General features: G+C 42.8%; 1 protein-coding gene across 1 annotated transcript; it reads right to left on the bottom strand.

Moving 5' to 3' along the window:
* Positions 1–22,636: 22,636 nt before the first annotated feature.
* On the bottom strand, positions 22,637–43,554 carry LOC144891219 (vomeronasal type-2 receptor 1-like). Its single transcript, XM_078773602.1, has 4 exons — positions 43,309–43,554; positions 32,906–33,583; positions 26,348–26,575; positions 22,637–22,732 (listed from the first exon to the last, which is right to left on the bottom strand). Exons 1-4 carry the CDS (start codon positions 43,552–43,554, stop codon positions 22,637–22,639), a joined length of 1,248 nt encoding a protein of 415 aa, XP_078629728.1.
* Positions 43,555–72,089: the final 28,535 nt, after the last annotated feature.

The following is a 72,089-nucleotide window of genomic DNA, read 5'->3' as shown; positions in this document are numbered from 1 at the left end:
ACCTGACAGAATGTAGGAGATGCGCAGTGTGTCTGTGAGTGCCAATACGTCCTTTCCAACTGCTTTGGCCAACTCATTCACCAAGTCATGGATGGGGAGGAACAGATCATCCTTTTCCACCCATAACTCAACAACGTTTGTCAACCGAGGGAAATGATACATTGACAGGACGATGATATCTGCATCTGTAGCCTGAATGACAACTACGCTGTTGTCACAGCTAGCAATGTGAGCAAAGATTCTGGTGTCCGCCTCCTCGTGGTTAGGGCAGTACAGCTCATCAACATTGGTATGTTCCGTCTGCGTCACACGAGTTACCTGGGCGTTGACCCCAAGGACCAGGCAGAAGCCATCAGGCCAGGATGACTCCTGGGACCAACGTGAAGCAAGATACGACAGCAGATTGGTCTTGTTACAAGGGTTTGACAGGAATGTGTTCCAATCAGGGATTGTCATGATGTCCGCTGGAACAAACTCTGGCAAGTTGGTATTTGACTCCCGTCTCTGGCGTTCATCCCCTTTTAGACTCTTTAACCCAAAATCATATTGATCGCCCACGAAATGCACTTCAGTGCAATGTGTTTCATGTTCAAGAGTTTGTTCCTGTACCTTTCCTGAAGTTGCTCAAATGTACTCGAACCAAGTGTGTTGAACCGCTGGATGAATGCCATTGCATCAACTACATTAACTGCATCAGATGCAGAAGGAGGCAACTCTTTTAACGGTTCCCATGACTCGGCAACCTCTGCCTGTAGAGTGGATAGATAGTTGGATTTGCAACCTTTGCGCATGGAAAATCCATTCTTCTCTGGCTCAAACAACGAGGGAGGGTACTCAAGCCATTCGTAACTAAATGCCTCAGTCCGTGCCTCATCACTCAGGTCCTGTGCGAAACAAAGTGCCCTTGTCACTGCACTCTCCTCTCTGATGACTTATTTCACAGTGTCCATCTTTTTCTTACTTTTCTTCAGATGCGTGGCGAATGTTTCTATCTTCGGTTGGACAATCTTGTCTGCATTCGTCGTCGTGGCAGCATCCATTGCCTCCAAGCCTAGACGTTTGGCATCTACCAGGGTAGTTGCTGCAAGAATCTGACCTGTGGATATGTTCATTAGTTTATCTGTCGCAAGTGAAGGATCGAATGGGTTTTGCATCTTCTCTTCCACGGTCCGTTTGATCTGCAACACGGCTTCCATGTCTTCTTTCCTCAGCTTCTCGTGGTGGTCAGATTGCGTCGAGGCCATGTGTGCCATCTGTTTTACACTTTCAGAGACAGAGGTCATGAATGGTAGAGCCTTGATGTACTTTTCTCGTGCTGATTCAGACTGTGTTATACCCTTAAAGAGGCTTGTTTTGCCTTCCCTATTGTCGGTCTGTTCAAGGGCAAGGTCTGTCCACACACCATTAAAGTCTCCTGCAGTCTGGTGAACTGTGAATTTGCCAGCTGCAAACTCCTCGTGCACTTCTGGTGCTGTTTCTGGAAGCTTTTGCATCTCACTGAGATAGATCGGAAGGCAGGACATGTACTTACTATGGCCGGAAGCAATGGTATAGGGTAGCATATTCTGTACCTCTTGTAAGTGCTGTTGCCACAGCCCAGCTCTCTCAGCATGGATGTAACGCCTTAGGATAAGCACCATGTCTATGTACATGCTCCAAAGATGGGCTGTCACTCCTAATCCCTTCTCAAAATCTCCCCAGAGCATCTCCAGTGACTCTAGGCATTTCATGACTTCCTTCATGAGTGCAGCAAATTCGTCCTTCTCTTTCCTGTCAAAGGCATTTGTAAGACTTTCAAGCAGAGACGAAAGCAAAGAAAGTGTCTCCTCAGTCTTCTCGAACAACAGCCATTTCTCAAATGGCTCCCACTTCAGCATGAACAATGCCTCACTCAACCATGAATGATAACGGACCATCTTATAATAATATTTTCCTGCCATGACTTTATTGGCTGTACCTCGACCACAGATATCACTAGAAACCAGAATGTCCTCTATGCCACTCTCCATTATGAAAAATCCAATAGATCCCAAGAAGTTCTGGGCAATATGGGATCCTCCAAGTCGAACAATAACATCTTTGTACTTTTCCGATTCCTTCCTAAACAACCCCTTTACTCTGTCATATATCGCCTGGTCACAAGTCACCACCGTCTTAGCCTGACCCATCTTAAGACTCAAGGAGACAAAGTAGTCCAATGAGGTCTGCACTACATCTGCGTTGGTTGGGTTTTGTGGAAGCAATGGTCCATAACCAATCATTGTTTTCTCTGTATGTTGCCCAGAACTGTATTCAAAGAAGCTGCTCCATGTCAGGCTACCAGTGTCCTTGTCGTTTTCACCCGTCATCAACTGTGTTGGATACATCCTCAGTAGGAACCAAACGATGCTCTTGTCAGCTAGAAAGCAGGCTTCCCCCTTGTCATCATGAGGAAGTTCAATATCACGTAATGACCTAGCCTGTCTTCTGTCCTTCAGTGTCAGTTTACTACTTACTGGAACGAATTTGTCTGGTTCACTGATAGTCAGTTTCCTGGTTTTCTTAAGGGGCACTGCCCCCACTACCTCCCCACTTCCTTCTCCCTCAAATGTGTACTGATAAATTATATTTGTTGTAGCATCAAAACTACCACCATCTTGTGTCTCTGAATGGAAGTTTAAGTTATCCAATGCGTAGTGGGTAAAGTGTCCTGGTGTGATGTTTGTTGGAATGAACAACCCTTCCCTTTCTTCTCGTTCAGAAACATCATTGGCGGCTGTTGTGATGTGTCGCTGAGCAGTGGGATAACTGATGCAGTGTCCAAATTTGTTAATCATTGTCACAAGGTTTTTACTACGTGTTTGCTTCAGAATATGTAGGGCAACACCGATGTGTTTGGGAAGTGGCTGCCTGCTAAGACATCCTACAATGTCCTGTGCCAAATTCAGTACCTTCTCTTCATCATCTTTGGTAAGCTCGACTTTGCCATCTTCACCGACACACTCATCTCCCTCTGTTAGTAACCATGCCAAGTGATTGTACAAGTCGACCGGGACTTGACTAGAGGCACCTTCATATGATATTTCAATTTCATCACTGACTGGGATTGCACACCCTACCTTTCCGAATTTTTTCACTTCAGCCCTCAAGTGTTTTGCCACGTGGTATGAACTGTTTGACACGTTTGTGAGCAGTACCTCCTCTTCCTCGTCATCTGGAAGAAGCTCACACTCATCTAATTCAGTCTGCAGAGAGACTACTTCATCATAGAGCTCTTTGACGGTCAAAGGCGATGCACATATTAACGTATCTCTACCCTTCAATGTGATGACCTGAATGTCAGACTCAAAGTGCTTCAACAATCGCTTTTTCAACCTATCAGTTCTGTAGGGTTTCTTACTGACTACATCCTGTTGTGAGAGAAGTTCCGTAAATCTATTGGTCAGCTGGCCAAGGTGGTAGACATGCTTGTTAATAATAAGTCCAGGTGAAATTTCTGAAACAAGCATTTGGAAGCCTTTGTCATATTCAGTGACACCTTTACTGTCACATGTCTGTTCCGAAGCTTTACATCGTCTGTTCATGAAATTGTTCATACACCTCAAGTGATAGCGGAAATCGTTAGCTATGAGGTCAAGACAATAATCACCATGGCCCTCAATTTTCAAAAGGACCGCCTCATCCCTCAACACCTTTGCCTTATCATGGATTGACTTCTGCCTGTCAACTGTGCTGACTAAAGTTAATGTCCTATCGCCTTTGGAATCGCGTTCCCTTTCACACAGGAAACACACTGCCTTAAAGTCCGTTAAACTCCTCCTGCCCTCCCGTTCACCTGATGTTTCTCCTTGCTCGGCTTTAAACCATTTGGCGGATACTAGATTGTCCAAAGTCCGTTTGAGGGTGTAACTACTGCGGCATTTTTCGTGACACATTGGTCCTTTTGAAAGAAATTGGTCCTGATTCTGCAGATCGTCCCACACTCTGCTGTAAACGTCATCCTTCCTTATTTCCACCGCGTTCTTGAATGTTGTGAACCCTCTCTTCGTCAGGTTATACAGAGGTCCCTGATCATCTGTTGTACTTTGGCAGACGATACATTTCGAATAGTCACTTACACTAGAAGAGAGTTTGCGTTTGTTTCCTTTACCAGCTATCACAGCCACAGGTTCCATCTTTATACGCCAGGGGTCAGCACCTGTAAGAAATAAAAAGACACTCTAAGACTTCGTACAATCCACAAATGGAACAAAATTAATAATGTTGTATTCGCATCAGGCGAATCTTCAGGCGAACCTGGTGCCAGGCCAGAATGAAACATATTCCCCACGCCACACAAAACCAATCAACACCATCACGTGTAGTAAATCAGGGTCGACTGTGAAATATATTAGATTCGTAAATATCATGATTTCACAACGTTATAACATTTCAAGATTCAATGAGGAAACTAGTCAAATTTACCTATACTTTTCTCTCGAATGCTAGTACACCGATAATTGCTTGAATGACAGGAAAACATGTGGAAAATAATCAATGAGGAAACTAGTCAAATTTACTAAGACTTTTCTCTCGAATGCTAGTGAACCGATAATTGCTTGAATGACAGGAAAATATGTACAAAATATTCCTAACTATATAATGTTCTTATCTAACTATTCCAAGTTCATATTTCGCTCTTACTTTACAGTTTTTGGATGGGAATCAGCATTCCATTCAGCTCCTGACAGAAAAAGGAATATGGCAACCGGTTTCACTTTCGATATGTCATTCAGTGCTTCCACACGGGAATTTCGATATGTCGTTGGTTGAGTGGTAAATAATAATTGACAAGAAGGAAGCTTGCTCCAGCTAGGGAGGCTGAAGATCGATGGTAATCATAAAGATCAGCAAGAGTGAAGCAAGTTGCTGAAACAAATGTAGCATAATAATCACTAGCACCACACAAAAGATGAAAAGCATCAACCACCACAGTAAACCATCACTATTACAATCAATATAGGCCAGAAACAGTAGAGGGATGCAAAGAACATATTGTGACATAGACATATGTGAATTATTTGATAAAGGAGCTAAATTTTCAGCTTAACCCACTTTCCGTGACCTTTTGACCTCTGCTGACCTCATGGATGGTCCAATCACGTTGAATCATGTTTCATATAAAAGTCAACTTTATAACAAAAAGAATGAGTGGTAATTTGTTGCACTCACCCCTGTATTATGGGATATATGGTCAATTGAATTTCCCCTACCCCTAAATTTCTTGCTTTTTTACAGTTGACACCCCAAGTTAAAAAACGTCCTTACAGAATTCGCGCAATCCAAACTACCTTGCTAAAGTCACTTTTCTGGTGGCTAACACCCCCACAGACATGATCTAGGGGTCAAACATTTTATAGCAGGGGTGTCACTTCAAAATCACTTTTTTACACATTTCCAGGCCTCGGCTCCCAGACTAAAAGGACATTTTAGTAGACTGACATGCTGAACACATCTTTGAAGTTTCCCCTCGATAGGATCAAAAATGAGGGAGCAGCTAGATTTTAAAAGTATATGTTTAAAAACGTCATAACTCCGAAACCATGTGACGCATGACGCCATGCTCATTGACTTTTTTGTTCGTCATGGGTATGCGATTCTGCCTGCAAAGTTTGGCCTCGATCTGTTCAGCCGTTGCAGAGAAAAAGGGGTTTTCGTGTTTTCACGAAAAACAATATGGCGCCAGAACCACGTGACCTGTGACGTCATAATTACCATTACAATATTCTACAGACCGAGTCCCTCCTATGTTGAAAATTTGATCCCAATCGGTCCTATTATTGCAGAGAAAATCTTTTTTAAAGGAAATTAAAACTTAAAATGGCACTGAGTTAAGGATCATCAGAATTAGCAGAATTCCCAAAGTTCAAAGTGTTCAAATTCCCAAAGGACGGAGGGGACGGCGTGCAAACCTATAGTCCCCTCCGGTGCACTGGAGGGGACTATAGGTTTGCACGCCGTTCCTCCATCCGTCAGTCCGTCAGTCCGTCAGTCCGTCAGTCCGTCAGTCCGTCAGTCCGTCACGCAAAGAACAGTTTTCCGGACTTTTTTTCTAAACGCTTAATGCTAATGATTTCAAACTTGGCACATCGTTTCCTCATGATAGGTTACAGATCAAGTTCGAACTTCACGACGTTTCGATCATTTTTGACAAAGTTATGGCACTTTGAACTTTGGGAATTCTGATAATTCTGATGATCCTTAACTCAGTGCCATTTTAAGTTTTAATTTCCTTTAAAAAAGATTTTCTCTGCAATAATAGGACCGATTGGGATCAAATTTTCACCATAGGAGGAACTCGGTCTGTAGAATATTTTAATGGTAATTATGACGTCACAGGTCACGTTGTTCTGGCGCCATATTGTTTTTTGTGAAAACACGAAAACCCCATTTTCTCTGCAACGGCTGAACAGATCGAGGCCAAACTTTGCAGGCAGAATCGCATACCCTTGACAAACACAAAAGTCAGCGTGCATGACGTCATGCATCACATGGTTTCAGAGTTATGACGTTTTTAAGCATGAACCTTTAAAACCGAGCCCCTCCCTCATTTTTGATCCAATCGAGGGGAAACTTCACAGATCTGTTCAGCATGTCAGTCTACTAAAATGTCCTTTTGGAATTTGCGATAGCTCACGTGGTTTGGCAGATATCGTTAATTAAACGAAAATATTTAAAAAATGGATATCTCTTGAAACGCTATATTGAACGACGTGAAACTTCATACTTTCGTAGATGTCATGAAGAGTAACAAGTGTGCAAAATTTCAAGATGATTGGATGTACGGTCTGGAAGCTAGAAGTTGTTATTGCGTGAAGAAGAAGAGGCGTCAAGTGTGTGGATTTAATTATTTATCACATGTACAGACTGAAAGCATCGTTGGACACGACCTGTCGCGGTCATTTTAACCTCAAATAAAATTCTAATTTAAGATTTGTCAATAGCTGAGGTATATTAACAAACGAATAAAACAGATTTGGTCAAATTCTGACTTTTTTAAACTCGATCGCATTTGACAGAGTTGTGACAAGCTGAGGAAGAAGAAACCTCGCATTGGCTTCTCCAATGTGCCATAAAAAATGGATATCTCTTGAATCGCTAGTACCTCAGACCGTGAGTTGGTAATAATTTATATAATTCACACAGTGCAATACGTGCAGGCCGCTCCACGGAGCGACTTTGCAGGCTTATCAACGAGGCGAGGCGTGACATACGTGTCTCAGCATACCTCAGATCAAGTTTGAAAACCAGCATCAACCGTGCATAAATTTGCATATTCGATCATTTTTGACAAAGTTATGGCACTTTGAACTTTGGTAGGGGACATGTATTGCAGCGCAATACTCAGAATGCTTGTTAAGTTCAATTAAGTCAGCCGACCAGATGTAATCAACCGCTTTGGAATAAACCTTCCTTCATTTAAACTTTGTGTTTATTGGCTTATGCAATTAATTAGCTAAAAGCCAATTAGATAAATGCTCTTCAGTCTTGTTGACATCATTAGAGCTTAAAAGTTTTTTGGATGACCAATGTGTAAAAACATTTTATACATACACATGTTTAACATGTTACAAGATTTCCTAAATTATAATTGTCATGTATGTAGCATCATATAGATGAATTCAACATTGGAAAGACTCAATTCCAATACCATGTCCCAAAGCACAATCAAGGTTCGTACAGCGAAAGAATGCAAAAAATCAAGGACTTTTCCAGGACTTTTCCAGGACAAAAATACTATTTTCCAGGACAATTTTTTACCTTTTTCACAAAAACAAAGAGTGCATTTTCCACAATATAATAAACTTTATTATGAAATGACAAGTTGTTGATATTATCTTGTAATGTGTACCTGTTGTTGTCCGATGCAGATTAGTTGTCACTTTTAGGCACAAGTTTATTTACAGTTATGTACATGTACAAGCATATGTCCCAGGGTATTCACATGTACATGCTTTTCAACTGCCTGGCCTTCTCGACCAGTTGCTCTTCAACGAATTTTAAGTCAACTTCCTTGCGTTTGGCTGACTCACGTAAGCTGTTAGCTTTGCTAATGTGTGTAAAATCGTGCTCCTTCTCTGCCCTCAATGAAAAGTCATCTGCAGATTTCTGCAGGGAATCTATGTCTGTTTTAAGTCTCTTTTGCTGAATTTTAATTTCTGCCACTTCCTCTTCCATTTTACGTTTCCTGGCGATGGCTGGCTGTAGTTCCTTTGAGCGCTTCTGCTCGTCGAGATGGTCTTGGTATCTCCTTCGAGCTGCAGTAGCAGACAACAGAAGTTTTTTTGTCTCATTCAATATTCTGAACACCTCCAACAGCATGTAAATGGTCACATATGACTCTCCTTGCGATGACAGATTCTTCTTTCAGGTTTTCAACCTCCACCTCTTTGTTGATTGAGAAACCACGTTCTACCGTGACCTGGCCATGGGACAGGAGCAGAAACAGGCTAACAGCATCCCACAGTTTTCTGAACTCCACCTTCCTCGAAATGTCTTCATGCCAAAGAGTGTCCAATCGAGTTTCTTTGCGATCAAAATGTTTATGTCTTAGGGATGCATCATCCAAGTATCTTGAATACTGGCGAAGGGCATCATCACCAGTTTCAGGGGTTATCCAGTGGGCGTCCGCCAATAATCCCAAGGCTCTCCTCATGAACTTGACTGCTAAATCCTTCTGTTTAAAATGCCTTGGGTCGAGACAGGAACGCTTCTCGCAAGCGAGTACTTGATCGGGCATTTTTCGATAAGTTTTCCGATAAGTTCAATCAACAGGGTTCTACACTCAATCCGGAATTCTAGAACAGCTCGGTCAGATACCTTCTTCGTCCGACAACTTTCTTTTAAAGCCTTGCTTGCAGCCAATCCGATGTCCAGCTTCGAAATATCAATGAAGTTTTTCTGATCCCGAACATCGAATGAAGCTAACTTGGCCGCTGTTAAAGCGTCCGTCGCCTTATGGTCGACAAATCTTTCAAGCAACCCTTGGATTAGATTCAGTAGATCATGGGTGATGTAGGGCAGCAGTGGTTGATCACTTTGATACATGGTCAGGAATGGTGTGATTTATTGGGCGACCGCGAGAAAGAACTTGAGTCTGGCCAGTGTCAATGGTTCGTGGACAGCTTTCTGGACAGTTGAGAAGGACTGGTTGTCTGGTTTGGTGATGGCTTTCTTTTCTACTTTATCCACGTATTTACAGATGCTTTCCCATATTTAAATTGCCGTTGAAGCACATGGGGTGTTGTCCAGCCACCTGGTCTTACAGAATTTCAAAGGGACCTTTGCTCCATCTGTAACTTCTGTGTAATCTTCCCGTCTGGCAGGCGAGTCTCGGAATAGGGTGTAAAGCGCCCGTAAAAGGTTGGCTATGCCCATCTCAGACTTCTGCACTCCAGTTTGGAAACCTGGTCTTACAGCCACCTGGTCTTACAGACTTTCAAATGGACCTTTGCTCCATCTGTAACTTCTGTGTAATCTTCCCGTCTGGCAGGCGAGTCTCGGAATAGGGTGTAAAGAGCCCGTAAAAGGTTGGCTATGCCCATCTCAGACTTCTGCACTCCAGTTTAGAAAGCTCCATGACAGATGTGTAGGCCACAGGAGCCCACATCTAACAGTGACTTCCCGTACTTCGTTTCTAGATCCACTTGTAAGCTCCGGTGGAATTTCCAGTTTACACTGGGGCCATCCATGCTGACTTGAATCAGATTTCGGGGGTTAAGGTCCTTCAAGATCGACTGAAATTCTGTCAACATGTCTTCTGCTGTGGAGTGCTCAACAAATTTGGAATCAAGGTATCTAGAATTTACTTCGTCATTTTCCCACACCCGTACGTAGAAATCCATTTGTTTCTTTTCATTTTTTTTGTTCAGAGATTCATCGAAAATGAGGACATACTTGCTATCAATCTTCTGCTTCAAGAGAGTATGGAAATGCGGAGCCAGTCCAAACACATTCAAATAGGCCGCCTTTTTTCTGCACACTTGAACTGCTGCAATGCTACTGTCGGGAAACATTTTACAGAAAAGTTATCCAACACCCTCATATGATTTGTAGGAATGGTGAGATTCTATCACATTTAATGCCCACAATATCTCAGCTTTCAAAACCTCTTCTTTTGTGGCAAAGTCAAGAATGGTCGATGGTCTGGGAGTAGTCGTTGCTGGAACAGTTAGTTGCTCGACTCTAGATGACTCTGCAACACAACAAATAAAAATACTTTTCAATATGCAGGGGGGTTGGGGTGGGGGAATGAAAAAAATATATTAAAAACAAATCATTTTTTTATATATTAATAAAACACAAGCATTATGTGTGCAATACATGTCCCCTATATTCTAAGCCCAAACCGCCATAATTTTGTTCAAAATGGTTGAAACATCATGAAACAAGAACTTGATCTGTAACTTTTCACAAGGAAGTCGTGTACCAAGTTTGAAATCATTAGCATAAAGCGTTAAGAAAAAGTCCAGAAAACTGGATTCAAATTTTGGGTTAGACTTTCTAAGTCCAAAACGCCACAATTTTGTTCAAAATGGTCGAAACACCATGGAACTCGAATCAACGGTCGAATCAACCTAATCTCTAACTTATCACAAGGAAGTCGTGTACTAAGTTTGAAATCATTAGCATAAAGCGTTAGCAAAAAAAGTCTGCAAAACTGTTGTTGGCGTGACGGACGGAGTGCAAACCTATACTGCTATACTGCTATAGTCCCCTCCGGTGTTTCACGCCGGGAGGGGACTAATAAACGAGAACTGCATCTAAATATGTAGTACAACTGCTATCCTATTATGAAACGCTAATGCTAATGAAAAACGCTAATGAAAAATTTTTGAATTGATAGTTTATTGAAAATCAGCCGATTCTTTGTAATTAGATTTATTGAAAACAGTTACATATAATATTTACTCAACAGAAAGCTATGGAAATCGTTGTCAGATTTCCATTAAGTGTTTACACAATAGTAAAATACAAATATAAAAAATAATTGCCGTACGATGAACGTACGTCCGTACTATTCATTTATTACAATGTCTCTGTTGCCCTTTACTCAATCGCCAATGGCAATTTGCTGTAGTTTGCCATTTTATTAATATAATAATAAATACAGTTGGTTTTTTTTGACAACTTTATGAGTAAGACAACATGTTTTCCCTTTAAACCTGCAGCAAAATGCAGATAAACAAAATCGAGTAGCTCTATTTACGTCCACCTGGTGGGTTTTGTAAAGGGAATCTGGAAACTTGAATTGAATTGAATTGAACCAATGAAATGCCGCGAATTCGCTAGCTGATCCCATCACAGAGTCAACCGAATAATAATAGAGTGCTATAAAACGGCCTTGGAGTACAAATGGGAGAAAAATCAGTGATAAATACCTGTCCTTTGAGCGGTAGTTGGCCTTCCAAAATACTCTGTAATGTGCAAGTTCGACCGTTGATTCGATTCTTTTTCTTGCAGCAAGCGTTTGTGCTTTGCGCCTTTCAAGTGGCTCTTCATCGCACTTTCACCCATGTTTCCGATATCAAAGCTTTTCTCACACAGACTGCACCAAGCTCTATGAATCGACTCTTTCTCCAACCAATCCCGATAATTGGGTTGTTTGAGCCACGCCAGATTAAAATGACAAAGCCTTGACATTTTTTTCGATGTTCAAATACGCTGTGCGCAGTGCGCAATTGCGCATATGAAATTAACTCCCGGGTAGATCGGACATTCCGTGAATATGTATAATTAGTTTCCGACGTCATAGCGAAGTATGCAGCCACTCACAAAGATCTGGATATGACCTCTAAGTTTTGATTGGTCCAATGCTTTACTACGATTTTACTACAAATGATTTTATGAATGGACTGACCTATTTACATTTGATAAATTGCACACGGCGAAAGGCCGACACGTCGGAGCGGCTGACAGCCATAATACTTTTTCGGGACTAGAATAATCAATTTTTTCCAGGACTTTCAAGGACATTTGCAGTTTTTCCAGGACTTTCAAGTACTGGGAAAAACATAATTTAATTTTTCCAGGACTTTCAAGGACATTCCAGGACTGTGCGAACCTCGACAATATATTACCTGGTACAAATGAATCATATTATGTAACAGTGTACAGATTAATTCATAATTTAGAAGAGAATTGAAATGTTAAAACACAATATGTATGTGTATATATATATATATATATATATATATATATATATATATATATATATATATATATAAAGATATATCTAACGAGATCACTTTGTTCATAAAAAACAAAAAAAACAAGCACCAATCAATCCACCACTGGCATGGATCGTAAGGCAGGAGATAGTTTGACATTGCTTCTACAAGCCCAACAGTGCAATATTTTCTATCCTGATAAAATAATTTCAGTCAGAATGCAGGTCATGATTCACCAACTCTCTCTCTCCTGATCAGAAAACACTGTAGATTAATTATGTTGCTTATAATTTCTCCCATAGTCCTCCTTTCATTGTCCTCTAGCCCACCAAAATCATGCACAATTTCTGGAATCCTCCACATGGTTTTCTCCATAAATGCCCACTGAATGCTTCTATCCACTGCTTGATCCCCCTAATCTCTTGTCTGTATTACCAATTGCCTGTGTCAGCTGTCCCACACTCTCCCCCAAGCCTTTGAAACAGGTGCTTTTCTCAACTCTACCCCTGCTGTGTTCTTCATTCTCTAGCCACCACTCCCTCCTGTCATTTTTATTCTTATCACTTATCGATTCCTGTGTGATCTCCTTTCTCCCATTCCCACTTCCATCCACTGTTAGTCTGTGAACCTCCTGACATCTGCTATTTTGCTCCTCTTTGAAACTACAATTCTGCAAATCTAGAAAGAAAAAAAAGAGTGGTTAATTATAAGAAAGCAATTTAAATGCTTACCTTGGCTGTGGTTGACAGATTTAAATATTTTATAAAGTATACACATCATCACAACTGTAAGGCATATACAGGCCAAAGATTCTCGAGCAGTGCAAGTGAGTTTAGTTGGCCTTCCAACAAATGTCACTGAGCTGCAAAAGCACCCCATCAGTGAAAGCAACAGGAGAACATCAACTGCATTGTTTTCCAAATCAATTGTGTGAAGAACATGGTTTGCAAGAATGATCGATGTTACTATCCCTGCAAATATGCATCCTATTGATGCAAAAGCAATTAAACAGATTGCTAAGAGCTGTGCAAATTTGATGTATTCTTCTGCCATGATAATACAAGAATCTCGCTGATCAGTTGACCAAAGATATTTTGGACACTTGCTGCATTGCTGTGAATCTGTATTCAAATGCAGTAATTATGTTTCTGTTTTGTACATTGCTTAAACATTTTTATAAAACTCATGACATTTTAATCCTGTTTCCTTGACTTTTTTATTTTAGTAATCATCTCAGATTGTTAGTGCTGTTCAATTGAGACTACAGTGCCCTCCATAAGTTTTGGAACAGTGAGTGAAGTCAATTTTGTTGTTATTGCTATATACTCAAGAAATTTGGAATTGAGATGAAAATATGAAAATGAGGCAAGAGTACAGAAGGTCAGCGTTTATTTATTGGTATTACTTATGCACATATGTTTTACCTTTTTCAGAACAATAGCACTTTTTATGTTCAGTCCCCCCATTTTAAGCAAGCATAAGTACTGGAACATACGACTGTCAGGTGTTTTTTATTGCTCAGGTGTTTCTTGTTGCATTGCTTGTTCACACATCAAAGAGCTGTGAATGTCTAGTCTTGGTTTTAGCCTTTGCTTTTGCCTTGGGGTCTGGCTTTGGAGTCAATTGGCATAAAACAACATTTAGACCATAGAACTGGCTATGAAAGAAAAGCAAGCAATTTGGAAGCTGAAATAACAAAATAATTCGATTATAACCAGAGGACAACAATTGGGCATAGCAAATACAACAATTTGGAATATCTTGAAAAAGAAAGGAACCACTAGTGTATAGACAACAACCAGGTTGGCGAAGGAAAACAACTGCAGTTGATGACCGAAAAATCATCAAAGATGTGACGAAAAACCATACAACAACTGTCAGTGACATCGCCAATAACCTCCAGAATGCAGGGGAGAAAGTATCACAATTTACCGTTCGCAGAAAACTGATGGCAGAATTACAAAGGCTACACTGCAACAAGAAAACCTCTAAACAGTAACAAAAATATAAAGGCCAGATTAGAAGCTGCCAATAAGTGCAACAGGTGAGTGCACCAGTGTGTTCTGGAACACAGCTTTATGGCCAGAGGAGACCAAGATCAGAAGATTCTACTAAAAGTGATGTCACAGTGATTTTGCTTTTTTTTTTCTGCCGTCAGTCTGGAGAATTTTTTTGGTTTGTTTTTGCCAAGGTGATGGAAAGGTAAAAGTGTGGAGAAAGGAAGAAACTGCATATGACCCAGAGCATACTACCTCATTGTTACATATTTATGTGAATGTATGTGAATTACCATTCAGGTCTTTGCTTATCCGTGTGTAGTATATTAAGTTGTTGTGTAGTTGTTGTGGTTGGAGGGTCAGGAGCCCTTCTGAGGGAGTGGCCGGAAACGGAAGTGACCGGAAACGGAAGAAGAAAAGACACGAGGAAAAAAGGACGATTATGATTCTTCCTCGCCCCGCTCCGAAAAAAGGTGGGATCGACCTTGCGCTGCGTGAAACAGCGGCGTTCCGAAGCCTGTCTGGCGAGAGGAATTACCGGAACGTGTACCGGCCCGGTGGAGACGTCAAGTTGACGTGGGGCCGTGCATCGAACCCGCGTCTGGCCTCGTTCGCGGCACCGTCCAAACAGACGCGTGCGGGTCGCACGTTGGGGCCTAACGCGCCTTGCAAGCGGCGTGGGGTTTGGCTGGCTCTACCGTATCCGCTTCGCGTGGCCACGAGGGGCTGCAGCCTCGGTGCCTGGTACGATACCTGCCCGGTGGAAAAATGTCCACCCGGGGTTCGTTCTACCGCCCGAGTGCGGTGACGGCGACCATCATCTTGGTCAGGAGGGGCCCAGAGACATTGTGCGGGACCGAGACCAAAAGGGTGTCGTGAGTACTCACCGGGACACACGTATATAAGATGGCCATCTTACTCAGAGGAAAGTGCTTGTGAATTGGGAATTGTTGATGGTTGTATATGGTTGATTGCTCGGGGAAAATCTCCGTGGTTGTGTCATTGCAATTGTATGGTCATTCCCATTGAAATATATCCTTGAACGTCAGTTGTCTCCTGGGGTGAAATTCATATGGATTGCGTGGCAAAAGCGCATATTTAATACAGCTTTCTGGCGAAGTTCCTCTCACGGTCCGGGGGTCACCGAGACCAGGTATTCACCGAGGGGACCACGTAACAGAATTGGGGGCTCGTCCAAATTACGATTTGCGGTTTCGCAATTGGGTCTACGTCCGGGATTTAAAATTGTATAAAATAATAAAATAATAATTTTTTATTAATTAAAAATTATTAATTAATTATTAATTGGTAATTTTTTTTTTTGAGAAATTGGGGTAAAGTCTTGGGTGAAGGTTAACAGGTGTTAACGATAGGCACCATGGCGTTTGTGGCACAGAACTTTGGGGTAACCCCGAGTGAGGCACAGTTCCGAGCGTTGCTAAAGTCGGACCTCTTGAAATTGGCCAAACATTTTAACTTGGAGGTCCGAACTAATTTGAGGAAGGCAGAATTGCAGGCCACGGTGATACAATCTATGGTGGGATTAGGAACATGGGACGAGTTAGCCTGGGAGTGGCTACACGAAGAACCAGAAGACGTTGAGCTCCGGAAACTGGAGTTGCAATTACGGAGCCAGGAACGGATTAAAGAAGAAGAAAGGAAAGCAGAAGAGAGGAGGGAAGAGAAACAAGCGGAGGAAAGGAGAGTGGAACGAGAACTCCAGGAAAGGTTAAAAGAAGAAGAAAGGAAAGCAGAAGCGAGGAGAGAAGAGAAACAAGCAGAGGAAAGGAGAGTGGAACGAGAACTCCAGGAAAGGTTAAAAGAAGAAGAAAGGAAAGCAGAAGCGAGGAGAGAAGAGAAACAAGCAGAGGAAAGGAGAGTGGAACGAGAACTCCAGGAAAGGATAGAAGACAAAAAAGCAGAGGAAAGGAGAGTGGAACGAGAACTCCAGGAAAGGTTGGAAGAGAAAACAGCACAAGAAAGAACCGAGGAAAGGAGAGTGGAAAGAGAACTCCAGGAAAGAAGAGAAAAGGAACAAGCAGAGGAAAGGAGAGCTGCAAGGGACCTCGAAGCAGAGGAGAGAAAAGCGGAAAGGGAATTAAAGGAACGTGACATGGAGCTTCAGCAAGAAATCAAATTCAAGGAGCTGGAGTTAATGAGAGAACGGGGAGAGGCACCACCCTTGCTGACGGGGTCGACACCTAACCAGAAAACCTGGGATGTGGGCAGACATGTGAGGCTGGTTCCACCGTTCAGTGAAAAAGAAGTCGCGAAATTTTTTCCACACTTTGAGAAAGTGGCTCGACAATTAAACTGGCCGGAGGAGGCATGGACCATACTCGTGCAAAGTGTGCTGGTGGGGAAAGCTCAGGAAATTTATTCGGCGCTACCAATGGACCAATGTGCAGATTATGAGGTACTGAAGAAGCACATCCTCAAAGCCTATGAGTTGGTTCCGGAAGCTTACAGGCAAAAATTCAGGAATGCCAGGAAGAGGGAGAGTGAGACCCATGTGGAGTTTGCCAGAGTGAAAGAAAACATGTTTGATCGGTGGTGTGAGTCAAAAGGAGTCGGGAAAGACTTCGAAACATTGCGGGACTTGATCCTGGTGGAGGAATTCCAGCAGTGTGTCCACGAGGACATCAAAGTGTACCTGCAGGAAAAGAAAGTACCGAAGTTGTGGGACGCAGCCACCATGGCAGATGATTATGCCTTAACCCACCGAATAGGGGTCCACAAACCTAACTCCTCGCCTAGACTTCAGCAGGGGAGTTATGGAACACCCGGTGCGGAGAACGACCTTACATGGCGGCGGCCTCGAGATGATTATGGGGACAACTATGATACCCCACCGGTTCGAAATCAGAGGGATGCGGGCCCAAGACAAACTTATAGTTCGGGGGGCCCGAGGCAGACCCCGAGTTTTTCCTCCGGGCCTACTTGCGCGTTTTGCAAGAAACCTGGACACTTGATGTCCAGTTGTTACCTCATGAAAAGGGACAACCCAGAGCGGAGTCCGACTATTACAACTCCGAATGCGATGGCTAGCGTAAGAAATCGCCATCAAAAGGGTTACCAACCATTTATTTCAGAGGGGTTTGTGTCACTGGATGGAGCCTCGACTAACCGGAGACCGGTTAGGATATTGAGGGACACAGGGGCCCATCAATCTTTAATGCTTGAAGGCATTTTGCCATGGTCCGAGGAGATGGCAACGGGGGATAGTGTTCGTTTACAGGGGATCGGGGGCGGTGTTAGTGCTCCCCTTCAGGTCATCCAGTTGGAGTCCGATTTGGTGTCAGGACCGGTCACCGTCGGTTTACAAGCCACGCTTCCTGTAGAGGGTGTATCTGTGGTTATCGGGAATGATTTGGCCGGGGGTCAAGTTTATGGTAACCTGAGGGTTGGTAAAGAGCCCAGCAGGGAAAATAACATCACACCAGCTCGGGATGGCGACCAAAGTGCCAAGTTATTTGTAGGGGGACTGAACTTCAAAACAGAGGAAGAAGTTCTGACCTCTGTCTTCAACAGATATGGGCCGCTGGTGGAAGTGCGGTTGGTAAGAGACTGGGAAACGCAACAGTCAAGAGGGTTCGGCTTTGTCACGTTTGCCAGCACAAAAGACGCCAGAGAGGCAGAGAAGAATTGGAATGGCAAGGATTTGGAGGGTCGGACCATAACAGTAGGGAAGGCATTTCGTAGGCGTCGAGAGGTCTACAGGAGAGGACAATTGGGCGGTAGTTTTGGTGGTGGCCACAATCAATATTATTAGGGAGGCTCCCTGAGTTACGGCCGCTCCCGAAGGAAGGATTGGCAAAGTAGTGGCCGAGAAGGAGACCGCTATTCATGGGACTACAGGGACCAGTGGTCCCACCCTAATTATTAGGGAAGTTCTGAGAAGTTGAAGCACTGAAGGCGGCGGAGCCGCCGAGCCAAGATTCCTACACGAATTAACCGTGAACGCCGTTCCTAAAGGCGTCCATGTAGTGAACTTTCATGCACGGACTAACCGTGAACTCCACGTTCCTCAAGGCACCCATGTAGAGAACTTTCCTGCACGGACTAACCGTGAACTCCGCGTTCCTAAAGGCATCCATGTAGTGAATACTCGGCTTGGCCTCCCGGAAAAAGTGCTATCGAGTTGCTTAACTTTGGATCTTTGATCAACCCCTTAACCTTCATTCCCAAGAAACTGACGGTCAAAGTCAGAGGGTCATGAGATGGAGTTTGATTTGGCAGGGACCATGTCGTTGTTGGTACTTAGTCCAGAGGGAGTAATCTGGAGGGGTTGTGGTGAAATTTTGGTTGCTTTATTTTTAAGTGATAACTGTGCCCGGGGGGAACGGATAATGTGGGGGGGGGGGGGTTGAGTTATCTGGTTTGTTTCTCCAAATTGGCCGGCAAAGAAAGTTTTCGCTGGGTTCAAACTTTCTTTCTTGAAGGGGGGGAGTGTTACATATTTATGTGAATGTATGTGAATTACCATTCAGGTCTTTGCTTATCCGTGTGTAGTATATTAAGTTGTTGTGTAGTTGTTGTGGTTGGAGGGTCAGGAGCCCTTCTGAGGGAGTGGCCGGAAACGGAAGTGACCGGAAACGGAAGAAGAAAAGACACGAGGAAAAAAGGACGATTATGATTCTTCCTCGCCCCGCTCCGAAAAAAGGTGGGATCGACCTTGCGCTGCGTGAAACAGCGGCGTTCCGAAGCCTGTCTGGCGAGAGGAATTACCGGAACGTGTACCGGCCCGGTGGAGACGTCAAGTTGACGTGGGGCCGTGCATCGAACCCGCGTCTGGCCTCGTTCGCGGCACCGTCCAAACAGACGTGTGCGGGTCGCACGTTGGGGCCTAACGCACCTTGCAAGCGGCGTGGGGTTTGGCTGGCTCTACCGTATCCGCTTCCCGTGGCCACGAGGGGCTGCAGCCTCGGTGCCTGGTACGATACCTGCCCGGTGGAAAAACGTCCACCCGGGGTTCGTTCTACCGCCCGAGTGCGGTGACGGCGACCATCATCTTGGTCAGGAGGGGCCCAGAGACATTGTGCGGGACCGAGACCAAAAGGGTGTCGTGAGTACTCACCGGGACACACGTATATAAGATGGCCATCTTACTCAGAGGAAAGTGCTTGTGAATTGGGAATTGTTGATGGTTGTATATGGTTGATTGCTCGGGGAAAATCTCCGTGGTTGTGTCATTGCAATTGTATGGTCATTCCCATTGAAATATATCCTTGAACGTCAGTTGTCTCCTGGGGTGAAATTCATATGGATTGCGTGGCAAAAGCGCATATTTAATACAGCTTTCTGGCGAAGTTCCTCTCACGGTCCAGGGGTCACCGAGACCAGGTATTCACCGAGGGGACCACGTAACATCATCTATGAAGCAAAATGAAGGGAAAGCGTCATGACTTGGGCTTGCATGGTTGTCTCTGTAACTGGCTCAATCGTCTTTATTGATGATGTAACTAATGTTGGCAGCATGGAATGAATTTGAATGTGTACAGAAACATTTTGTTTGCCTATGCACAAGAAAATTCATCCAAACTAATTGTGCGGTGCTTCACCATGCGGCAAGCCAAAGACCCAAAACACACTGCCAATACAACCAAGGTGTTCATCAGGGGAAAAAAGTGGAGGTTTTAGACTGGCCAAATCAATCTCCTGATTTAAATTCAATGGAGCATACATTTCACTTGCTGAAGTGGAGACTAAAGTCAGAAACCTCCCAAAACAAACAACAACTGGAAATGGCTGTAGTAAAGGCTCCGTAAAGCATCTCAAAGGAAGATACCAAAAGTTTGGTGATGTCGATGGGTCACAGGTTCGATGCAGATATTGCATACATGAGATATGCAACCAAATACGAATTATTATTCTACTTTAATTTTTTTTGAGCTAATCTGTTCCAATACTGATGCTTCCCTAAAATGGGGGACTGAACATAAAAAGTGCTATTGTTCTACAATGGTAAAAACATATGCAGTATGCATAGACATACCAATAAATAAAAGCTGACATTCTGTACTCTTACCTCATATTCACATTTTGATCACATATCCAAATTTCTTGAATATACAAGGTGTTCCAAAAAGACCCAGACAACTTTGGTTGTTAATACATTTAGAACCACAAATGATACAACGATACCCTTTGGTTTATATGATACAGTAACTCGTTTTGTGCACACCATCAATGCACTTCAATGTAAGCACCGTTCGTCATGCACAGGACATCAAAACGGTTCCCAGACCACAGAAAGAATGTCCTGGAAGTTGTAATTCCCCCAGAATGCCAGTTGTTTTAAATCTGCTTCATGATAAAAAAAATTGGTTAATAAACCTGCTTCCCCACGTTTTTGTTTGGAGATTAATTTACTCTTTTTAGTGCCACACACCAAACATATCCCCTTTTGTTCAAGTTGTTTGGAGGAGGAGGAGGCATTGCCAAATTCAAGACAAATATCTTGTCAAATTCAAGAAACCCTATTATTTTTACTTTTCACAAATGAGATATTTTTGGTATCAGTTTTATTTTTACACTTAAGAAAAAAATTGCTGTCTGTTTTATTTATGAGAAAAATTCCAACAGAATGCAAAAAAAACTTTTTAGCTTCAAACAAATTCTGCAGTATCTTAATTTTTAAAACATAAAGTATACTTAGAAATGCCTTTACTCTCTCCTCCATTCATTTTTGATTATTTTTTTTTGTAAAGCTTTAGCCAAAGTCAATAACACCAACATCATCAACTACATAATCTACAACTATCGAAGACGCCTCTTTGCAGTAGTTGTACCCTCCAATGCAAGTCGGGAGCCAAATCCTCCACATTCTTCCCTGCTGTCCAGATTCGTCAGGGCAGAGCGGTCCCGGTCAGAGAGTCGATCGGTCCCCATGGACCGGCCGTTTCCCTCTTGTCTCTGTCTCTTCTCTCTCTTTCGATCTCCCTCTCTCTACCTCTATCATCGCACTGACTTTGTGAAGGCAAGGTTACATCATCCTGGATGTGGGGGACATCTGGGTCGCTCCTAGGAGATTGATCAGCTGTCTCCGTGCTGTAGGCTTGTTCAAGAGAACTGTCCGGGGCTATACAACAACAACAACTGCATAATATTTTTCTTCTTCACTTTCTCCGTTATATCTCTTCATTGAAGGTATTATTCTTGCCATTAATATTTTCAGTAGACTTGTTAATTCTATATTTTCCTCTTCAGTGCATTGAGCATGACTTATTTTCTGTGACACCTCCAATCTTTTTCAAATCTCACTGGTTTCTGTATTTTTTTTCTCCCTCTCCTTCTCTCCAACCACTCAATCATCTCTCTCCTCTCTTTTGTCCCTCTCATCCTTCTCCCTTTTCTCCCGCTCCTCTCTTTACTCCTCCTTCTCTCTTTTCTTCCTCATCTTCACCATCCCTTACAGCCCTTGAACCATCTCCTCAGCGCATAGAATATGAAACATATTGTTACGTGTGTGGGGTAGGTAATGAAATATCTTAGTCGAGGTAGATTTGTATAAAGCAGTGTGCTCGAATGTCGCGAAGAAGAAACCTCATGTATTTAAGTCAGGGCCGGATGTCCGTGTAAGCGTTATGTGTCTCCTTGCGAGGGGTAAAACTATGCTATTTAGTTTAGGGCATAGGGGTAAATTCACAGTGTGTGATCACCTCTGTGATTTTCCCTTTGTTCTTATGACATTAATTCGGCCAACCATGTGATCAGCACCTAATGAAAACAACGCAATCGCCGACGGTACCCCGACACTACGACACCACCCAGCCAAAACCTCTCAATGGGCACCAAGAGTAGCCGTGAGGCCACGCCCCAAAGGACGATTGGTTAGGACGATTTGATGGTGCTGTGATTAGATCGAGTGTGACGTGAGAGATAACGTTCGAGACAGTCGGAGCAAAAAGGGAAAGCACCGCCATTTTATCTTTCTCTGTCCTGGAGTTCGTGACAAGCTGTCGCAGTTTGTGCTTTCTCTATTGGTCCGGGCTCTGGGTACGAGCAGCCGCATTTGGCATTATCTCTCTCTGTTCCTCGCACGGTAAAAGGCGGTCACATTCACATTCACTCTCTCTGTTCCAGGCGTTGGTGAAGACAGACGCATTTATATATATATATATACAGCTGGCTCTTAAAGGCCTGCGCACGCAGCGCATTGGGGCCCTTTGTAAATAGGCATGTGCACCGCATGTCGGGGGCCGACACCTGCCACGTGGGCCCCCGACCCCCAGTCCGGGCCTGTTTCGGTTATAGTCCGTCCTTTGTCATTGAATACCGCTCGCTCGTGAACCATCGTCGTCTCTTGACTTGTCCAAAATTATTTTTCTCATAAAGGGAAACCAATAAGATTTGTTGTTAATTTCGAAAAGAATTCTATATTTCAACACTTTTAGAAGTACATTTTAACGTGATATTTTAATCAAATCTGCATTTTTGGGTTTATCAATATCAGTATATGGGCAGTTTTTCAGTAAAAACATTTCCCGTGTCTATGTTCCAATTCATATGGAATGGAATATCCAGCACCATTTTCTTGTAAGAATCCTTGAACACAAAAAATCATAAATGACAGGAAGAAGCTTGAAGTCTTATTCCTGTCATTTATGTTTGAAAAATATTCATATTTCAGAAATATATGAGAGATTAATATGATGACAGGTAATACCTCACCGTCTTCCATTTGTTAAATTTGTTTGTATTCCCTGGCTTTGTATATTTATCTCATTTACTTCCTTCTTTGTCATATAAACTATAGCAACGTTATCATACTCGTATAATTCTCTATTCTTTAAATTGTGTATTTGTTGTTTTTTAATTGTGCTTCCACACATCTCCTTATCCTTAACACGCAGGTAATATTCTTCTTTGCAAGAATGAATTAAATTGTGTAGTCTGGTTATTATTCTTAGGTGATGACATAATCACATGCATGACACATGAATATGAGTATGGAACCATATATGGTATGTGAACACAGATATGAAAAACAGGTTTGAAGCATATATTAATGAAGTCATGTATGAGATGTTTCCAGAAAGCAGCTAGTTTTTGGAGGGTACAACCACTAAAAAAAAATTTGGAACCGTATGTTGATCACTCCAGTTTATGTGTTTGTGTGTGTGTTTGTCTGTCCGCTCACTTATACTTGCCTACTGGTCACAATTTTAATCTGATCTTCACAAACCTTCACCAAATGGTAGAGGTTGGTGGTCCGACAGAATCCTATTTATTTTTGAGGTCAAAATGTCAACATAGGCCAAAGGTCAACCACTTCTTACAAACTCCTAAAATCCTCAATTTTCATCCCATTGACTTGAAATTTGAATTACATTTTCATATTAGCAAATTGAATTCAACCAACAACTATTTTTGAGGTCAACATAGGTCAAAAGATCAACATAGGCCAAAGGTCAAGCACTTCTTGCAAATTCCTAAAATCCTCAATTTTCATCCCATTGACTTGAAATTTGAATTAGATATTCATATCAGTGAACTTAATTCAACCACCAACGATTTTTGAGATCAACATAGGCCAAAGGGTCAACATAGGCCTAAGGTCAACCACTTTTTACAATTTTTTTAAATCCTCAATTTTCATCCGATTGACTTGAAATTGCAATATGATTTTCATATTGGCTGACTGAATTCAACCATCAACTACATTTGAGATCAACATAGGCCAAAAGGTTAACATAGGCCAAAGGTCAATAACCCTTTCAAGTTTCTAAAATCCTAAATTTTCATCCGATTTACTTGAAATTTGAATAGGATTTCCATATCAGCTTACTGACATCAACCACCAACTATTTTGAGCTCAACATAGGCCGAAAGGTCAACATAGTCCAACAGTCAACAAACTTTTCACATTTCTAAAATCCTAAATTTTCATCCGATTGACATGAAATTTGAATACGATATTCATATCAGCTTAATGAATTCAACCACCAATTATATTTGAGGTCAACATAGGACAAAAGGTCAATGCAGGCCAAATTTCTAACATTGTCAGTTTTCATTCGATTATCTTAAAATTTGAAGACGATTTGCATATCAGGTCACTGAATTCAACCACCAATTATTTTTGAGGTCAAAATGATGCTCTACTGAGTGTTATTCTACTTTGTTCTCTTTTGCCAAGTGTCACTCTATGAGTGATTTTTCATCATTATTATTATTATTATTTAATTGTTATATTTATTTTTACTTTCATCTTCAGAGATGGTTTATCATTTCCTTGTCCTGGTATCAATGGCATATTACATAGAAATAATTTACAAAGTGCATTAATGATCCTTACCAGTTGCATTCGAATACTCTCCCAATTTACACGTGATGCAATCGTAGCAACAAAATGGTTCACCTTTTCTCAAAATCTTTCTTGTGCCACGTTTACAAGGGTCACTGCAAATAGATTGAGGAATCTGACAACAAAATAGACAAATAACATTTGAAAAACAATCATACATTGTTAACATGCAAAAATATTCAAGATGGCCGTGTCTGCAGGAGTAGTCTGATAGGAGGGGGAAAATGTTGAGGGGAGACCTTCCAATATCCTCCCATTGACTTTAATGTTAATTCGGGGAAAACGATTTGACCCTGTCAATAAAAAGGTGTGAATATATTCTCAATAACATAAACCTCCTCATGCACTAGCTTCTCCTGTCCATTAAATTGGTTATAGGACTGATCTCTTCCATGAGCCTCAAGTATGCATCTACGATTTAACCCCCCCCCCCCCCTCCCCAACCTTCTCGCCAGCACATCCCAAACACCACCCCTATCCAACTCCCCCCCGTCCATTCCTGCCCCTTCCACCCCTTACGACCACTAACCCCCACCATATATAATAGATACACTCATGAAAGGTAAGATGATTTTGCAATTGGAGAGAGTAAATGAGAATACATTAAATTGCGGTGAAGTGATGGTGAGGGTAAATGGAGTTGTAATATGGAGCAATTGTAAATGTGCAGGAATGTGTGATTTCATATGTGCAGTGAATGAATGAATGAATGATCGTTTTAAGGCCATTTTCCCCGCGAGAGCGGGGGTTAGCCTTGCGGGCCCCATGACAATCATGGTTCCCTGTTTGAGGCAATGTTTTTATGGCCGGATGCCCTTCCTGTGCAGTGATGTGTGCATATTTGAAATGTGCATTGGATGAATATTGGCAATTGCAGAAGCTTTTGATTTTGTTTCTGTTTTTTTTTTAACCAAAAAGTTATTTTTAAATGCTTCATCAATTTAAATGCTTTTTCATCATCAATTATATTGTGTTTTAGTTTTGATATGTCTTTTATAATAGCGTTTTTTGACATACTTTGAGCAAGTATAACAATATTCTGATTCTGAATGGAATGGGTACTTCTGCCTTTTGTTTGTTTATGCAATTGAAGTTGTTTCTTGTAATTATGTTTCAACAAGTCCTCTGAGCAGACATCACAATGTTGTTTTTCTCACTCTACTTGTTTGGATTTGAGGAAATATATTAAGTGTGTCTTTGTGTGATTGCGTTTGTTGTAATATTTGTTGTCGTTTTTTGAAACATTGCAATGATTTATATGGAGAACGAGAACGATTGCATAAAATAAATTTGAATAAAAAGAGGAGTGTTTTTAGATGAGTTTTTCTCACCGTATTTCTAATAGAGTAAGATTGTTTAAAATAATTTTTTTAAGAGATGCGTTTTTCTCACTATTTAAAGGGAGAAAGATTGCATAAAAGGTTTTTGTTTTTTTACAAAAAACTTTTATTGGAAAATTTTTTTCCTGTTTTATATTAACTTTTTAGAAAAGAAAATTTGGAAAAGAAAATTTTAGAAACAAAACATTTTTTGAAAGTATTTTTGGAGATGATTGTTTTCTTTTTACTATTTATCGATATCTTTATCTTTAAAATATAATAACAATAAGTGGTTCTCCAGCACTGCTGCATTTTAGAGGTAGGTTGAAGAACTACAGTACATATATAATATACTTTTACCAAAAGTCAGATTTACTGAAATATTGGGGCATCTCACAGCTTCCATTGACACAAGTAGCACTTATATAGTAGTAGATAAATGGTAGTACTTAATAATACTTCAGTGGTACTTAGTTAGACTTTATGATGAGATGCCTTGGAATCAACATATTCCTACTACTTGCCATGTGTTACCTTATTCCCGCCATGATTCCAAACAACCAAGTTTGTGTTGATGTGAAGTTGTTTGTCCTTTGCTGCTGTGGAATCGAACCCTCCTATGAGCTGGAATCGTAATCCACCTGTGCTGTCGGGTTGCCAGTTGAGAACTTCATAAATAGCAGGAGGGTCTCCATTCTCATCAAAACTCACCAAATTACCAAGATTGTTCATAAAACGAACTTTCCGAAGATAAAACAGCAACTGCCGGTGAGGAACACAGAGTGAAGCATTGTAATATAAACAAAAAAAGAACATTAAAAAGTAAAAAATCAGAGGAATTAAATCTCATATCATGTTTTAGGTTGGGATTTCTTTGCCCACCATCTCTCTCAAAACAAAGTGAGGCAGAAGTAACCTAGCTGTTCCGAATGCAATACAGCACTTGGATTTAAATGTTTATGTGTCGCCGCTGACAAAAAGAAACTGCTGGAAACATTTTGTTTTCAGGTTGTCCATCCGGCTGTCCATTCGTCCATCCGTTCATGCATCGGTGATTGGTTTACGTTAACGCGATAACTGAAGAATGGCTGAACGGAACAAAGTCAAACTTGGTACAAGTATGTATAATGATGCAATAATGAACTGATTAGATTATGAGGTCAAGAGATCAAAGTCACAGGTCAAAGGGCCCATGAGGTGAAAATTATCTTACTTGTGAACCAGTGATGGAGTTTTGACCAAACTTGGTATAAGTATACAGTGGTGAGAAAAAGTTTGTGAACCCATTCAAATTTTTTGTATTTGTGCATACATTTGTCCGAAAATGTGATCAGATCTTTATCTAAGTCCAAATAACACATAAAGAGGGCCTGATTAAATAAATAGCACGCAAGAACCAAAATCTACTTTTTCATTTAATTATTGAGCAAAATGATCCAACATTCAAATTCTTTGTCAGTAAAAGTATGTGAACCTTTACATTCATAACTGGTCTTTGTGCAGCAATAGCTTCAACCAAATGTTTCCTGTAACTCTTCATCAGTCCTGAACATCAGCTTGGAGGAATTTTGGCCCAATCATCCTTACAGAACTGCTTCAACTCGGATACTTGTGGCCTTTCTTGCATGAACTGCTTGCTTCAGGTTCTGCAAAAACATTTCAATTCGGTTCAGGTTTGGACTTTGACTGGCCATTCCAAAATGCAAAATCTCTTCTGCTTCAGCCATTCTGTTCTGTGTTTAGGATTGTTGGCTTGCTGCATGACCCACTTTCTGTTAAGCTTCAGCTCAGGAGCAGATGCCCTGACATTCTCTTGTATAATTTGCTGATACAATCCAGAATTCATGGATCCGTCAATGATGGCAAGCTATCTGGGTCCTGAGGCAGCAAAGCAGCCCCAAACCATGATACTCCCACCACAATGCTTCACTGTTAGGATGGGGTTCTTATGTTGGACTAGTGTTTGGTTTTTGCCAAACATAATATTTCTCATTTAAGCCAAAAAGTCCACTTTTGACTCATCTGCCACATAACATTCTTCTAATAGCCTTTGGGATCATCCATGAGGTCATTGGCACACTTGAGACGGCGGTAATTTTCTTCTTGGAGAGCAGTGGTTTCCTCCTTGCTACCCTACCCTCCCTTTCTACACCATTGCTGTTCATTGTTTTCCTGATGGTGGACTCATGAACACTGACGTTAGCCAACACAAGGGAGGTCTGGAGATCCTTAGACATTACCCTGGGATTATTTGCTACCTTCTGGAATATTGTACGCCTTGCTCTTGGAGTGATTTTCATTGGATGACCACTCCAGGAAAGAGTAACAATGGTGTTGAATTTTTTTTCAATTTGTACAGTATCTGTCTGACAGTGGATTGGTGGAGCCCAACATCTTTATAAATGGTTTTGTAACCCTTTCCAGACCGATGAGCATCGACAACTCTTTTTCTGAGGTTCTCAGAAATCTCTTGATCAGGGCATGACACGCTTCCATAAACCTGTGTGGTAAAGACCAGACTCTGATGGTGACCAAAAAATTATGTTCTTAATGTAGGGCAGGGCGACCCAAACTCACTCCTGATTGTCATCCCGTTGATTGGAACACCTGACTGTAATTACCCTCTTAAATGAGCTGATTAATCTAGACTTCTAGAGGTTCACATACTTTTTCTGACAAAGAAATTGATTGTTGGATCATTTTGCTCAATAAATAAATGAAAAAGTAGATGTTTTTGTGTTCTATTTGTTTCCTCAGGTTCTCTTTATCTATTATTAGCTCACCTGGAATGAAGTTCAGTGGAACTTATGAGATGGCGCATCGTCTGTCTGTCAGTCCGTCTGTAAACACTTGCAACTTCTTCTCTGAAACCGCTGATGGGATTGTGACCAAGCTTGACACAAATTATATTCGTTGTGTTCACACTAAAGTTTGTTCACGACATTAATAGAATCGGGATCTAAGGGGGTTTACCAGGGTCAAAGTGGATCCAGGTTTCACCACTCAAAATAGCAATTTGTTTTTTCCTCTGAAACTACACACACTATTTCGATGAAACTTGACCACAACCTTCATCCCCCATGACGTGCCGAAGTTTGGTCATGGCACTAAAAAAAGAATCAAAGTCTAAGGGGGTCTACGGGGGTTAAAGTGGGTCAAGGTTTGACCCCCCCCCCCCTCCCCACCCACAAATAGGTATTTGCTTTCTTCTCTGAAATTACTCACACAATTTCGATGAAACTTGACCACAACCTTCACCACCTGTGCTGTACCAAAGTTTGATCATGGCATTTTAAAAAATCTGCCCCTTTGGCGGTCTAAGGGGAGGGTTTCCCCCCAAAATAGGTATTTGTTTTCTTCTCAAAAACTACACACGCAGTTTCGATGAAACTTCACCACAACCTTCATCACCTGTGATGTACCAATGTTTGTTCAAGGCATTAGAAAAATTGGGGTCTGAGGAGGTATGCGGGGTGGGGGAGGAGGCGGGGGGGGGGGGGTTGCCCACAAAATAGGTATTTTTTTCTTTGTTTGTTTAAAGTCTTATGATTATGTTAGTATGATTCTACAAGCTGTCCTGTCTTCTAGCAAACATTGAAAATGCCTTCAGTCAGTGCAGTATACTGTTTATTCTACCAGGTGAGTGCAATATACTTGCCCCTATGTTTCAGACTTAGATGAAGATCTGGTCACATTTTAGTTCAAATATATGCAGAAATACAGAAATTTCAAAAGCGTTCACAAACTTTACATCACCACTGTATATTATGATGCAAATATGAACTGATTAGATTTCAGAATCAAAAGGACAAAGGTCAGAGGTCATGCCAGAAAATATAAATGTGATACTTGAGAACAGCTGAAGAGATTTTAATCAAACTTGGTGCAAGTATGTTAAATGATGTAATAACGTGGGCGGAGGCATATTGGACGACCTCGCGACGTTGAAGGGTGTCATTCTAGTTATTTTATGTTTCATTAGGGGACCAAATCTACAAGAGAGGGATACCTTTTCAAACTCCTATAATTTATTATTTTTCTTCTTCCCTCCCACCTAGTTTTTCATGTCTGAAAACATTAAATTAATATTCTCTGCAACTAGTGGTCCAATTGGCACGAAATTTTCAAAAAGTGATTGCCTAGACCTATATAAATTTCTGCTGCTAATTATGACGTCATTGGTCACGTGGTATGGGCATTATCTTGGAAAAAAAACTTCAACTTTGCCCCTCTTTGCCCCTCTATTGAATCATGGCTCATTCTAAATAACTCTGCATTGGGACCCAAAAAAATGTTTATTTAGAACATTAAAAGTGCTAACATTACAAGGTTAGAATTCGACAAATATAACCCTTGATGCCATGAATATGATATTTTTTGTACATGACCTAAGTGAAAAATATTCAGAATCCAAGCAATTTTGACGTCATTGGTTACATGGTTCGGCCGCCATATTGTTTTTCATGAAAAACACTAAAAACCATTTTTCTCCGAAACGGCTGAACAGATGAAGCCCAAAACTTTGCATGCATTATCGCATAGCAATGACGAACAAAAAGTTCAACGACCATGATGTCATAGGTCACATGGTTTAGGAATTATTGACGTTTTGAAGCATCAACTTTAAAACCTATCTCCTCCCTCACTTTTGAATATATCGAGTGAAAATTTTATACAAATCTTCCCCATGTTGGGACGCTCAAATTAACCTTTTTAATTTGCGTCAAGTCAAAATCTGGGGCTGCATGAAAAAAAAAACCGCTGCATTGACCAACATGAAACTTTAATGTAATGTAGCAGTCATGAAGAGGATTATGCTTTTAAAAGTTCAACATGATTGGTTGTACGGTCTGGAAGCCAGAAGTCGTTATTGTTTTAAGAAGACGAAACGTAACACTATTTCTTCTCAGGCTATCGAACTGATTGTGCCACTGCCATTTTTCAGATTTATTTCTTTTAAAAATCATTTTCTCTGCAACAGTTGGACCGATTGACAGGAAATTTTCACAATAGGAGCAGCTCAGCCTGTAGAATGCTTTAATGGTAATTATGACTCCATAGGTCAAATGGTACGGGCGCCATCTTGGAAAAAACAAAAAACTTTGCAGTTCTATATCTCGAAAAGCAGGATGTAGAAAAGATTGAGACATGACTCATTGTAAAGAACTCTTCAGGAAGAATAATGTATGTGAATAATGGTGTCACAGGTGCCTCCATTATGATGTCATAATTCGATAAGTAAAAAACTTCATCCGATCAGGATGAAATTTTTGGAGCATCATCTCGATATAAATTTATGTAGGGGAAAAAATGATGTCATAGGTCATGTGGTTAGGCCGCCATATTGTTTATGGGAAAAACCTTAAAAATCACAAAAACCCATTTTCTCTGAAGCGACTGAACAGATTGAGGCCAAACTGCATGCATAATCACATACCCATGACACATGTCTGACTGCTAAAAATGACTTTTTGTAATTTAAGATAGGTCACATCGTTTGGCAGCGATAGATAATTCAATGGAAATCTTAAAAACATTGTATCTATTGAACCACTACGTTGATCGACGTGAAACTTCAAAGTAATGTGGAAGGGCTCAAGTGGAATGAGTGTGTAAAATTTCAACATGATTGATTGTTCGGTTTGGCAGCCATAAATAATTGAAGGGAAATATTTAAAAAAAAATTATCTCGAACTTCTTGATTGATCAACATGAAACTTTACCTAATGTAGATGTCGTCAATTGGAATAAGTGTTTAAAATTTCAACATGATTGGTCGTACAGTCTGGGAGGTAGCAGTTGTTATTGTGAAGAAGAAGAAACTTCACATCTTATCTTCTCCAGCCATGTGACTTTTCTGTGTAGGTTTAATTTTCATGAAAGTGGGGTTGTATGAAAAAGGATGTATGAAAGCGGGGTTGTATCAAAGCGGGGATGTATCAAAGCGGAGATGTATCAAAGCGGAGATGTATCAAAGCAGGCTTACATCAAAGTGGGGTTGTATCAAAGTGGGGGAAAATGGAAAAGGTTGTATCAAAGCGGGGATGTATCAAAGCGAAGATGTATCAAAGCGGAGATGTATCAAAGCGGGGTTATATCAAAGTGAGGTTGTATCAAAGCTCGCTATTGGCCATCCGTGACTCTCCTGGTGTTAACTGGGAGGGAATCACACGATACTATTTTGTACTGTTAATTTTCTGTTAAATACTGTTAATTTTTTATAAGACCATGTGCATGTAAATAAATTGGAAAGATCCAGGTAGATTGCCTGCATGTAAAATGGACAAACTTTCCTTGAATCACTCCATTGTATAAGAAACCTGCTGTATTGAATGTTCACAGGATAATGCAGCACCCATTGTACCCACTTTATGTTTGTTTTTGTTTCAATCATTCAGGAGTTCACCTTTGTGCTCCTCCTACCTTGTGCTGTCGTTTTAGACTGTAATTTGTGCCTATTTCAACTCGTATGTTGCAGGCTAATGCAAAACGGGTGTGATGCACCCTTTTTGAACTGAATTGTCAATGGATGAAAAATTTATGTTTCATGTGGACAATAAAAACAATTAAATTGATGAAATGAAATAAACCATATTAGTTGTGTTAGGTGTTTACCTGTCTGTGTGAAAATTCAGATATATTGGCACAAGAGCCATTCTCAAAAGGTCCAACACCTGCAGCGCAACTCCTCAGGTCATGCAATGCGTGGGCTATGGCATGTACTGCCATTTGAATGTGGGAGGTAGTTCGGATTTCTAATGTATCTGTGAATACTGTATCTACATCACTCAATTTTTCTTGACCTGTGCACATCTGAATAAGTTGATTCTCACTGTTCCAGGTGCAGTTAAAAATCACTTCCCAAAGATTCAATAAAAACACATCCAGGGAGCCATCTTTGTCAGGACTTTTCAAGATGACTTCTGCATCATTGCCTCTGGTCAATTTATTAATGCTCTTTTGTCGTTCCCTTTTATTTTGAAATGAAAATTTATCTATCAATGTAATGTTCCCTCCAAATCCATGAGGATGAGTGAAGTTACTTGTTGACCTTATTGATAAACCACATTGAGATGTTCTTTGATAAATTACTTGTGTTTGCATATTGCCATTTGAGATCATGATTCCTGGTTTCAAGTTTAGCAGGAATTCTCGCAAACCAGGAATATTTCCTTGTTGTAAAGCAAATCCAATTGCACCTTGAAAGATGTGTCTGAATTGTGACTCTTTTAAATACAACGAGCCAACCCATGCTTCTGTTGCAATCCATGTCATGCCTGTTATATTTCTATCTAAAAGCTCTTCTGCAAATGGAAATAAATCTGGCTCCGTAGTGAAGAGCAAAACGACACTTGCTTTTGCTTGAATAATTTCTTCACCTTCCTCATTTAAAAAAACGTAAAAGTCAATACCTGTTAAATAATCCTTTCGTATTTGCATGAAAGCAGGCTCTCGCATTCCAAATATGCTGTAGAAAGGAGAAAAAGGACACTCACCAAGCTTCCTGTAGGCAGTTTTATCCCGCACTTTTGGGAGACTATGATGGAAAGCAACGCAAACACCATCTGCTTCTGTTTCAGCTAAAATCTGTGTTATTCCATTCTTTCCATACTCATCATCAACTGATAACATCCCAACATAGTGCCAAGCAAAGTACCGAACCAGGTTTGCAATCGCAGTGGATTGGAAAGCATCACTCGGTACCGTACGGACAAATGAAGGAAATCGTTTCTTGTCACTCAAGCACTTACACGTTGATGTGATTCCGACCTGAAAGTAGGACACTTTTGTATTACAGTATAGTGTCCAAAACTACTTTAATCTTCCGTAAGCTAAATTAATGAAGCATTTCTTCTTCAATCTCGATACCCTAAATAACTGGGTTTTGGTTGGTTCAATGCTTGCGGCCTTTCCTCTTGTAATTACTTCTTCTGTTTGATCTGCTGCCATTTTGTCCTCCAGCTTAAATAATCTCATCCTAAGATTTCTCCTCTGTGATGGGATTCCATTCATTCATCTTTCCTAAATGCCATCTCCGCTTAATTCATTAAAACCTCTCTGTGATGCCAAACAGGATATTTTATCCCCTCTTAACCCCTCATAATCCTTCGCTGCTTTCTCCATATTCTCTCTTCTCAAGCTATCCCATTGTGTTATACAATCACTGCCGGTCAATAAATCCATTGTGTTTGATTGGTTTGGACTGACCACAGGCTGGTCAGCGAGGAAGGCTGATGGCAGTCAAATAAAATCCTTAGCCCAACCAGAACGGGCATCAAGTGTTCTGCCTCTGGCAGTCACAGGGAGATAGTATAATGGTGTTGAGGTAAATGGAGGTACAAAGTGGTTGTCATTGATTTTTTGGAGATTGTTGAGAAATTATGTCGGCCTGAAGTATGGATGGATTGAAGTGATTTCCAAAGGCAAAGACTGGGCCTTGTACGTTGACCATGTGCAGCAATTTTTTTTGGAGGAGTGTTCTCCTATATCTGCCATGTCAGATACTAAAGTGATTTGTGAATTCTTCCACCAAAGTATGCACTTTTTTATGCACAGATTCCTCCCATTTCATCTGCAGTTTTGTTTTTGTATACTCAAGGCTCATGTAAGAGCTAACACATAGAACATATAATAAAGGGAGCGGGGGACAAGAGGGGAACGATAAATATAAGAGATGGTGGTGGACAGCTGTTTTGAAGACATGGAGGGAGCAGAGGGATCGAAGAGAGTGTGGGAGTTTGTTCCAGAGGTGGGAAAAAAAGCAATGAAAGAGTGAAGGTGAGCAGAGAGTCTTGATTTTGGCAGCTTCACCAGAATAGTATTGCTGGCAGATCTTGTGCGTCCTGCAGGAATATTTGCAGAACAGAGCACCGACAGAGCAGGGAGTGAAAGGCCTCTGAGGAGTCGGTAGAAGATAGAAAGATGCTAACTCAGAAGAGAGTGATCGGCCTTCAGAACCAGCTTAATTACGGGAGACACCAATGATTCTAAAAGCTTTGGTTTCTATAGCGTGAAGCCAAGCTAGGTGTGAGGCAGGAGCACCAGCCAAGAGGGGAGAGCAGTACTCCATCAAGCTGCGGATGCAAGCTTTGTGTGTGGTGAGTAGCTCAGTAGTGCCGAAGAAGGACTTCACACGATGGAGGATGCCAAGACGGTGACTGGCTTTGGAGGCCATCGTGGAAATGTTGTTTTCCCAGGAAAGATCATGGCAGATAGTGAGACCCAAAAGATTGAGTGACAGAACTTCTTGGAGAGGATTGTTGAGAAAGTAGATTGGAGGGTTGTCCAGTTGGTCTTTTCAGAGAGACATAGTAAGAGTGTGTGATTTGTCAGGATTGAAAGACATGTTCCACCTGTTTGACCAGTCTGTGATTTTGTCCAGGTCTGCAGAGAATGAGGAGGCTGTGGACTGCCGATCTGAGGGATGAGAGATGGAGCGGTAGAGAGTGGAGTCATCAGCAAAGAGATAGAGAGGATTTTCGAGAGAGTCGGAGAGATCATTGATGAAGACCAGAAAAAGCACAGGGTCCAGAACACTACCTTGGGAAACTCCAGCCTGAAAAGGAAGTGGAGATGAGAGAAATCCATTCAGGGCCACACGTTGACTACGACCAGAGAGGACGTCCGCAAGCCATGCATAGAGATTTCCATGGATACCATAGGAGGAGAGTTTGGTGGGCAGAGCGGGGTGCCAGACCATATCGAAGGCACGTGATATGTCAAGGGAGACAGCTCTGATTTCTTGTTTGGTATTGAGGACCTCCATCCATTGTTGAGGCAGCAGAAGCAGCATGTCCAGAGTAGAGTGACTTGGTCTGAAACCAAATTGATGATCATAGATCAAGCCATTGTTGAAGAGGAAGGATTTGATATCCGAAACAATGATGGATTCCATGACTTTGCTGATAATTGGGAGAAGGCTGATTGGTCTGTAGTTGCAAGGATCTGTTCTTGCACATTTTTTGTGTAAAGCGGTGATGTTGGTTGATTTCCAAACTGATGGGAGATGACGTTGAGCAAAAGAGAGGGTGAGGAGAATAGAGAGAGGGTGTGAAAGAGCGGTAGAGCAGGATTTTAGGACCCGTGGGCTGATGCCGTCTGGTCCAGTTGCAGAATCAGGTCGAGGATTGAAAGAAACTTTTCCACCTTGTCAGGAGAGAAGGACACAGAGTCCAGGAGCAGCTGGGTACAGAGAGAGATGGGTTTGGGACACAAGATTTTGAGGCAAACACAGAGTTGAGGCATTTGGCTTTGTCGCCATTTGAGGTAAGGGAGGGGATGGAGGGGGAACAAACACAAGAAACAGATTTGACCAGACGCCACCAGGATTTGGAAGAGGGAGACAGGTTTGAGAATAGAGAGATATTGTTTTCTGGCTCTCCTGAGGGTAGACACACACTTGTTCTGAGCTTGGTGGAAGGAACTGAGACTGCCTTCAGTTGGATTAGCCTTCCAAGAGGCAAAGGCAAGTTGTTTCAGGGCAACTGCCTCACCACAAGATTCAGTGTACCATGGACGGGAGGAAGAGTATGACAACGGAAGATGAGATGGAATAAATATGTGCATGAGAGAGAGAAGTTTACTTTGGAAGAATTCCCAGGAAGAGTTGATGTCAGAGGCATTAGAGATGGGAGACCAGTCCAGATGATTGATGGTTGCTTGAAGACCATGCCAGTCGGCCTGAGTGAAATGCCAGACTCGTCGACGCTGAGGAGGCTCTCTGAGAATGGCCAGAGAGATATCCACTTTAACAAGCACATGATCAGAAGAACCGATTGGAGCAGAAGAAGAGCAGCAGACATTTGCAGGGAAGTTTGCCATAGCCAAGTCTCGAAGAGAAGATGCTCTGTTGACTGAGATCCAGGTCAAATTTCCATTTTCCAAAGTTTCACAAAATGGACACTGCCTGAGATGCAGCTGTTTGCCTGTGCGACCAAGACAAAGGGAAAGAGTGAGCGAAGCGACCGTCCCTTACGCGAAGCCGGGACCAGAAGAGAGAGAGCAAGATGGTGCGACTGCATCCTTTCCCCTTCAATCTCGAATCTTCCACGCTGACGTCACACTTTCTACAATTACCGAGCTCTACTCAATCATGAAGGCCAGAGTGTAGCCTCCCAGATACGAGTCGTAGGGGGCGGAGTCCAATCGCCGTTCGGGAATGTTCGGATGACGTCGTTCCCCTGCCCATCGGCAAATGGGCTGGGTGTTTGTTTGCCCTGGCGGCGTTGTGAGCGAATGAGTCCATTTACAGTGTAATTGTTGTTTTACTGAGCCTTTGATTTCCTGGCTGGCCGAATGTTATAAGAACATTAGGGAAAAACCACAGGGAGGCAATCACGTACAATTCCCAGGAATTTAACCTTACAGTCCCTATAATTAATTACCACAAAACCACCCTCCTTATGGCAACGTGCAAACGCTCTTACCCGGACAGTTGGCCTAACTTAATTTACATCGAGGTGGCTTCACAGCATACGGAGCATTCTAAACCTACACTATTCTATCTTGACTGAGGTATTTCATCCCCACCCCAAAAACATAACAATATATTTCGCTTTCTTTTGCTGCTATTAAATATGATGGAAGGCGAACACGAGAGTGATGCATCTTTTATATTTCAATTGAGCCCAAACAAATGGTGATCATAAATCAATAACAGTTAAAGCATACTTGTATCCCTTATCGATATTAAGTTCAACTAAATCAGGAGACCATATGTAATCAACCACTTTGGAATGGAACTTCATTCTTTTAAACTCTTTAATATTGGTTTATGTAATTCATCAGCTAAAAGCTTTTAAAATCAAGGCTTGTGATCAAAAGGTCCATAAGACTTTTTCATTTCTATTTGCTCCTCAAGCCACATCATGAGAGCTTAATATTGTTTTTTTTGTTGGATTTTTTAAATACCAAGTTTACAAAGCCCCAATTTTAATTTAGCTCATATCAACTTTTTTGCTCTAAACCTATCTACTTTTTGTCTTAACGTTGAATTTCTTATCAAAGACAAATTCTGCAGCATTTCTCTATCGGCTTCATGTTTCTCATCCAACGTCATGCTATTCCCATAATCAATATCGCATTTCATACAAACTTCATCAATCTTATTTTTAGGCCTGCTCCAAGCCTTTGGATTTCCATCTTCATCTAATCTTTTATCCAAGCTTGTTGCAAGACCACATAAAGAATATACCGAAAGATGCTGTCCCAGTTGTCAATTTACTTGCTGAAAAGACTTTTGTATATCTCCTCCAGATTTATGAGCATCACCTTTAGAGATAGATTCACTCTTTACTCCCACACATATTCCCCGACATATAATTTTTTTTACATTTCACATGAGAGATATTTTCCGGATTAGTTTTCTTTGAACATTTAAGACCACACACTGACATCATTGTAATTATTAATTAGAAAATCAAACTTTAATACAGAGTGAGAAAACCTTTTTAGCTTTCAACATATATATTCAGAACTCAATTTGTAAAGGACAAAGTATCTTTAAAAAGTTATACAGTCTGTCTTCTATTTATCTAGGAGAAAAATCTATGATCTTAGAGTTATATTGGAATGACATCAGCATTTCTTTCATAAGCAGTAGCAACAGCAATTGCTAATTTCTTCTTTTTTCTCCTCAGTGAGATTGGCTTGGGTTAATTTCACTAATTATTCAATTCTCTTTTTACTCAAGTGGTATGACCAAGTGTTACACCTTTATATTTTGCTTATATTCATTGATCAAGGTTTCGCCATATAACTTCATACTGGGTGTTTAAGATGCCCCAGTTATTTCGGTGGAAGTCAGAGACGACTGTTTTGGTGGCATTTCGTTTTAATTCCTTGAAGTTAAATTGAAGAACGTCTCCAAGATCTTGAGATCTTCAAGGATGATGCCTGCATCATCCAACTTTGGTGCTTGAACTACCAAGTAGATGTCTGCATAAATATATTTACAAAATGTTGTTGGTGGGATACCGCTGGTGTATTGGGTGATTAATCATTCAGCTCGAGTTTGGCAGAAACTGTGACAAATCAATGGAAATTGCTTCTGAAGGACTGCCAGCCTCTACCTTGATGCTAGGAAGTTTGGCCTCACCTGAGGAAATTGCTTCTCGAGAGTCAAGGACACTGCTGGATCGGTTCTTGATTTGGTTGATGGAGCTGTGGGGTTGTGTCATTCAGTGCATATTTCTGGAGCACCAGTTTGACTGTATTTTGTGATCAAGCTCCATATTGGTAAACACTTGCATGTTGGTTGACTGGTAAATTGTAGGTTGTCTCATGCTCGTGCTGATGGTGTTTGGGAGTGTATCTCTCCATAATGTCTCAAAATTGCTGAGGGAGTTTTGTAGATTTAAAAAGGGAGAGAAGTGATATCCTATTTTGTAATCCAATCGGTGACAGTTGATCGATTAATTGGATTTGATTGCTTTGGGCTGGCCACAGGCTTATCAAGACTGATGCCTCTGCTGATGTTGGTCGACTTTTATTCTACCAGAATGGGCCTCTATTGTTCTGCCTCTGGTGATCACCAGAATGAAGAACATTCCTTCACTTATTTATTCATCCATTTGTTGCATTTATTATTTGTGCCACTGACCAAATGTCTTTCATCTCGCACTTCTGTTACTCAATATTTTGATTAAAGAAAATTTATTTGCAAAACAGGCATTTTGCCCATCTTTCAAAGCAACATCCTGTTAATTCATTATTTTCGCATATTTAATCTTGTTCGCTTTGTAAAGTTTGTAACATAAATACATTAACTGCATCCTATGTAGGTATTGTCACCTCAAAGTGTCTGCTAACTCAGACTATCTGAGCAGGAAGTCTAATACCTCCGTGATTTGCCAAACAATCTTGCAAGACGCTGCAAGCCCAAAGAGCTTGAATATCCTCTCCTTGCTATTGTAGCGTGGAGTATTTGTTACAATTTAATATCTTCCCATGGCCACTCAACAGGCGGTCTTTCCTACATGCAAGAAGTGAAAGATGGGAACACACTATTATAAGCTTAAACGGCACTCGGTAACGTGCATACATCCGCCAGGCTGAACAGTCTACATTTCGTATCCCAATGATAGACCGGATCTGCATCCGGACCATTCGTTTTTGTCACATACTAAAATCTAATTGGCTTGTTTTTGACAAAATATTTTATTTATTTAAAAAAAAAAGTTTTGACAAAATAAATCCACAACTTTTTGAAATATCCTGCTTTTTGTCGTTTTTGGCCCAATCTCTAAACGGTGAAGAATCACTTATGACATTAAAAAATATTGTATCCAGATCCCGACCTTCACACCGAACCTGTACACATATTTTTGTCCAAATCCGTCCATAAGTTTTTGAGATACAGTATCCTGCTATATACAGTTTTTGGTCCTACATGTCATTGGTGAAGAATCACTTAAAAATTCTCACCATGTGTTCACTCACCTCAAGCTCTTCAACTGCCCTCACCTGTAGACAGAACATTTTGCATGACAACTTCATTACCCTATGATGTTCAATGGTGGACACTTACTGCTTACCCAATGCACATATTATGTACAACTTATCCCTTATGTGTCTCCAGTACAGGCATAAATCAAACCTACTCTAGCGCTCAACCATGCTACGTAAACACATTCTAGATATAGTACTCACCCATACACCTTTCCACCCCATTTTTCAAACAACAGTAGGTATGAATCGGTAAGAGGTTGATTCAACTGGACCTGCATCTTTGTATATACAGTCGTGGCCAAAAATATTGGCACCTTTGCACTTTTTTCAAATAATGCACCATTTCTTCCAGAAAATTGTTGAAATTAAAAAATATATTGGTATCCACATGTGTATTTCTTTAGTTTGCATTGGAACCAAACCAAAAAAGCTGATAAAATAACTAAATCTTAACTAATTCCACACAGAAATCCTAAAATGTCCCAGACAATATTATTGGCACCTTTTAGAAGTTTAGAAATAATTAGATTTCAAGCAGGTGATTCTCCTTTACTTTGGAATTGAACTCACCTGTGGTGAGTTGCAGTTGCCCTCCAATATACAAATCACCCATTCAACCAGTTTGAATGGAGAAAAGGAGTCATTCTGCTGTTTTGTGTCACTGTGTGTACAACGAGCATGGAGAAAAGAAAGAAAACCAGAGAATTGTCTGAGGAGGTCAGACACAATATTGTGTCCAAGCATGGACAATATCAAGGCTACAAGTCCATCTCCAGACACATTGATGTTCCTGTGTCCACCGTACGCAATGGTATCAGGAACTTTAAGGCCAATGGCACTGTAGCCAACCCCCCTGGATGTGGCCACAAGAGAAAACATGATCGAAGATTGCAGCAAAGAATTGTTCAAATGGTGGAGAAAGCACCTCGATCAACTGCCAAACATATTCAAGCTGACCTTCAGACACAAGGTACGACAGTTTCAACTCGCACCATCCATCACCAACTCAATGAAAGGGGTTTCTATGGAGGACCCCACTGCTGAGAGAGAGACAAAAGAAAGCCTGACTGGAGTTTGCCAAAACACACATGAACAAGCCAAAATCCTTCTGGGAGAATGTCCTGTGGACAGATGAGACCAAATTTGAACTTTTTGGTGAAGCACATCATCTCTATGTTAACAGAAAACAAAATGAAATATTCATAGAAAAAAACACCTTCCCTACAGTCAAACATGGAAGAGGTTCAGTGATGGTTTGGGGTGGCTGCGCTGCCTCTGGCACTGGGTGCCTTCAATGTGTGCATGGCATCAGGAAATTAGGAGATTACCAAAGCATTTGGAGCGCAATGTTCAACCCAGTGTCATAAAGCTGGGTCTCCGTCAAAGGTCATGGGTCTTGCAGCAGGACAATGACCCCAACACACTTCACAAAGCACCCAGGAATAGTTCAAGACAAATGCTGGACTGTTCTGAAGTGGCCAGCAATGAGTCCAGATCTAAATCCCATTGAACACCTGCGGGGAGATCTGTAAACAGCAGTTGGGAGAAGGCACCCTTCAAATCTGGGAGAACTGGAGCAGTTTTCACAAGAAGAGTGGGCCAAACTGCCAGTAGAGAGGCGTAGGAAGCTCATTCATGGCTATAGGAAGTGCTTGACTACAGTTATTTTGTCCAAAGGCTGTGCTACCAAATATTAAGTCCAGGGTGTCAATAATTTTGTCAATGCCATTTCTTTTTATTTTCTCAATTTAAAAGGATATATTAAGTTCTGAATCAAAAACACAGGTTCTGTAATATTATCAGTCAAATAAAGAATTGTGGAGATCAAATAGTTTTATCAATTTAAACATATTTATAGAAAAAATTGTGAGTTATTCAGTGCAAGGGTGCCAATATTTTGACCACAGCTGTACTCAAAAAACAAACTTATCATTTACTTTTCATTGTTGAGCAGGCTTGTATGTGCACTGCGAATTGGTATGAAAGTTTTGTAATTTGTTTGCATTTTGCATTGGTTGTAGTCTCCTTAAATGGATACCAAATGCAAAGGAGGAACTCGGAAAGCTAAAAGTATCCATCTTATTTTTATATTAGGAGTATATATTTGAGGACCAAGTTGTGAAGTTTACAAGCTTCAGATTGTTCCCTGTCCTTCTGTATCACATTTTGCTCCATGGAGGAATATTTAAAGGATTGTCAATGAACTCCAGAGGGCCTCCAAGTTTCTCATTTTTCTTCGGATATTTGTTGCGCTCTTTCAACTTCTCCACCTGGTTCAATACTTCATCACTTCAGTTGTTTCGACTATCAATGAAATTAAAATACATTATTCTGGTTTATAAATACAAGAACGTTCAGGTCACCTAAAAAAATAAAAGGTCAAAAAAGTCCAGGTCAAAAAGTTCTGTTTTCTTCATTTCTGAATGCATTTTACTGTTCCATAGCATTTGTCGACCTCATATCTCCAAAATTAGGGTTGCCTTCACTGACTCCTGAGACTCCAATTTTCTCCATACAATCCATACTGTCACATATCTATTTTGTGCTGATGTGACATGCCTACTTCCATTTCTTAAGCTTGATTGTTTAGATGTCCTGAGTCTTTGTTTGATCGCTAACCCATATTTGTCCTGTTTTTGCACATATGTCTAGCATGTAACAAAATACAAAGTTAACAGCATATCCGATTTCTAAGGGATTTCTATGAGAATCTGATTTCTAAGCAAAATGAATGCGCCAATTCAGTATGCTATAAAGATGATTTTTTAAAAACATGCAGATCGAGGCCAAACTAGGTTTGTCATCCAATAAATAGGGCCTGAGCTACATCTCCTTTTGGCAGTAACTGCTTCACACAGGCATATAAGAGTTATTTTCATAAAGAATACTGAAAATACGCAATAAAAATTGAACATGTACTAACTTTTCACTTGATGTTTGGCAGTAAGTGTCCACATCTTGCTTTGGTAAGATTTATGCTTATCATCTTAACCCATTAGTAAAAGGTAAAAAGAGAACAAATTCAGCATTATCATTTTTGTAGTCACCTGCGGAATATCGAAGAGTCCCAAAATATTATTCAAGTTGAGGGAAAGTCTGGAAGAAAATGGACCAAGAGCAGCAGTCGGAGAACAATGGGTGTTCCTTATTGATTTTACTCTTGAACCCACAATTGTTAACCCTGCTTCAATAACCTTTGGGATAGCATAACAAGTGTCATAGATAACATAGCCAAGAGTGATGTTGGGCAATAACAATGAGTTTTTGTTTATCTCGGTAATTGTAAATACCATTCCCATCATTTCACGTAAAAATATTTCATTTAAACTGAAACACAAGGAAATGTAAAACTAAATGAGAACGTTTATTGGAAGCTTTATAGTCGTGAACAAATGCATCTCAAATATCCTGGATATTGTTTACAATACGGTACTTACAATTTGCATCCAAGAAAATTGGGAGTCTTTGTAAAGGAATGCTGAATGTTGTCCACTCCAAAATGGACGTCAATCAGGCCAGTTAGCACGATGTCTCCACTCTTAGTTATGCTGCGCAAACCACCATCATCTGAAAACCCATAATAACTTCTGGATATTGAAAATAAAATGACATAGCATACCATTGCAATGGACATTGCAAACAGCTTAAAGTGTGAAATCGATTCATACACGTTTTCGTTCTTTTTGATGTGCACTCTAGAATGCAGGTTCCACAATATGAATTGCTGACTTTTATTTCTTCATATAATTCTTTTAAATGAAATCAAACAAGGACATTTTACAGAATAAATTACCTTTAATTACAATCAATTGAAGTTGGAATATCATGTAATAGCACAAGTTAAATTTAACTCTTAAATAAATATAAGTAATTTCACCAATTGTAAGGTAATGACATTAATAAGTTCATGGAAATGAAATTGCCATAAATCAAACTTAATTTATATTTTTCTCTGTAGATGAATGAACATGTTTGTTATAATGATATATGTAACCAGTTTTGGCATGAATTATGCTGCAGGGTGGTTTGCCATTGCCTTCTCAGCAGACAGTCAGGGCAGGAATTTGGAGCTTGTTGAGGAAGCCAGCGATATTTGCAAAGGACACCATGGGATATTTAACATCCGCAAACTAATTATGCCAGGTGGGAAGCCTAGGTTAACGTTCTTTCCAAGGGACAGCACAAACGTTGATGCGTCAACCTACCTGCGATACAACAGGATGTCAGTTTACAGTTAGACCGACATTTAAAGCCAAAGCGAGTGTGCATACTTCAAGGCTATCCTTCCAGCCATTTGTTATAATATGTAGTTTTTGTTGTTGTATGACTAAAGCCTATCACACATAAGCCAACGCAACACACCAAGACCTTCTATGCAAGTCTTTGATATTCGTCAGTCGTGTCGTGCCAACTTTTGAGGTAAACAAATTCCTATTTTTGGGGGTCAAACCTGGATCCACTTTGAACTCCGGTAGACCCCATTAGACCACGACTTTTTTTTTTATTCTGTCAAAAAACTTGAGTCGCAACATACTAAATATAATTTGTGCCAAGTTTGGTCACAATCCCTTCAGTGGTTTCAGAGAAGAAGTTGCAAGTGTGTACGGACTGAAGGACTGACGACGTGCCATTGTATAAGCTCCCCAGAACGATGTTCTAGGTGAGCTAAAAACAAGACTGGAGGGAAGTCTAACAGCGACACAGCTGGGCTTATAAAATACTAGCAGAAGTACCCTGTGTTGCCGGGTGGGGGAGGGGAGGGGAGGGGGGGAAGGGGTGGGGAGGGGGTGATGGGGAGAGAGGGTGGAGGGGGAAAGGGGGAGGGGGGAAGGGGGAGGGAGGGGGAAGGGGAGGTGAGGGGGGAGAGGAGGGAGGGGGAAAGGGGGAGGGAGGGAGGAAGATGGAGGGGAGAAGGGGAGGGGAGAAGGGGAGAGGGGAGGGGGGGAGGGGTGAAGGAGGGGAAAGGGGGAGGGAGGGAGTAGGGGAGGGGAGGAGGGAGGGGGAGAGGCGGGTAGGGGGAGGGATAGGGGAGTGGGGGGAGGGGGGAGGGGGAGGAGGGGGGAGAGCGGGAGGGAGGGGCGGGGGGAGAGGGGGAAGTGGGGGGAAGGGGAGGGGAGGAGGGAGGGGGGAGGCAGGAGAGGAAGGGGGTTCATATATATGCTGGTGGGTGAATGGGGTGAATGTGGTGTTCATCACGTTTCTGAGTTAAGTGTGATGCCGATCAGGAAGAAGAAGAAGCCATACTACCAACTTCGTACACTTCCGGAATTGTTTGATTTATTTGTATTCAAATGCCTGGTGATTGTTTTGTATTTATTTATGCGAATGTGTTCTTGTATATAACTGTCATTAATTTTAAAAAGCTTAGGCACTATCGAGTGATTTTTTTTTTAACTCCAAAAAACCGTTCCTTTATTTTTCAAAAATTTTTGGTTTTTTTTTTTGCCTAAAACACTCCCAGGCACTCACTGATGAACCTCTGAAGTTTGACGAAGATCCGTTCAGCCATCTCCGAGAAAAATGGCGACACACACAAACAGACATACAGACATACACACAGACAGACATCTCTCTTATATAGTGGATGATATATATTTAATCTCCAGTAACTTTACAGTCACTATGAAGGGATTAGTGTTACGATTAGATTTACTATAATATTAACGTTACGTTATCATTATTCTGAAAATGATATTACGATAAAACTGTGGCTAATTCCTTACTTCCGTGCTATTTGTGCCGTACACCGCTTATCATTGATTCATGAACCATACACCGCTTCAATCTAGAAACTTTTCAATAACGACAAAGGGATTGCAGTGCTACAATTATATTTACTATATTATTAGTGTTAATGCTATTATTATTATTATGAAAACAATGCAGGGAATACTTCCAGGCCTCACCACCCAACCACGATGAAACATGGCTCTCAGCTCGGCCTCCTTCAAAAAGTCCGATAGATTTGCTTCGCATTGGATTTTTTGATCACAACCCTTAAACTTCATTCAAAAAATGAAAAATAAAAACCAGAGGTTGATGAGATGGAGTTTGGCTTTGCAGGAGTCCAACTTGGAAATTGAGCATGTAAAGGGCAGGGACAATGTCGTTGCCGATGCTTTGTCCAGAGTGAACTAACTTTGGAAATTTCTGTAGGTGGTTTGGAAGTTTTGTTGATTTATTTTGGGGAATATTAATTATTGTTGCTAACGTGAATTGATAATTTGGGTGTGAGTTTTACTTTTGTTTGTTAAAAGAGTTTTTGCCTGCAAAGAAAGTTTTCACTATGTTCAAACTTTCTTTCTTGAGGGGGGGAAGTGTTACGGATTCGTCACTTCCGTTGTTGTGGTTTTCATCCACTGTAAACATTTTTGATTCCATGTACTATTATTGTTGTCGTTTAAGGGAGATAGAGGTTACTATTTTTAAAAGGTAAAAAAGTTAATGTTTTAAATGAAACCGGAACCGGACAACGATGAAGAGGAAGAGGAGGAAGAGAAGGCGGAGCGAGTGAGTCGGACAAGAAAGCCGAGTTGCTTCGAGGTCCTGAGTGAACGTTGGCGAACGAAGGTCACGTGTCAACTTCGGGTTTCACGGGAAAGAGATTCCTGCGACAGAGTTGTTGTCGCTGTGACAGATCAACCTTCATGTCAGGTTTTGCAGTCGATTCTGAAGAGAATCGTTGGAGTGCCGTTACGCCACGAGAATGGGCCGTCGGCCATTTTTACTCGCGCGCTTTGCGCATCGCCCAAGGTTTTTCTCCTCGCTTTAACCATTTTCACCGCATTCAGACACTAATCTGGTGTGCGTGTGTCACGTGACTTTTGAGTGGAAAATCTGCGGTCTGCGCTGATTGGGAGCCGTGAAACATCCATACCTGAGGGTGTGATTTCCCAGTCGCCTGGAGGGTGCCTTTGGATTTCCCAGTCGCCTGGATGGCGCCTTTGCACAGCTTTGGCCACGTGACTGTGACTGTCATCCGAACGGGATTCTGGTCTCGATTCGACATCGTTCTGACGATTACTGGAGCGGATCGACTTTGGCTTTAAGCCGGAAGCAACTTTGGCTCGAAGCCGGGAATAGAGACATTGGGGAATGTTCTTCTTTTCGCTCACTTGGAGCACAGTGAGTTATATTGTACGAACCTGATGGTACCATCATAGGAAATATATATTGGTTGTACAATTGATTACTATTATTGTTGTACTGTTATTATTGTGTGATCTTAATACAATATTTCTTTGTTGGTAACAATTGGTGTGGCTTCACCATTGATCTTTGACATACAGAATAACATATCTTTCTGCCGTGACTCCTCTCGGGACTCGGAGGTACACTGTGACCGGGGTTTGGGGAGGAGCACGTAACACTGGCGGAAAACTGAAGCCGGTGTAGCTGGTGGAAAAAAGAAGTCGGTGTAGCTGGCGTAAATGATGAGCGGTTTCGAATTCAAAATCCGTTCTGTACAGTACTCTATTGTAATTTATTGATTTTAATCACCAGGTGAAAATAATTTATCGGTCACGCCAGACCAAAGCAAGATCACGTGAGCAAGATGGTGGATCATGGAAGGGACATTTCAAATGACAACATGAAATTTTGTTCCCAAGGGAATGGGGGAAAATTTGAATTTTTTTTTTGTGAAATTTCAAAAAAAAAATTTGTGAAATTTGAAATGAAAATGAAATTTTGAATTGATTTACATATACATGCAATTGCCATGGAGGTTCGCTTATGAAGCTCTCTATAATGCCATCCTCAATCTTGCTGCAAGATAGTTTTCAGTGTTTTGGATGGGTTCACCTTATTCAGGGTGTAAAAGAACAGAAGTAATGTCATTTTCAAAACTTAAAAATTTTGTCTTTCCACGAAGATATGTTTTCAGCTTGCCAAGTGCTTTCTATTAGCAGTGATATATTAATTTCACTCTTCTCTTAAAAAGAGACTTAGTTGAATGTGATGCTGCTAACAATTGCACTAAGTAATGCTCTTGAAAATGAGTCCTCAAAGGAAAAGTTAGATGGTGAGCTGACTTTACTAACATGTTGTTTACTATATATTTTTAGATTTTGTCCAAAGACTTCACAAGGCAAGTGAAGGTGATGTTAAAAAGGCAATTGGTGCCAAGCTGAATATTACCCAGAAGTTACTGAAAAGGAAGTCAGCAGGCGCCAGGACAGAGTAAAATGACAGTACATTACTCAAATCAGCACTCAAGTGTGTAAAAGGATTATGGACATCTAACATTGACATACGTGGCTGTTTCAGGCAAATAGAAAACAAGTTCAGTTGAGTTGGCATGTTTTAGTTTGTGTGAGTAAATGTGTTGTTTTCATTGATAAAAGCTTTGTTACTTGAATTTCATCTTTTGACTAAATACACCCAAAAGAATGCCTATGATTTCACTCCCAGTTCATACTGGATATACTTCTGCTGAAAATCTCCCATTTGAAGGGTTCCCATGGGTCTGGAAAATGAAGTGGGCCTCGAGAACTGGTAAAGTGCTTTAATTTTAAAAGTGCACGGGTTGCTAAATTTTACAGATTTCCTGAAGGTGTTGCAAGATTTTCAGGGTGAAATAATTCAAAGATGATGCAGGCATATATCCTATATTTCATATCTGGTCCAAACTTCTAACGGAGCAAGGAGTGGCTGGGAATCGCACTGTGAATAGTACCAGATTGGGGATTAATTTTGGCCGTCTTTCTCTACACATGAAACATTGTTGCTGCCACATAGCTGAAATATTGATGTATGTCATGTTGTGTTAAAAGTCAACCAATCGATCAAAATTCAAAGTATTTAATCTCTAGTAGTCTATGCACTTTTGTTCTATAGAAAAGTTATTTAGAACAGTATTCTATAGAAAACAGTTCTAAAGGGTTCTATAGAAATTAATTCTATAGGATTTTGTGCCTTTCTATAGAAGCCATTATATTGGGTTCTATTGAAACAGGTCGATAGGATTCTAAAGAACGATCCTATAGGATTCTATGGAAACCCCTCTATAAGATTGTATAGAAAGTGCTCTTCAGGTTTCTATAGAAAACATGTTCTATAGGAAAGTTGTGTTACGTGCTCCTCCCCAAACCCCGGTCACGGTGTACCTCCGAGCCCCGAAAGGAGTCACGGCAGAAAGATGTGTTATTATGTGTGTCAATGACCAATGGTGAAACGATACCAACCAATTGATACCAAAAAACAAGTACAGCAATACCCCGTTTTACGCCATTTCGACCGACGTCAAATCCGACTTTACGCCACTCTTCTAGAGTAGAAGATCTGCTAACGCTAATGTTTGGGGGTAATTTCACCGGCGACTTCAAGCTGAAGCCGCTCTTGGTGTATCATGCGGCGAACCCCCGGGCACTTAAGAACATCCCAAAGGCATCTCATCCCGTCATTTGGATGAATAATATGAATGCATGGGTAACCGTCATAATTTTTGAAGAATGGTTCATCAATCATTTCATCCCGGCTGTCAAGAGCTATTGTCGAGGGAAGAAAATTCAATTTTCATTGCTGCTGATTTTGGACAATGCACCTGGCCACCCCACTAACCTCGGTGATTTCGACCCCAATGCGAAGGTGGTGTACTTGCCACTCAACACCACATCGCTCATCAGGCTTATGGACCAGGGTGTGATAGCGCTTTTTAAGCGCTACTATCTCCGCCGCACTCTTCGTCAGGCTGTCGATGCAACGTCAGAGGAGGAAGGCATCAACATCCGGCAGTTTTGGGAAAACTATAACATCTACGAGGCAGTGCGTAATATCAATGCTGCATGGTTACGGTGTTTGTCTTCATTTTAAGGCATTTTTAAGGCATTACGCCCTGTTTCCGTCAAAAAGAGAGTTACGTCACGGCTTATGGAACCAATTAATGACGTAGGCTGGGGTATTGCTGTATTGTATTAATGTCACCCAAGAATAACAGCACAAGTACAATATACTTTCAATTGCACAACCAAAATACCATATAATTCCTATGATGGTACCATCAGTTTCTTACTCAATAACTCACTGTGCTCCAAGTGAGCGAAAAGAACATTCCCCAAAATTTCTGTCCCGGCACCAAGCCAAAGTCGATCCACGCTCCGGTGATCGCAAGAAAAAGGTCGTATCGAGACCAGAATCCAGGTCGGCTGACAGTCAACGCTGCCAAAGAGGCGCAAAGGTGCACCCAAATGGCGACTGGGAAATCACACCTCCGGGGTATGAATGTTCAGCGGCTCCCAAACGGAGAACCGCAAATTCCCACTCGAAATCCACGTTACACACGCAAACCAGGCTAACGGCTGGGTGCGGTGAAATGGCTGGAGTGAGGTGAAAAGGCTGGAGTGATGCGAAATGGCGGGAGCGAGGCGAAATGGTGGGCGGGCCCGTAATGGAGGCGTATCTGCTCTCCAACAACGATTCTCTTCGCAATCAACTGAAAAATCCGTTACGCAGGTTTATCTTTCACAGCGATAACCACTCTGTCACAGGAATCCCTTTCCTGGGAAAACCAAAGTTCGCTCGTGACCCACATTCACCAGCATCTCCTCGAGACCTCACAGCAGCTCGGCTTTTTCTTACCGACCTCTCTTTGCGCCGCTTTTCGCTTCCTCCTCCTCTTCTTCCGGTTTTTCCTGATCCGGTTTCCAGATTCTTTTAAAACACTAATTTTTCACCTTTTGAAAACAGTTATCTCCATTTCACTTAAACGATAACAATAATAGTACATGGAACCAAAAATGCTTACAGTGGATGAAAACCACAACGACGGAAGTGACAAATCCGTAACACTCCCCACCCTCAAGAAAGAAAGTTGGAACATAGTGAAAACTTGCTTTTCATGCAAAAACCCTTTTTAACAAACAAAAGTAAAACTCACACCCAAATGATCAATTCACGTGAGCAACAATAATTAATATTCCCCAGAAGAAAGCAACAAAACTTCCAAACAACCGACATGAATTTTCAAAGTTAGTTCACTGTGGATAAAGCATCAGCAACGACATTGTACCTGCCCTTTACATGCTCAATTTCCAAGTTGAACTCCTGCAAAGCCAAACTCCATCTCATCAACCTCTGATTTTTATTTTTCATTTTTTGAATGAAGGTTAAGGGGTTGTGATTGGTGAAGACTTTTATAGGAAGGTAGTAGTTCCCAGATACACCTCATAATGCTGAAGCGCTAGCAGGAGAGCAAGGGTCTCTTTTTCCACAGTGGCATAATTTGCCTGATGTTTGTTAAACGTTTTGGAATAGTAGCACACTGGGTGATCCACGCCATCCTCATCTTCCTGAAATAGAACTGCCCCAGCACCCACATCACTTGCATCAATGGTCAACTTGAAAGGTTCTTGAAAATCCAGGGATGTGAGGACAGGAGACCTCATTAATATCGCTTTGACGTGGGCAAAGGCAGCCTGACATTTGTCATCCCAAACAAACTTGGTCTCTTTCCTCAGCAAATTCTTTAAAGGGGCTACCACATCACAAAAATTCCTGCAGAACCGTCGGTACCAACCAGCCATACCCAAGAATCTCATAAGCTCTTTCTTCCCTTTTGGAACATGGAAGCGATCAATGGCTTCTATCTTGGCTGTCACCTGTTGCACCTGACCCTGACCTACTTACATGGCTTAGGAACACCACCTGTGCTTTTACAAACTCACTCTTGGAGAAGTTGATGGTCAACCCTGCCGCGGTTAGTTTCTCGAAAAATGCATGAATTTGTTTAATATGAACTTCCATGGTCATGGTGTGGATGATGACATCATCCAGATAAGCCTCCACCCCCTCAAGGTCTGCAATAAGCTTATTAATCAGCCGTTGAAATGTAGCAGGCCTATTTTTCAATCCAAAGGGAAGAACATTGAACTGACACAACCCATTTGGTGTGACTAAAGCCGAGACTTCCTTGGCTCTATCAGTAGGAGGAATCTGCCAATACCCTTTCAGCAAGTCAAATTTAGTTACAAATTTAGCTGGGCCTATTCTATCAATACAGTCATCAATCCTCGGGATGGGATATGATTCGGTCTTGGTCACTGCATTAACCCGTTTTAAATCCGTACAACAGCGAAAACTGCCATCGGGTTTTGGAACCAACACACATGGTGAGCTACATTCACTGCTGCTTGGTTTGATGATGTCATTCTCCAACATATACTGAACCTCCTTCCGAAGATACTCCATCTTCACAGGGTTCATCCGATAGGAGTGTTGCTTCACCGGAGTGGCTTCCCCCACCTCAATATCATGATATACCAAGTCAGTCGACCAGGTACCACTGTGAACAAATGTGCAAACTCAAAAATTAGGCTGGATAGTTGTCCTTGTTGTTCCCTCGTCAAATGACATAATTTCTCATCGAAATGACTCAACACTTCCGTGTTCATCAATCTGGGCAAGCCTGGTCATCAATGTTATCATGAAATAGAAATTGGAACATGAAATTGGAACCCTGATCAGACTGGATGACCTTAGGTAGGCCAACCAAAGTGAAAAATTTAATCAAGGCCTTCACAATAACTGCCGCAGTAATTTTTCTCAGAGGCACTGCTTCTGGGAACCTCATGGAAGCACACATGATGGTCAGCAAATACTGATGTCCAGCCTTAGTTTTAGGTAAAGGGCCTACACAGTCAATAATGACTCGGCTGAATGGCTCTTCAAAAGCTGGAATTGGTTTTAAAGGTGCAGATGGGACTTTCTGGTTAGGTTTTCCCACCAGCTGGCAAGAATGGCAAGATTTACAGAACTCCGCCACATCACGTCACAATCCTGGCCAGAAAAAATGTACCAATATTCTGTCACGTCTTGTTCACTCCAAGGTGCCCGGCCAAAGGTGTCTCATGTGCAAAACTCAATATCTCCTTCCGGTACGGTGGTGGCACCACAATTTGGTAATGAACTTTACACTCATCATTTGCTGGCACCTCTGGTGGTCTCCATTTTCTCATGAGTATTTCCCCTTTCATGAAGTAACCCACAGGTATCTTCATAGCCTCTTCCTCTGTAACGGCTTTATCAATCAAACTCCGGAGCTCCGAATCTCTGTGTTGTTCTTCAACAAGTCTCTTTCGGACCAGCACCGTTTGTTCAGCCTCGTTCCCAGATGTCTGAGACGGACACTCAATTTCCTCTTTTGGTCCAGATGCCACCTTTTCCTTAGGTTCTTTGATGTCACTCCCTTTCCTATTACATCTCTCAGAATTTTCCTCCAATACCTCTAAGGAACCCAAATCCACATCACCTTCCTTCTCCTTATCTTCAGAGCACTTCCTACCCATAGCACAAATCACGGCACAGGATGGAAAGATACCCGGAATCTCCTGCTCTAACTGTGCTGTGTTATTTTCCATACTGGGCTTTTCAACCAACCTCGGATTACCAGAAACTCGACCACCGGCCAAATCATTCCCGATAATAAAAGAGATCCCCTCTACAGGAAGAGTGGCTTGTAACCCCACAGTGGCCGATCCTGACACCAAATCACATTTCAAATGGATGACATGAAGAGGAGCTTTAACATAGCCACCAACCCCCTGTAAAAGAACACTAACCCCCATTGCCGTCTTCTCCGACAATGGCAAAATGCCCTCAAGCATCAAAGATTGATGTGCTCCTGTGTCCCTCAATACCCTAAGCCTAACAGGTCTCTGGTTTGTTAAGTCCCCATCTAGTGACACAAACCCCTCAGAAATAAAAGGTTTGTAACCCTCTTGGGCAAGGTCGTTCTGTGATGCCGTAACTTTGGCATGGGAACCTTCACAAGGCACTGTCCTCCAAGAACGATTTCTCGCATTGGCCAACGCATTCGGAGTTGCACTAGACTGACTCCACTCCTGATTTTTCCTTTTCAGGGCGTAACATTGGGACATGAAATGCCCAGGTTTCTTGCAAAAAGCACAAGTCGGCCCGGAGGAAAAACTCGTGGTCTGCCACGGGCCCCCCGGAAGATAGGTATGTCTTGGAACTTCAGTCTTCTGATCCATAAAAGTCACGGTATCAGATTTGTCCCCATAGTCATCTCTAGGCCGCCTCCATGAATATTTGTTCTCCGCACCTGATTTACCATAACTCCCCTGGCTAACTCTAGACGGGAAGTTAGGTTTCTGGAACCCCACCCTGTGTGCACCACCCTTTCTGGAACTCCACATGGGTCTCACTCTCCCTCTTCCTGGAATTCCTGAATTTTTGCCAGTAAGCTTCAGGGACCAATTCATAGGCTTTGAGAATGGTTTTCTTCACCATCTCATAATCTGCACATTTGTCAATCGGTAAAGCCGAATAGATATCTTGAGCTTTACCCACCAGAACACTTTGCACTAACATAGTCCAGGACCCCACAGCCCATTTTAGCATTTGAGCCACTTTCTCAAAGTGTAAAAAAAACTTGGCTACCTCCTTTTCATTGAAGGGTGGAACCAGCCTCACATGCCTACCAACATCCCAAATGTTCTGACGAGTTGTTGAACTAGCCGGCATGGATACTACTTCTCTCCGTTCTCCCATTAATTCCAGCTCCTTGAGTTTAAGTTCCTTCTGATACTCCATGTCACGTTCCTTTAACTCCCTTTCGGCTCTCCTTTCCTCTGCTCTTTCCTCTGCTTTTCTTTCTTCTTCAGTTCTCCTTTCCTCTGCTCTTCTCTCCTCGAGTTCCCTTTCCTGTTCTGCTCTTCTTTCCTCGAGTTCCTTTTCAGCTCTCCTTTCTTCAGCTCTTCTCTCCTCAAGTTCTTTTTCAGTTCTCCTTTCCTCTGCTCTTTCCTCTGCTCTTCTTTCTTCTTCAGCGCTCCTTTCCTCTGCTCTTCTCTCCTCGAGTTCTTTTTCAGCTCTACTTTCCTCTGCTTTTAACCTTTCCTGGCTCTGCAGTCGCATCTCCATTTTCCAGAGCTCCACATTTTCTTTTTCCTCGGGTAACCAATCCAAGGCTACCTCTTTCCATGTTCCTTGTCCCACCAGAGATTCTACCACCAATGTCTGCATCTCTGCTTTCTTCATATTAACTCGGACCTCCAAGTTAAAATTTTTGGCCAATATCAAGAGTTCCGATCTTTTTAACGCTTGGAACTGTGCCTCATTAGGGGACGCCGCAAACTTTTCTGCGTCAAACACCATGGTGACTATTAGTTAGCACCTGTTAACCTTCACACAAAAAGTTTCAAATTTTCTTTTTGAAAAATTTGGAAATGTTAGAAAAATTCCAAATTTGGGAATTTTGGGAATGTTAGGGAATTATATCCTGGACGAGGATGTTAGGGAATTCTATCCCGGACGAGCCCCCAATTTCTGTTACATGCTCCTCCCCAAACCCCAGTCACGGTATACCTCCGAGCCCCGAGAGGAGTCACGGCAGCAAGATGTGTTATTCTGTATGTCAAAGATCAATGGTGAAGCCACACCAATTGTTACCAACAAACAAATATTGTATTAAGATCACACAAGAATAACAGTACAACAATAATAGTAATCAATTGTACAACCAATATATATTTCCTATGATGGTACCATCAGGTTCGTACAATATAACTCACTGTGCTCCAAGTGAGCGAAAAGAAGAACATTCCCCAATGTCTCTATTCCCAGCTTCGAGCCAAAGTTGCTTCTGGCTTCAAGCCAAAGTCGATCCGCCCCAGTAATCGTCAGAACGATGTCGAATCGAGACCAGAATCCCGTTCGGATGACAGTCACAGTCACGTGGCCAAAGCTGCGCAAAGGCGCCCTCCAGGCGACTGGGAAATCCAAAGGCGCCCTCCAGGCGACTGGGAAATCACACCCTCGGGTATGGATGTTTCACGGCTCCCAATCGGCGCAGACCGCAGATTTTCCACTCAAAAGTCACGTGACACACGCACACCAGATTAGCGTCGGAATGCGTTGAAAATGGTTAAAGCGAGGCGAAAAACCTTGGGCGATGCGCAAAGCGTGCGAGTCAAAGTGGCCGACGGCCCGTTCTCATGGCGTAAAGGCACTCCAACGATTCATTTCGGAATTGACCGCAAAACCTGACATGCAGTTTGATCTGTCACAGCGATAACAACTCTGTCGCAGGAATCCCTTTCCCCGGAAACCTGAAGTTTACACATGACCTTCGTTCGCCAACGTTCGCTCAGGACCTCGAAGCAACTCGGCTTTCTTGTCTGACTCACTCGCTCCACCTTCTCTTACTCCTCTTCCTCTTCATCATCATCCGGGTCCGGTTTCATTTAAAACATTAACTTTTTTACCTTTTGAAAATAGTAACCTCTATCTCCCTTAAACGACAACAATAATAGTACATGGAATCAAAAATGTTTACAGTGGATGAAAACCACAACAACGGAAGTGACAAATCCGTAACACCAGCTGCACCGACTTCAGTTTTCCGCCAGCTACACTGACTTCATTTAAGACAGGTACACCGATTTCAGTATGTACCTGCCAGTCGGACCTACGTACCTGGTCCAGTCGACTAGAAATCTAGACTATATAGGCTACAGTAGGTAAGTCCTGCATTCTATCCCAATCTATCCATTCAATAAAATTAATTTTAATTTTAATTCTAAGCCCAAGATCAAACAACCTAGCCTAGCTAGGCCGAGGCCTACAGATGTTTGCGAAGGCTGCGTACTCGATCGACTGACCATTGTCGACGAAGCTCTCACTCTACGCAATGCGTATTCATATTATTATTAATACGCGTGACCATCTTTGAGTTTTAACCATGCAGTCCTAGATATTAAAATAATTCACCCTTTCTGCAGGTAGTTCCATTCATTTTAGAAGATACTTTCCTCTAAGTTGCTACAACATAAGGCAACTGTATGCCAAAGCTACATTCAGATAGTTATTGGTAGGCAGATTGACAGGCAATCAAATATCACGGAAAGCCCTAAAAGGTTACACATGTATAAAGATATATATATATACTGCACGCTTCCATTTACAGTGCGTTGTCTCTTTATACAGGTAGGTTACAGAAAATGGCAACAATCAGAACATCTAACTGTGCCACTCCAAATGAAATTTGTTTCTGAGGATCATAAATCGCTTATTTAAGATCAACGACGGTGAAGTTGCTTTACTGGGATCACATCACATTGCATCGAGTCGTGTTGGTCGGGTTCTCCCTTCGAAACAAATACCCCCTTGGAGGTTTCGTCGGAGCTCCATCCAACTTCATCATGGCTCCAACCAATTTCAAGGAAGTACTGTCTCATCAGAGCTCCAGACAACTCCAACCAACATCAGAGCTCCAACTCCAATTCATCAGAGTTCCAACCTCAGTGGGACCGACTCAGCTATCTGGAGCATCCTTTGTTCGGTTTGGCCTTTTTTTGCAAGGCTTATGAGTTTATGTCAGGCCATTCATAACGCTGGTGACTCACCGCAGTAGGCAGCAATGGTTGTCCATGGCAAGGCTGACGCCATAAATGGAAACGGATATGCACACAAAGTGATGCTAAATAAAACAGTTTCTTAGCATTGCTGCGATATACACAGAACCTTCAACATCTACTTCTGCTACTGCTTTGTTGTCCATTATAATTGCCTTCCTGGTGAAATAGTTGTGGTTGCCCCTACTGCTCACGACACCACCAAGCCAACCATGCACTACTTCATTATACATCAGTGACAATTGCCTCTACTGCTTTCTGTACTGTAATTTACAGAACACCATTGTTGTCCTATAGAACAGAGGTGCTCTTCTATAGAACAACATTTCTGTCCTATAGAACAGGGTCCTCTTCTAGAGAACACCGTTTCTGTCCTACAGAACGCCATTTATGTCCTGCAGAACTACGGTGCTGTTCTATACAAATAAATTGTTCCATAGAGATTTCTTTAGGAGTCTATAGAAGTCTATTGGTTTCTTTAGATATTCTATAGTGTGGTGCTGTGCACACACAATTCGTTTGCCAAGAAGGTAGGCCACAACGCTTTGTACAAACTGAAAACACTTTAATAACAGCTCGCACGTAAGCACTGGGCGGGCTCGACTTTCGAGCCCGCATATATGTCCCGAGGCCACGCCTTGCCCCCGGGCGTGGCCGGTCGGCCGAAAGGCGGGGCATGTATCTCAGTTCCACCCTGCGCCTTGTGACGCCTTTGCTCCGGGCATGGCCCGAGCTGCGCTTCCACGCCCGGACACTCACGCCACCCACTGGTGTGTGGAATTATTGCCCACTGACATTGTGTCCACCACACGCGTCCCCCCAGAATTCCCGCACACCTGAAGGGTGAGCTTGCGGGGAAGCTGGATGACCCGGCTGAAACGCCCCCTGGCGATACATGCAGGGTTGGCGGGTAGCGGGACGGCAGGGCAGGGGAGTGCCGGGGGTCTGACCGCCGGGGGGCGGCCTCGACGCGGAGGCAGAGCTGCTTGCGGGGGATGGTCCAGATCGAGGTGGGCCGGCTTGAGGCGGTCCACGGAGATACAATCTGGAGTACTGCCGATGTCCACAGTGAAATGCTTGTCCCCGGTCTCCAGCACGCGGAAGGGCCCGTCGTACGGGGGCCGCAGCGGCACCCGGTGGGCGTCGTGCCTGACAAAAACGTACTCCGCCGTGTGAAGCTCCGGGGCGACGTGGGAGGACGGGCAACCGTGGTGTGCCGTCGGCACCAGGGCGAACCTCCTGGTGGTCTCCTGAAGGGTGGAGCGCTGTTGCGCTGCGGAACGAGGGCCATGGAGTCGGGGATAAATTCACCCGGTACCCGCAGTGGTTGTCCGAAAACCAGCTACGCCAAGGATGCGCACAGGTCGTCCTTGGGCGCTGTCCTGAGGCCCAGCAGGACCCAGGGGAGCCTGTCGGCCCAGCTGCCGTCGTGGAGGCTGGCCCGGAGCGCAGCCTTCATTGAGTGATGGAAGCGCTCGAACAGGCCATTGGCCTGGGGGTGGTAAGCCGTGGTGCGGTGCAGCTTGATGCCGAGCCCTTGCGCAACTGCTCCCCAGAGCTCTGAGGTGAACTGGGGGCCGCGGTCAGACGAGATGTCCGAGGGGGCGCCGAACCGAACAACCCACATGGCGATGTAGGCTTGCACGACGTCAGCCGCAGCCATCACTGCCAATGGCCCGGCCTCCGGCCACCGGGTGGTGCAGTCCACCATGGTGAGGAGGTGGGTGAAACCCCGCGAGGGGGGCAGAGGTCCCCCCAAGTCGACGTGGACATGGTCAAACCGACGTCCGGGCACCGTAAACGGGGCCAACGGGGCTTGGGTGTGGCGGTAGACTTTCGCGCTGGCACGCGAGGCACGTCCTGGCCCAGTCGCGGACGTTCCTCCTGAGGCCATGCCAGACGAACTTCACCGCGACGAGCTTCTGGGAGGCCTTCGTGCCCCAGTGGGACAGGCCATGGATGGCGTCAAAAACCGGGCGCTGCCAGCCAGCGGGCATGATGGGGTGAGGCCAGCCGAGGGAGAAGTTGTACAAGAGGCCCGAGACGTCGAACGGCTCCTCGGTGACGTGGAGCCCCGTGACGGCGGTCCGCAAGGCCTGGACGTCGGGGTCGGCGGTCTGGTCCGCCGCCATCCGGGCATAGTCGATCCCGAGGTGGACCGCGTGTGCGACGGACCGGGAAAGGCAATCCGCCACCGGGTTGTCCTTACCCGCGACGTGACGGATGTCCGTCATGTACTCGGACACGGCAGAGAGGTGACGTTGCTGCCGGGACGACCATGGCTCGGCGAACTTGGCCATTGCGAAAACAAGGGGCTTGTGATCGACGGAGGCCGTGAACGGGCAGCCCTCGAGAAGATGGCGGAAGTGTCGGACCGCCAGGTGGAGCCCGAGCAGCTCGCGGTCGAAGGTGCTGTACCGGCGTTCGTGCGGGCGGAGCTGCCGGCTAAAAAACGCCAGTGGCTGCCAAGCACCACTCACCCACTGCTCGTGCACCGCGCCCACCGCGTAGTCTGACGCGTAGGTGGTGAGGGCGATTGGTGGATCAGGCTCCGGATGCGCCAGCATGGTGGCGTTTGGCCAAGGCCAGCTTTGCGCTCCGCAAACTCCGCGGCCATTTGCTCCATCCAGGCGATGTCACCTTTGCTCGGCTTCCCCCGGAGGGCCTCGTGCAGGGGGCGCAGGAGCTGGGCGATGCGGGGCACGAAACGGTGATAAAAATTCACCATGCCCAGGAATTCCTGGAGCCCCTTGATCGTGCGGGGGCGCGGGAAACTCCTGACCGCCTCCACCTTGGCCGGTAAAGGGATGGCCCCGTGGCTGTTGATGCGGTGCCCCAAGAAGTCGATGGCGGTGACGCCGAAACGGCACTTCGCGGGGTTGATTATCAGGCCATGCTGGCCCAGGTGTTCGAAGAGCATGCGGAGGTGGAGCAGGTGCTCCTCCCGGGACGCGCTCGCGACTAGGATGTTGTCCAGGTAGATGAAGATGAAGGACAAGTCGCGCAAGACGCTGTCCATGAGCCGCTGGAACGCCTGGGCCACATTTTTCAACCCAAAGGGCATCCGCAAGAACTCAAAGAGGCCGAAAGGTGTGATGACGGCCGTCTTTGGTACATCGTCCGGTTGTACGGGGACCTGGTGGTAGCCCCGGATGAGGTCCACCTTGGAGAAAATGGTCGTTTTCGCCAACCGGGCGGAAAAGTCCTGAATATGCGGGACCGGGTATCGGTCGGGGGTGGTGGTGTTGTTGAGCCGGCGGTAGTCACCGCACGGCCGCCGTCCGCCGCCGGGCTTGGGCACAATGTGCAGAGGAGAGGCCCATGCGCTGTTGGAGCGCCGTACGATGCCCAGCCGCTCCAGCGTGGCGAACTCGGCTTTTGCCACGGCGAGCTTCGTGGGGTCGAGGCGGCGCGCCCGGGCGTAGACTGGTGGTCCGACGGTGGGGATATGGTGCTCCACCCCATGTTTGACGGCCACCGCTGAAAAGGTGGGCCACGTGAGCGCCGGGAAACTGGTGAGGAGGCGGGTAAACTCGTCTGCTGCCGGAAGCGTACAGACTAACTTCGCCGGGACGGAACCGCTCAGCAAGCCGCTTGGTAAGCCGCTCGGTGAGCCGCTCAGCGAGCTGCTCAACGAGCCGCTCAGCGAACAAGCGAGCGAGCTGAAGGTTTCGGCCTGGACGAGGCGTCGACGCTTAACATCCACAACAGCCCATTCGCACAAAGGAAGTCCGCACCGAGCAGGGCCATTGGCATGCTGGCGGTGACGAAAGACCATTGGAAGCGCTGCCCTCCGAACCGCAGTGAGAGGCAACGCTTCCCGAATGTGCGGATGGGTGTTCCGTTGGCAGCGAGCAAGGTGCGGCCCCGGCCCGCGGCTTGCTTGTCAGACGCTGAGGCAGGGAGGACACTTACCTGCACTCCCGTGTCGCACAGAAAACGACGACCAGACGAGGTGTCTGTGATGAACAGGAGGCTGCCGGAATGGCTGACGCTCATGGCCGCAAGTGTGCGCCGGCCCGGTCGTTTCCCGACCCGTCGAAAGAACACGGCGGGTGGCATGCTCTAGCCTTGCGGCCGAACCTGGCATGATAGTAGCACCAGGTTTGCGGTGGTGGCTGCCACGTCGGCCGTGCCGGCGGCGGTGGCGGTGGCGGCGGTGGTAGTGGGCGGGGCGTAGCAGCGGCCACGAGGGAAGCAGGGGGCGCTGTAGCCTCCGCACAGGGATCCACTACGGCAGCACCGTACACCGACCGCGTGTCACAGGCCGCAAAAAATTTGTCCGCCTCTCCAGCCAGGGCGCGGGGTTCCGTTAAGTTTGAACTGGCCAGCGCGAGCCGCACCTGCACAGGTAGCTGGTGGGGGAAAAGCGCTCGGAACAGGAAATCCGGGCACTGGTCTCCAAGAAGGGACAACATAAAATCCATCCAAACGGACGGTCGTGTGTCGCCGAGGGCGGGAAGGTCCAGGAGGCTGTCGGCGCGTTCGGCCTCCGTGAGCCCGAACATGGCGAGGAGAAGACGTTTGAGCGCCGCGTACTTGTGGTTGCCCGGCGGGAGCCGAGGGATGGTCACGACGTGGGCGGCAGTGCTGGGCCCGAGGGTGGCGACCATGTGGTAGTACATGGTATCGTCCACCGTGATGCCCCGGAGCTGGAATTGAGCTTCGGCCTGCACAAACCAAACGTCGGCTTGCGCTTCCCAGAACTCCGGGAGTTTGACGGCTACAGCGTTGGTAGCCATGGCGCGTTCAGGGGTCAGCTATGGCTGAACCAGTTGGGGTCACCAGTGTGGTGCTGTGCACACACAATTCGTTTGCCAAGAAGGTAGGCCACAACGCTTTGTACAAACTGAAAACACTTTAATAACAGCGTGCACGTAAGCACTGGGCGGGCTCGACTTTCGAGCCCGCATATACGTCCCGAGGCCATGCCTTGCCCCCGGGCGTGGCCGGTCGGCCGAAAGGCGGGGCATGTATCTAAGTTCCACCCTGCGCCTCGTGACGCCTTTGCTCTGGGCGTGGCCCGAGCTGCCTTTGCTCTGGGCGTGGCCCGAGCTGCGCTTCCACGCCCGGACACTCGCGCCACCCACTGGTACGCGGAATTATTGCCCACTGACATTGTGTCCGCCACAATAGAACATTTTTAGCAGGGGACCATGCTTATGTGGAGAAATGTGCTCCTGCGATCGGACTATCAGACCTTAAGGTGGTCCATCTCTTACCTAAGTACAGACCAAGGTGAAACGAATGCCAGTTCCTTGCAAGACTTTAAAACCAGAACGGCGGAGGATAACGAACGTTTGAAGGGCTGTTTCCTATGCACAGACTGGGATGTATTTTTCGACTCTTGTGACGACCCTGATGAACTTACTGAGACGATCACAGATAATGTGAAGTTCTGTGAGGACCTCGTGACCACAGAGAGAACCATTCACATGTTTCCCAATAACAAACCTTGGGTTACCGCTGAAGTGAAGGTGTGTTTGATGAAGAAGAGGCGTCCATTCCTGAAGAAGGATGACTCCGCCCTCAGGGAGGCGTAGAAAGAACTGCGCTCTGTCATCGGCGAGTGTAAACGGTCGTACAAGGATAAGATTGAAGAACATCTACACGATGGTGATGCTCGTAACGCTTGGAGGGGACTCAGGCATATGATGGGAATGAATGAGAGGCTCAAGGATGGTAGATTGGCCACTAATGTTCCAGATGCCAAATTTGTGGATGAATTGATTGACCTTTACGCTTGAGATTTGATGTTTCAGGAAACCAAGTAAAATGTGAAGCTCTCTGTGAGGATCTAGATACTCGAGTGTGTCCCATACCTGTAATTTGTGAACCTGTTGTCGTGAGGTGTTTTAGGGCGTTGAGTAAAGGGAAGGCTTGTGGTCCAGATGGCATTAAGTCTTGTATTCTGAAAGAGTCTGTTTAGAACTTAGTAATGTTTTTACTCGATTGTTTCAGTTACTTTTGGCTACTCCATACTGTTCCTATTTGTTGGAAAAAGTCTATAATTATTCCCGTGCCAAAAAAGGTTCACCCAAGGCCAAGGCAGCTCAATGATTATAGACCTGTTCCCCTTACCTCCATCTTGTTTAAATGTATGGAGAAATTGATGGTGAAGTTTATAACATTTGCATACAAAGCAAGACGAGGTGTTGAAGATTCCTGGCTCAGTTTACTTCATCTAATCACAAGTCACAATGACCAGAATGGAACCTATGTCCGTGTGTTATTTATTGATTTCTCGTCAGCCTTTAACACTATGCAGCCAATTACCCTTCTGAAAGTGTTGAGTGACCTGTGCCTGAACCCCCATATCATACTCTGGGTGGAAAGTTTTTTACGAGACCGTCCTCAGCAGGTGAGGGTGAATGGTAGCTTATCAAAGTTATCAATGTTGAATACTGGTGCTCCACAAGGCTGTGTATTGTCACCTCTACTATTCAGTTTGTACACCAATGGATGTGTGGCTCTTAAAGAAGTTTGTAACTTTATTAAGGACGCAGACGATACCGCCATTGTTGGCTGTCTTTTCTTTTCTTTTTTTTTTTTCTTTTTTTTTTGTATACAAGATCGAGGCTCGTGAAAGAGCGAACATTAATCACACAGAAAGACAAACAGACACACAAAACAAATAACATCGGGAGCGGTAGACAAGATGGGGAGAGAGGGGGAAGGACACAAACACAACATTTGAGAGCAGGGACCGAGAGACATGGAGACATCGAGAAAACTGTGGGAGGGAGAGGGCTTTGGGGGGGAGGCATGGGAAGGGGGGGGGGGTGGGAGAGGTATAAAACATATGGACACTGCCAAGACTTCCAGGAAAGAAGTTGGAATTTCAAACAAGGTGGATCTAGGGTGAATTAGTGGGGGTAGAAAAGATCAAGGTTTTGGATGGGGGAAGATAAGAGATGGTGGTGAACAGCTGTTTTGAAGACCTGGAGGGAGGAGTGTGATTGAAGTGAGTGTGGGAGTTTGTTCCAGAGGCGGGAGAAAAGAGGAATGAAAGAGTGAAGGTGAGCAGAGAGCCGAGATTTCGGCAGTTTAACCATCAGAGGGTGGCTGGCAGATCTTGTGCGACCTGTAGGAATATTTGGGGGACAGAGCACAGAGAGAGCTGGGGGGGCAAGGCCGGAGAGGAGTCGGTAGAAGACAGAAAGACCACCTACCTGCCTGCGGTGAGTGAGTGAAAGGCCCTCAGAGATAGCTTCATCGCGGGAGATTCCAATGATTCTGAAAGCTTTGGATTCAACAGCGTGAAGCCGAGCCAGGTGTGAGGCAGGAGCACCAGCCCATAGGGGAGAACAGTATTCCATTGAGCTGCGGATGAAAGCCTTGTATGTGGTGAGGAGCTCAGGTGTGCCTAGGAAGGACTTCGCACGACGGAGGATGCCCAGTCGGCGACTGGCTTTGGAGGCCAGCTTGGAAATGTGGTTTTCCCAAGAAAGATCATGGCAGATGGTGAGACCCAAAAGCTTGAGCGACAGAACTTCTTGGAGAGGATTGTTGAGAAAATAGATGGGAGGGTTGTCCAGTCGATCTTTTCGGAGAGACATAGTAAGAGTGTGAGATTTGTCAGGATTGAAAGACATGTTCCACATGTTTGACCAGTCTGTGATTTTGTCCAGGTCTTCAGAGAGTGAGGAGGCTGCAGACTGCCGATCTGAGGGAAGAGGAATGGAGCGGCAGAGAGTGGAGTCATCAGCAAAGAGATACAGAGGATTTTCCAGAGAGTCGGAGAGATCATTGATAAAGACCAGAAAAAGCACAGGGCCCAGCACACTGCCTTGGGGAACTCCAGCCTGAACGGGAAGGGGAGATGAGAGAAATCCATTCAGGGCCACACGTTGACTACGACCAGAGAGGAAGTCCGCAAGCCATGCATGGAGATTTCCATGGATACCATAGGAGGAGAGTTTGGTGAGCAGAGCTGGGTGCCAGACCGTATCGAAGGCACGTGATATGTCAAGGGAGACAGCTCTGATTTCCTGTTTGGCATTGAGGACCTCCATCCATTGTTGAGACAGCAGAAGCAGCATGTCCAGAGTAGAGTGATCTGGTCTGAAACCAAATTGATGATCAGAGATCAAGCCATTGGAGAAGAGGAAAGATTTCATATCCGAAGCAATGATGGATTCCATGACTTTGCTGATAATTGGGAGCAGGCTGATTGGTCTGTAGTTGCAAGGATCTGTTTTTGCACCTTTTTTGTGTAAAGCGGTAATGTTTGCTGATTTCCAGGATGCTGGCAGATGCTCGCGGATGAAAGGCTCGAAAAGGACCTTGAGCAAAAGATAGGGTGAAAAGAACAGAGAGAGGGTGAGATAGAGCGGCAGAGCAGGATTTTAGGACCCGTGGGCTGATGCCATCTGGTCCAGTTGCAGAATCAGAGTCGAGGTTTGACAAAAACTCCTCCACCTTGTCAGGAGAGAAGGTCACAGAGTCCAGGAGCAGTTTGGTTCGACTGGGAAAGGTGGGAACAGAGAGAGATGGGTTTGGGACTAAGGATTTTGAGGCAAACACAGAGTTGAGGCATTCGGCTTTGTCACGTGCGATGTCAACTGTGTGACCATTTGAGGTAAGGGAGGGGATGGAGGGGGAACAAACACCAGAAACGGATTTGACCAGACGCCACCAGGATTTTGAGGAAGGAGACAGGTTTGAGAGTTCATTCTTGAGTGAGGAGAGATAGAAAAAGTCCGTTCATTTCTTGAACGGACTTTTTTAAAAACTGACATCAGGGAGACGCTTTCGTGGTAGGAGGATGAATCGGTCTTTCCGATCAATCATCCTTTGTATCAGTACCTCGGCGAGCTTGGCACATTGAATAAGTGGTTTGGGGACTTTTGTCTTTCTCTGAATGTGTGCAAAACAAAAGAGATGATTTTGGACTTTTGGAAAGGTCACAATCATGAGCCTGTAACCTTAAATGGTGATAAGGTGGAAATTGTTAGCAAATTTAAATACCTGGGCACCTTTATTGATAACAAGCTAACTTTAAGGGAAATACTGCCCCATTCCATAGTGAGATCCCATATTCCATGACACATTGATGAAAGGCAATATACACTAAGGGAAATACTGATGCTGTGTACAAGAAATCAATGCAAAGATTGTATCTTCTCAGGAAGTTAAATTCATTTGGTGTTAGCTCTCGTGTGATGCGGATGTTCACAAATTCCTTACTGATCAGTGTTTTGTCATTTAATTTGATTTCCTGGTACACTTATCTTAATGTGCAGAATACATCACGATTGAGAAAGGTCATTACACTGGCATTTAAAGCTGTAGGTGGGCCTTCAACTATTCTGGAGTCTCTACACTTGCGAGCATTGAAAAGGAAGGCGGTGTAGGTGTGTACTGATGAAAGTCATTTCTTGAACGGACTTTTTGAAAAACTGACATCAGGGAGACGCTTTCGTGGTAGGAGGATGAAGAACATTTTCAAAAAGTCATTTGTACCATGTGCAATTCAAATGCTAAATTCAAATTCCTAGCCATTTTGCTGTTTCGTCCATTTTCCATATTTTATATTTATTTTATATTTTATATCTTTTTATATTGTTTTCTTATTCCCTTTGTGTTTTATGTTTTAATGATGGTCAACTTACGGCGTCATCAAATAATAATTTCCCTGAATATGGGACAATAAAGATTTTTAATTATTATTACATTTGTCAATTAACCACTTAATTAATTCTTTTTCAAAAAGTTACAGATTCGGATGAAACGATGGTGGTTTAAGTATGCTATTAGCCAATTGATTAATAAATTAATTATTTTATGATTATCATTTATTTATTTTAATTACACAGTTAATTAATCAATTATTGTACTCCAGTCCCTCCCAATTCCATCTCCATGTGCTTCACTGCGGCATCGCCGGGTGCCGAAGGCGCCCCGGCTATGTCGCGCACTGGATGTTATGTTATTTATTTGGCATGGGGGTGGTGTACTTTAAATGTAGCTCTATTTGTTTGTATTTTTGGGAGGGAGATGGGGAAAAGGATTGAGCTGAAGGATCAGAAGTATCAATACCTGGATAAAAGGAGCAAAAGCGAGGCATGGGATTAAAAAAAAAACGAAGGCAAAAGCACAACTCAACTTCGACCCCCTTTTGCTCTTTTGCACTCAGACCCCCCCCAACTCCCTAGACGCTTTAGTTTAGAACTTTAGACCTTAAATCCCTTTAGAATATTCGACCCTTTACACCACATCTACCCCTTATAACTATTTAGACCCATTAGACCATTTTAAGACCTTTTGAGGTTTAAACACTTTAGATGTCTTTGGGATCCTGAAGTCTCTTTCAAAACTTTAGACTCCTTAGCCTACTTAGACCAATTATACCTTTACACCATAGAGACTCTTTACATCCATTACACCCTTTGGAACATTAGACCCATTTAGACCTCTTAGACCGTTTTTAGACGTTTAATACCCTTAAGATACCCAAGACCCCTTGGAAAATAGATTTCCCCCAAAATAGTTTTTGTGACCTTTTTCGTGCACCATTTGCGTCACAAGTAGCAATGCAATCACAAGTAGCAATGGTGAAAGTTCCAACGATGCTGCCCAGAAGTTATCACTATCAATGATTTATATCACAAGATGTGGAAAAATCAGCGAGTCCAAAGAGACCATTACCATGATACTTTTGAAATTTAAGTAATTACCCAGACAAACCATGAAATGGCCCGAAGGGTGGTGGAAAACTGCTTGGTCAGGTCTACAGTTAATGTGGTGGTGGTGGTTGAATCCTCATTTCCTCAAGGGCAAAGTGTTTGGACAAAAATTGTGATAATGATGAAATTACAGCACCACCGAAGATCCCCCTCACCAAGTATAAAATAACTTGTTCGAAATAACAAAATACTATTAATACCAAGAGAGAAATAAAACGCACTCCTTTTTCAATGGATCAATGTTCCCTCATTTTATTACTCTCCTTAATATTATATAGCATTTGGGAATGTAAATAGAACACAAAAGAGAATATGCTGAAGCTATTATTGCAAACATTTCTGTCGCAACAGCAAATTTTCCTTCAACACTATTGTACGCAGGAATGAAAGTGAGCCACACAAGGAGGAATCCACTTAGGCTGAAGTTGATGAATTTGCATTCATTTGTTTTTGTTGAAAGATTTTGAGCTTTCAAGGAGAGAATAAAACAAAGCACCGATAGAAGGCCCAGGTAAGTCAAAGCACAGATAATCCACTGTGGTGATAAACGAGCACATTCCATGATGATGGTACCAGGACGATCGCTGGTATTTCTGTAAACTCTCGTTTTTTCCAGCACACACCAGCAAATGGAAAAAACACAGTATGATGTCATCCCAATAACAAAAATAATTTTTCGTCCTCTAAACTTCCTGGGTATCAATGTCCATGAATAAAACAAAAAATCTGCAAATTTGACACAATGTAAAGTATGTTAATTTAACGGTTATCACTTTGATGTTTACACAGTGAATAAGGCTGCGCTGTAGGATATTTAATTATTTGGCATGGGGGCGGTGTACTTTGAATGTATCTGTACTTGTTGTACACCGCTCCTTTCCTATGCCATCTCCAGGCATTGCAAATCGTCATTGCCGGGCATCAAAGGGGGCTCGGCAGTGACGCACGCTGAAAGAGAGTACTCAGTTTTCACTCTGGTTTCTTGCTTTCTTTCTTGTTTTCTTTCTTGTTTGTTTGTCCGGGCGATATCTCAGCCATCCTTTGAGCTAGGAAGCTGAAATTTCGGCACAATAGTGAGCAAGTCCTTTGTCAAAAACGTTTTTTTTTTTTTTGATTAATCAATAAATTGAGGAGTTATTTAATTATTAGCGATTAATTAAGTACTTTTTTTTTTTTTTTTTTTAATTAAGTACTTATTTAATTAATCAAATTTCCTTTCTCTTCTGACCATTAACTCAGGCACCTTTGAGTTAGGAAGCTGACATTTGGACCTGCCAATGACCAGGTGATTTGGCTGCAAAGGATATTTTTGATTTATTAATTAATCAATTAATCGATTAGTTATTTAATTATTCGATTAATGACAAAAAAAATTTTTTTTTTAAGTTACAGATTCTGATGAAATAGTGGTAGTTTATGTGTTCTCTGACCAAATTGATTAATAATTTAATTTTTTTATGATTATTTATTTATTTTCATTATTAATCATTTATTTATTTTCTTTCTCGTTTTTTTTTTTTGTTTTTTTTTTTTGTATACAAGAACGAGGCTCGTGAAAGAGCGAAAATTTGGCTAATATTTGGCCTATTTGGCCAATATCTCAGGCCAATAACTCAGGCCAATATTTGGCCAATATCTCAGGCACCTTTTGAGCTGGGAAGCTAATATTTGGACATGAGTGACCAAGTGATGTGGCTATCAAGGATATTTTTGATTTATTGATTAATCATTTCATCTATTAATTATTTACTTATTGATTAATTTATTGATTAATCGATTAATTATTTATTGAGTAATCAATTAATTATTTAATTTTTTATAAATGACTTATTTAATTAAATTTCTAAAAGATACATCTTCGGATGAAGCACTAGTGGTTTAGTTATGCGATTGGCCAATTGATTATGAAAATATTTTGTGATAATCTTTTATTGATTTTAATTATACAATTAATCAATCAATTAGTGTACACCTCTCCCTCCCAATGGAGCCTCAATGAGCTGCACTGCGGTATTGCCGGGCGCCAGAGGCGCCCCGGCAATGCCGCGCTGCAGCATATTTAATTATTTGGCATGGGGCGGTGTACTTTGACTGGATGTGTACTTGTTGTACACCGCTCCTTTCCGATGCCATCTCCAGGCATTGCAAGTCGTCATTGCTGGGCACCGAAGGGGGCTCGGCAGTGACGCACGCTGAAAGAGAGTACTCAGTTTTCACTCTGGTTGTTTGTTGTACACCGCTCCTTTCCTATGCCATCTCCAGGCATTGCAAATCGTCATTGCCGGGCACCAAAGGGGGCTCGGCAGTGACGCACGCTGAAAGAGAGTACTCAGTTTTCACTCTGGTTTCTTGGTTTCTTGTTTTCTTGTTTTCTTGTTTTCTTTCTTGTTTTCTTTCTTGGTTGTCCGGGCGATATCTCAGCCATCCTTTGAGCTAGGAAGCTGAAATTTCGGCACAGTAGTGAGCAAGTACTTTGTCAAAAATGGTATTTTTTTTTTTGATTAATCAATAAATTGAGGAGTTATTGAATTATTAGCGATTAATTAAGTACTTATTTAATTAATCAAATTTCCTTTCTCTTCTGACCATTAACTCAGGCACCTTTTGAGTTGGGAAGCTGATATTTGGACATGAGTGACCAAGTGATGTGGCTATCAAGGATATTTTTGATTTATTGATTAATCATTTAATCGATGAATTATTTATTGATTAATCGATTAATTATTTATTGAGTAATCAATTAATTATTTAATTTTTTATTAATGACTTATTTAATTAAATTTCTGAAAGATACATCTTCGGATGAAGCACTAGTGGTTTCGTTATGCTATTAGCCAATTTATTATGAAAATATTTTGTGATAATCTTTTATTGATTTTAATTATACAATTAATCAATCAATTAGTGTACACCTCTCCCTCCCAATGCAGCCTCAATGAGCTGCACTGCGGTATTGCCGGGCGCCCGAGGCGCCCCGGCAATGCCGCTCTGTAGGATATTTAATTATTTGGCATGGGGGCGGTGTACTTTGAATGTATGTGTACTTGTTTTCTTTCTTGTTTTCTTGTTTCCTTGGTTGTCCGGACGATATCTCAGCCATCCTTTGAGCTAGGAAGCTGAAATTTCGGCACAATAGTGAGCAAGTCCTTTGTCAAAAACGGTATTTTTTTTTTTTGATTAATCAATAAATTGAGGAGTTATTTAATTATTAGCGATTAATTAAGTACTTATTTAATTAATCAAATTTCCTTTCTCTTCTGACCATTAACTCAGGCACCTTTTGAGTTAGGAAGCTGATATTTGGACATGCCAATGACCAGGTGATTTGGCTGCAAAGGATATTTTTGATTTATTAATTAATCAATTAATCGATTAATTATTTAATTATTCGATTAATGACCCAAAAAATTCTTTTTTTGAAAGTTACAGATTCTGATGAAATAGTGGTAGTTTATGTGTTCTCTGACCAAATTGATTAATAATTTAATTTTTTTATGATTATTATTTATTTATTTTCATTATTAATCATTTATTTATTTTCTTTCTCATTTGGCCAATATCTCAGGCACCTTTTGAGCTGGGAAGCTAATATTTGGACATGAGTGACCAAGTGATGTGGCTATCAAGGATATTTTTGATTTATTGATTAATCATTTCATCTATTAATTATTTATTGATTAATCGATTAATTATTTATTGAGTAATCAATTAATTATTTAATTTTTTATAAATCACTTATTTAATTAAATTTCTAAAAGATACATCTTCGGA

The sequence above is a fragment of the Myxine glutinosa genome, chromosome 3, assembly GCF_964187855.1.
Source record: "Myxine glutinosa chromosome 3, kmMyxGlut1.1, whole genome shotgun sequence".
NCBI classification, from domain to species: Eukaryota; Metazoa; Chordata; class Myxini; order Myxiniformes; family Myxinidae; genus Myxine; species Myxine glutinosa.
This window is presented reverse-complemented; position numbering and strand designations above follow the sequence as displayed.

What these genes read in the sequence shown, in the direction of transcription:
- LOC144891219 (XM_078773602.1), bottom strand. Translation starts at nt 43,554, where the DNA reads ATGGTATTTACAATTACCGAGATAAACAAAAACTCATTGTTATTGCCC. An exon ending in GACTCTTCGATATTCCGCAG is followed by an intron (nt 33,584 to 43,308) that starts GTGACTACAAAA and finishes TCCTACTTTCAG; the next exon opens with GTCGGAATCACATCAACGTG. An exon ending in ATGGCAATATGCAAACACAA is followed by an intron (nt 26,576 to 32,905) that starts GTAATTTATCAA and finishes CCTCACCGGCAG; the next exon opens with TTGCTGTTTTATCTTCGGAA.